The 72,089-nt window shown below is 36.6% G+C and overlaps 3 protein-coding genes, 1 long non-coding RNA gene and 1 pseudogene across 4 annotated transcripts; 4 read left to right on the top strand and 1 right to left on the bottom strand.

Moving 5' to 3' along the window:
• LOC107646809 lies at positions 22,227–23,465 on the bottom strand. The gene has a single exon (XM_016350964.2). It carries the CDS (start codon positions 23,463–23,465, stop codon positions 22,227–22,229), a length of 1,239 nt encoding a protein of 412 aa, XP_016206450.2.
• Positions 25,427–27,915, top strand: LOC110263290. Its single transcript, XR_002348683.1, has 8 exons — positions 25,427–25,887; positions 25,980–26,076; positions 26,365–26,392; positions 26,481–26,656; positions 26,913–27,010; positions 27,164–27,278; positions 27,438–27,539; positions 27,661–27,915. It is a non-coding gene; the product is annotated as an uncharacterized LOC110263290 (long non-coding RNA).
• Positions 30,373–38,936, top strand: LOC107646810 (annotated as a pseudogene).
• Positions 35,114–35,629, top strand: LOC107646201 (pyruvate kinase 1, cytosolic-like). Its single transcript, XM_021104397.1, has 2 exons — positions 35,114–35,270; positions 35,455–35,629. The coding sequence occupies exons 1-2, from the start codon at positions 35,165–35,167 to the stop codon at positions 35,571–35,573; spliced, it is 225 nt and encodes a 74-aa protein (XP_020960056.1). The 5' UTR covers positions 35,114–35,164; the 3' UTR covers positions 35,574–35,629.
• Positions 35,635–37,028, top strand: LOC110263354 (NADP-dependent malic enzyme-like). The gene is made up of 6 exons (XM_021104521.1): positions 35,635–35,638; positions 35,749–35,813; positions 35,904–35,981; positions 36,076–36,150; positions 36,270–36,595; positions 36,687–37,028. Exons 1-5 carry the CDS (start codon positions 35,635–35,637, stop codon positions 36,387–36,389), a joined length of 342 nt encoding a protein of 113 aa, XP_020960180.1. The 3' UTR covers positions 36,390–36,595; positions 36,687–37,028.

Below are 72,089 nucleotides of genomic sequence, written 5' to 3'. Positions count from 1 at the left end.
TTGATTTGATTTGTTGATTGTGCTGGGATATTACTGCTTATTACTGACATTATGCTATTTTAGCATCATTGTTGTGAATGTTCATTATTTGATTCTTTTGTTGAGGTTATAATTGGTTACTTGGAATTGAATTCTTCCTGCTTAATTTTGTGCATACCAAGTACTTATGACATTGTCTTCAAGATGCTTTTGGATTTCTAAATTGCATGTTGTGACCACCATGTGATTTGATTTAATTATCTGTTATTAGGCAATTTGCTTCTATTTGATGCATTTGTGCTTAGGTGATGCTTGTTTATGTTGATTTTTAATTACATCACCAAGTTTGTGCATCGATATTGTGGAATTGTGAAATTGCATTGTAAGCTCACCTAGGGACATCTTTTTGAAATTCTCAAGCTATATGGACCATGCTTGCTATGTGAATTTTACCTTATATCTCTTTTTTAATAAGTTTCATAGCAACCATGTTTCCCACTTTACCTCAATTAGGTAATGAAAACAAACTTCAAGGTGTGTCATTGATTGTTGTGTGAGTTTCATATGTTTCTTGGTCTATTAAGTTCTCTTGCACATCAACCAATGTCCATACATTATCCATTTCACAATTGCTTGATTCTTGCTTGAGTACTTTCATGCTTCTTTATTTACTTTTTTGTTTATCTTAACCTACAAGTCCTTTAAAGCATCTCAAGCACACTAGAATAAGTGAAGTACATGCTTCTTTTGTGTAGTTGTGACACACTATTTTTATCAATGTCACAACCTTATTAACTTACTTTATTTTAGTGATTCTTACCTCATTCCAACAATCTATGCTTCCTTACTTTTGCATTTACTCGTCTTATTATCCTATTTTCTATCTTTTAGGATGATTCACCATAAGCATAAAAGAAAGCAGAAGAAAGAACAAGCAGCAGCCGGTTGACCCACCAGTTGAAGGTGGTAATTCATGAAGTCGCCGTACCCCCTTGCTCATCTTTGTATGCACTGAAAACGGTGCAAACTTTTAAGTGTGGGGAGGTCGTCCGACCAATTGGCCAATCTTGGGTGAAAAATTATAATCCTAACACTCTCACATTTTATTTTTTCTACTATTATTGTCATTTAGAATTCTTAGTTGCATTTTCTTGGTTTGTATATATTTTAGAGTTTTAATTGTATTTTTTCTTAGTTGATTACATTTATATATATATATATAATAATCTTATTTTAGAATTTTTAGTTGCATTTTCTTAGTTTGCATATATATAATAAGCTTAGTCAAAACAATGAATTTTTTCAAGAAATTTATCTATAGGGCATTCCAACAATTTATTTGAGTTAAAATATTTTTCATAAAACTTGTATGATTTATAAATTGTGGAACATGTTTTGAGCTAAGAACACACAATATTGAGTTTTGATCCTAATTGTGTGGTTGCATCATATAACCACTATTTTTGTTCATGTGTGTGTATTCTCTTTCTATGATTGCAATCTTTGATTTGCTTGATTCTTTATGTCCAATATTTGATGTATATATGCATTATTGAGACTATTATTTTATTTAGCTCACTTATCCAAATACCTACCCTTTTATCTTCCATTGTTAACCAATTTTGAGCCTATTTTAATCTCCCTTTTGTTCTTAATTTTAGCACATCACTACCCCTAAGTGAAAAATAATAAATGTCCTTAATTTGGATCTTTGATTAGCTTAGACTAGTGAGAGTGTGTATCATTCAAGTGTGGAAAAGTGAAAATATTGGTAGAGATAAAAGTATATTTTGTAGCTTTGTAAAATCTTGGGAATTGGGTACATACTCATGCATTAAATGTTTAAACCATATGCATTAATGCTCTTATATATATATATATTTTAGTTTAAAAAAATAGAAAAGAGTAAAAAAAAATAAAATTAAAAAGAAGGAAAAGAAAAAGAAAAAGAGAAAAAGAAAGCAATAAAAAAGGGACAATGTTAACCCCAAAGTAAAGTAATAAGAATAATGCATATGGGATGTGAAATGAAATGAATGCATGAGTGTGTGAAAAAGTGAAGAATGGGTAGTTAGGTTTGCATTTGAATTAAATAGGTTTTCATAGGTTAGGTGAAAAGTTTAAGTTAATCAAAGATTCAAAATTCAAGCTCACTTGACCATATGCATCCTTACCCTTACCCTAGTCCCATTACAATCTTTGGATAAGTCCTCATGATACTTGTATACATACATTGAATAATTATTGATTGTTAGATGAAAAACAAATGTTGGAAAGCATGATTAGAGGAGAATTGAGTGAATCAACCCTAAACACTTGAGCGACTAGAGCGTATACACATCTAGTGAGGGGTTCGATTGCTCAATTCTATGTTTCCACCTATTATCATTTCTTATCTTACAAGTTGTAAATTCTTTTCTAAGAACTCTAATCAATTATTGGATTTGATTTGATTGTGATTGCTTTAGCCCTTATGTTCATATATATATTCTTGGAAATTGATTTATTTTGATCAAGTAGTTGCATGTATTGCATATAGGTAGTTTAATTGCATTAAATAAATGTTAATACCCATTTCTTATATCTTTCTTGAGTTTAGCATGAGGACATGCTATTGTTTAAGTGTGGGGATGTGATGAATCCACATTTCATGGTATTTATTTGCTCTAATTGGGTGAATTTTATTAACTTCTCTTGCATTTCTTCACTAAAATAGCATGGTTTTATAAATTCTTCCTAAAATGTGCTTAAGAGTAAAAACATGCTTTTTAGACCTTTAATTTGCTAAATTTAATTCACTTTAATTCCATTCGATGTCTTGACGTGTTTGATGAAGTGATTTCAGGTTTCCAAGACAAATATGGATTGAAGAAGTGAGGAAAAAGCATGCAAAAGTGGAGAATTCATGAAGAAATAGAGTTTGGAGCTTTTCAGGGTTGTGCGTACGCACAAAGATTCGTGCGTACGCACATTTGGAAGTTCGTGCAATCATGTGTATGCACGGTCATGCATGCATACGCACATATGTGCATACGCACAAGTCCTAGCACGTGACTTCATTTAATACAAGACGCTAGAGGCGATTTCTATGCCTCCAGAGCCCAATCCAACTCATTTCTGAAGCTATTTCAAGCCTAATTCAAGAGGAACAAGGGGGAGAGCAATTAGGTCTAGTTAGAAACATGCTTTAGGTCATATTCTAGAGAGAGAATCTCTCTCTTCTCTCTAGAATTAGGGTAGATTTAGGTTAGATTTCTCTTAGGTTTAGGTTTAATTGTTGCTTTAATTTAGTTTCTTTACAATCTCTTATTACTACATTTTTGCTTCTTAGTTTTATTGTTCTTTCCTTTATTTTATCTCTTTTATATTTATGAACTTTTGTAGATTTTAATTTCCATGAATGCAATTTATGTTTTATGTTTCTTATTGTTTGATTGAGTTGTTATTATGGTTTCCTTACATTGGGTAGTTGTAGATTTTATATTTCTTGTTAATTTACTAAGCTTTCCTTTTATGCCTTCCAAGTGTTTGATAAAATGCTTGGTTGTATCTTAGAGTAGATTTTTATACTCTTGACTTGTGATTAAGGATTTAGGTCCCTTGAGATCATTGATGTCCAGTCTCATTGGTGATTTAGGGTTATTAGTTGGTTCTAGGACCAATTATGTCCACTTGACTTAACCCTCCGATGTTAGAGGAAAACTAAGTGGAATTAACTCTTTGTAATTACCATGTTGTAGTCAATGATTCAAGATAGGAAACCTTGACTCTTAATCCTTGCCATGAGTGACTTTTAGTATTTATAGTTTCTTATTTGTTAGTTTTACTTTCTTGCAATTTAGATTTCCTGTTCATCATTCAAAACCCCAAAAATATCTCATAACCAATAATATGCACACTTTCCTGCAATTCTTTTGAGAGACGACCCGAGATTTAAATACTCTCGGTTTTTATTGGTTTGCATTGTGACAAACAAATTAAACTTTGATTAAAGGTTGTTTATCAGTTTGGATTTATACTTCGACGAGATTATATTTGTGAAAATCCTAACCGACTATTTCCCTCCATCAGTAGGGACTTTGATGGGGCTGTTTCGATAACCTTCAACGATGTTAGAAAAGACATCGGTAAAAAAAGTCGGTCATTTTTTGACCCTTTTTCTTTTTTTTTTCCTTAGATTATTTGAACTCCGACTTTAAGTAGTCGGGTCTTATCAAGTTACCCTTGCCCTTCCTTTTAGGTCCAGCTCATTTAAGGTTAGACCAGAAATTGCTTACATAACTTCTTACACTAATTTTTACCTCGTCGCTTCATCTTGTTGACCACATAGGTTGAGCAATAATTTTTGTGGTTTTTCGAGTTTAAATTAATGTGTTTGAAATGGAAAAATTGGTCGAAAAATACCTTATTACTAATAAAAGAAATGGATTTACATAAATTTGTTTGCTACTAAGGATTTTTCTTATAATCATTAACCCTTGCTATGATGCCTCGTTAAAACCCCCTTCAGAAAAATTCTTGTTGGAAAAAATTCATGAAGTCGGGAAAAAGAGTACACAAGGGGACAATGTGCGCTTTCTAACTGTAGTACCTCTTTAAATTACATGCGTGCCACGACCTTGGGAGCTCATTCCCTTTTAAGTCGGACACCTTATAGTAACCTTTTTCTAAGACTTCGAAAATCTTGTAAAGTCCTTTCTAGTTTGCAGCCAACTTTTTTTTACCCGACTTCTAAACTCCGATGTCATTTCGGATTAGTATGAGGTCATTTTTGGTGAAACTTCTCCTCATTACTTTCTGTTTGTATCTTAAGGCCTTCCTCTATTTCAATGCTTCCTCTTTTATCCGAGCTTGTTCTCGGACTTCTAGGAGAAGGTTAAGTTCTTCTTTTTGTGCTCAGACATTGATGACTTTATCATAGAATCTAACTCCTGAAGATTCTTCAGTGAGAATGAGAGGGTATGGATCCTTGGGGCAAACTTTGTTGAGGTCAGTGCAATCAACACACATCCTTCATTTTCCGTTTCGCTTTCTTACAAGGACCACATTAGCCAACCACAAAGGATACTTTACCTCCCTTATAAACTGAGCTTCTAGTAAGGTTTGCACCTGTTCTTCCATGACCTGAATTCTTTTTAGGACCGAGCTTCCGTCTCTTTTGCTGAACAGGTCAAGAACCTGGATAAACTGTGAGCTTGTGAGACATGAGGTCAGGTCTATACTAGGCATATCAGAGGCTTTTCAGGTGAAAAGGTCAGAACTCCTTTGTAATAGATCAACGAGTTGTGCCTTTAGACTTTCTTCCAAGTTGGCCCCTATGCTCGTTGTCTTTTTTGCCTGATCTCTGATTTGCACCTTTTCTATCTTTTCTTCAGGTTGGGGACGTAGCTCTTCCTGAACTCGGACACCGCCAAGCTCAATAGTATTGACTTCTATACCACTTTTACTGCTTCTTAAGTTGAGACCTTCATTGTAACACTTTCTTGCTAACTTCTGGTCTCCTTTTATAGTGGCAATTCCTTCTACAGTTGGAAATTTCATGCATAAGTGAGGCATAAAAAAGACTGTAGCTAATTAGATAAAAAGTTATCTGACTTATCAAAGCGTTGTAGGCTGATGTCATGTCTACCACAATGTAATCAACGCTTAAGGTCCTTGATTTCATGTTATTCCCAAAAGTGGTATATAATGAGATGAAACCAAGAGGTTGGATCGGCGTATCTCCTAACCCAAAAAAGTTGTCTGGATAAGCCTTTAGATCTTTTTCTTCTAATCCGAGTTTGTCAAAAGCGGCTTAAATAGTATCTTGGCCAAACTCCTTTGGTCCACTAAGTTCTATGGAGGTTTGCATTAGCACAGATCATTGTAATTACCATAGGGTCGTCATGACTAGGTGTCATCGCTTGTGCATCCTCTTTGGTGAAACAGATTGTGGGCAGATCGAGAGCTCCACTGCCTTCTCCGACTTGATATACCTCTTTAAAATGCTTTTTACGTGAGGACTTAGTAACTCCTCCTCCTACAAATCCTCCATTTATCATGTATATGTGCTTAACGAGGGTTTGTGGTGGCCGATCTTGCCAACTTCCATCTTCATCTCCTCTTTTTCCTTTTACCAAGTCATCTGTCCTTTCAGTGAGGTATCTTTCTAGTCAACTTTCACTGGCAAACTTTTCTATAACATTTTTCAGATCATAACAGTCATTGGTAAAATGCCCATATAGTTTGTGATACACACAATATGCTGTCCGACTTCCACCTTTTTTGTATTTAATCGGAGAAGAAGGTGGAAGTTTTTCAGTGTGATAGATCTCCCTATAAATATCAATAAGAGAGACTCGGAGTGGAGTGTAGTTGTGGTATCTTCGAGACTTCTCCAAGCTATATTCCTCTTTTTTCTTTATCTCCTTCTCCTTATCTCGAGTTTGGTAGGAAATGTTTTGGCTTTGGAATGGGATCTCTAAGTCGAGAGTTCTCTTCCATATTGATATACTTCTCTGCCCACTCCTGTACTTCATACAAGGAAGTCAAGTTTCGTTTGAATATAGATTGAAAAAATGACCCTTCTCTAAGGCCGTTAACCAACCTCATTATCACTGCTTTAGGAGGTAAGTTTTATATTTCCAAGAAAATTTTGTTGAATCTTTTCATATAATATCGGAGTGTTTCACCGACCTCTTATTTTACCCCTAAGAGACTTGGAACATGTTTGACTTTATCCTTCTGAATTGAAAATCGGGGCAGAAATTTCCTTGTCAGGTTATCAAAGCAAGTCACCGACTTGGGCGGTAAGTTATCAAACCATTTCATCGTTTCTTTGGTCAGCATTGTCGGAAAGGCCTTGCAACGAGTTGCATCAGACGCATCATCTAGGTATATCTGACTTTTGAAATCGCTAAGGTGATGTCTTAGATAGGTCGTTCCGTCAGAGAGATCCATGTCGGGATTTTTCAAGTTTCTGGGAACCCATGCATGCATGATTTCTTTAATGAATGGGTCCTCCCCTCCAAGAGGATTTTCCTCCTTTTCAGCCCAATTTCTCTGGCTTCGAAAGTTGGCCTCTAATTTCGAGAGCTTTTTCTCTAGCTCTCTTTGTCGTCGTACCTCTTTCTGTAATTTTCTTTTCGCTTCTCGTTGTTGTTCAGCTTCTTGCTCAAGTTGTTCTAATCAATCGCAATGCCCGTGTACGAGTCCCATGATCTCCGTCGGATGAGGAGGTTCTTCATCTTCCTGTGGGTGCATCTCTCAATGGATTCGCCATGGTGGCGGGCTTCCTGATGTACCTTTCCCGTGGGGTATTTGTTCTTTCCCGTGGTAGAGGTAGCGCAAGTACTCGATCATCATTGTGAGGCTCCAATTCTGATTCAGATACCGTATAACCGTCCTCGAATTAATTTTCCGTCATTTGTAGGTGTAGACTTCCAGGTTCCCCAGCAATAGTGCCAATGTTCCAAGGGTTACCTGAAAGCTGAGTTGCTTTTGGGTCTGAACGTGAGGTCCAGACTCCCTTCAGGCAACGTCCGACTTCTAGTGGTGCTGAGGTGCCATCATTCGAATTTCTCGTGAGGATGTGGGTGTAGTACCTACAAAAGACTTCGATACTTATGTTAGTAAAGACTTTAGGCATGTTTTTAATAGATTAAGTTCTGAATATACCTGAAAGTATCAATATATTTTATAGTAGGATAGATAACCACCTTTTTAGAGTAGTTCTACCTTTGAAGATGAATGACCGTTCTCTTCTTTTAAAAAAGTTGTTGAGATCTCCCGTTTATATAAGTGTGAGATATTTGAGAAAGTAGTTATTTATTTGGATAAATTGAGTTTTGTACAGCTGTTAATTAGTGCACTCGACCTCTATAAGGTTAGACAGGGACTGACCTCTTGTGTAGGCTTCTATTTTTTTTTGTGCCTGATTTTATATTTTTGAATGAGAGTATGAATAAGATTATTGTATTAATACAATAAAATATTAAATAAAATATTAGAGAAAGAAAATCAAAATGCGTAGGATGATAATCTATGATGGTTATGGTTATCATACCTAAATTACCTATGAAATCGTTTTCTTTTCTCCTATTATCCATGACAACACCTTAGGAAATCATCATTTTCATTTTGTTTAATTTTATTTAATTAAGAATGACTCCCTATTCAAATTTTATAGACACATATTTTTATTTTTGTTAGAGATATAATCATTAATGTTGTCTTCTCCGATCAGTTTAAATTTTTGGAATAAGTAGTTTTATAACATGGTATCAGAACTCTATGTCCGAAAGGTCAAGAGTTAACCATTAATGTTGCCTTCTTTCATCAACTTAAACTTTTGGAATGAGTGGTTTCATAATATTTTTTAATTCAATTTTTTCATTAATAAAAAGAAATATCATTCTTCGATATAAAAAAAGTATTATTAATAACTTAATATTCAAAATTAATTTTAATGACTAAACTAGTAAAATTAAATACTAACACCTACATATAAAACAAAATTATGCTAAGTCTATTTTTCTTTTAAGAAAGAANNNAATATATATCCATAAGCTTATAATATAATGTTGATTCATTTTCGATGAATGATAATTCATTTTGAACAAAATAAGAAGTACAGTACTCCTTGGATAATAACTATTTAAAAAAAGCATATTTAAAATTAAAAGAGTGATAGAAATATTAAAATTACGTTTTGATCAAATATTTTTTTGTCTATCACATGAATTTTAAAAATATAAAATCTTATACCCAAATCCAATATTTGATAGACTAGGTAGTCTTGTAAACTTCATTTATTTATTTATATTCATATTTTTTGGTCACATGCCCTAAATTATTTGCTAAAAATTCAAATAAACAAAAATCCACACATATTAAAAAAATTCAAGTTTCGCACAATAAAAAAAAATACAAAAATACTATTTGTACATCAAAGTCAGCCAGTAAATTTAACTACTAATATATTTGTGTATAAATATATGTGTAATTTAATTTATTTTTAATGTGTATTTATATTCTAGCATATATTTTATATTGATAACTAACTTTAATGACTAATTTTAGTGTACACTTAGCATAACTCTACAAACATTAAGATTAGCGCATATAATCATTTGAGGAGGTATTCAGTGTCTTTTGGTGTCTTGAGGTATTGACTATTTTGATAGAGGAGAGTTTATGTGCAAACAAGAAAAATAAATTTAAAACGTACGTACTAAAATCGGATTTGACTCATGGTTGAACCAATTTGAGCATTTTCCTCACTATTAGTATAAGTGAGTACGAGTGTCCGCCAGTACACGAGCGTGTATATACGTCTGACGTCACGGTGATTTAAACAATGTCTGAGGGAATATGTATGGTCCTAATGTTCAGTCACTGAGGGATGGCAAAATTCCCCGAGACGCGGGGATCCCTGCGGGGACTGCCCCAAATGGGGATCCGATTGTGGGGAATTTTCCCCGTGGGGATGGGGATGGGGGACAAAATTCCCCCGAAGCAGGCGCGGGGACCCGAGCGGGGATCCCCGCCCCGTCCCCACTATTCCCCGAAATTTATTAATTCCTTAAATTATCTTTAATAGTTTATTCTCATATATGTTTTTTAGTCATTTCTCACACATACATACATATATATATATACAGAAACCCAAAACTACTCTTTCTAAATAATTAGTAAAATATTTTTATAAAGAATCAGATTAAATGAATAAGTCGTTTATAAAATATGAAAGTAAATTGTTATGTTACTTATAAAAAAATGATATTTTTTTGTTATTTTTGTCAAGTTTTTAAATTAGTTAATTTTATTTGTCGATTCTATTTTTTAGGATTAATTTTTTCAGCAAAATAATCTTTCTGTTATCAATAGTTTACCGTCTAAAAATAACATACAACATCAAAGAGAGTTTATTGTCACACTTAAAATTATTATTATCATATTCTTTTATTGAGTTATATCATTTTTAAGTAATTTTAACATAATAAAAAATCTAATTTAACTAATCGGATATATATTGTTTATCTTTTGTGAAAGAGAGAGATCAGAGAATGAAAATAAGATGTTTCAAAATGAAACCAGCTAAACATAAACTTGAGGATAGATCTGAGGATTACTCCAGTGATAGAGACGCCTTACCTCAAAGTCACACTTCCATAATTATATTGTTGATAATTGGATCACCGCCGAGCCAAGACAATGCCATAATAATTAATCATTGACCCAGGTGGTTTTAATTTAATTTCAGGATTTATAATTTTCCATATAGCTAGCGTAGCTATATCACCGTGATTCACGTTACGGATTCATGGTTACTTGGCTTTGAAAAATTATTCGGTATTTTTATCCTCGTATTAACTTCAATTCTTTGATTTGCCAATTCCAACAAGGCAGCGAAACTAACCTAGCTAGCTATATATATGCATCCGATCCCTTGCAAACTGCTTGAAATGGTATCACATTCAAAGAAGAAGATTAGGGAAAAAAGGAGTTGCAGAGTGAAGAAAGAATGAAGAGCAGAGTTGTTCTGCACATTTGGTATTGAAGATTAAAAAGGTAAAGTGAAGCATGTCACATGGGTTCAGTTGTGTGACTTATAGCACAGCTGTTACCCATTGTAAACCACACGTGTTTTAACAAACTTAACAAACTAAGCTAACAGAATCAATCAACTTGCTAAGCTAAGAACTAACAACTAATTATGTGTGTATGTGTGAGCTAAGCTTAACAGAAGGCTAAAGCCAACTAGCTCCCTTTCTCTTAGCTTACTCTATCATGATCCCTGCTGTTCAACTTTCTTTCTAGTGCTCACAGATTCATTTGAATCTTCTTCTTTGAATTTGACAGAGAGGGATTTGTATTGTTCCAAGTCTTTTACTATTAGCTTTGTTCTTGCCTCTAGAAAAGCAGCACTGGGCAGTGACTTTGTTAGCACATCAGCCAACTGCACAGTTCCAGGAACATGAGTGACTTGAACAGCTTGTTTGGTAATATAGTCTCGAACAAAGTGTAAGTCCGTCTCAAAATGCTTTGACTTTGAGTGTAGGATTGGGTTTGCCGCCAACAATACTGCACTAAAGTTGTCACAATATATTGAGGGAGATGCTTGAAGTGGACTTCTTAGTTCAATCATGAAATTCTTTATCCAGATCAACTCAGCAACTAAGTCAGCCATAGCCCTATATTCAGCTTCAGTACTGGACCTTGCAACAGCTCCTTGTTTCTTTGAGCTCCATGACACCAAATTTTTTTCAAGAAAGACACAAAACCCTCCAGTTAATTTTCTATCATCTTGATCACCTCCTCAATCTGAGTCACTGTATGCTGCAATGTTGTGAGGGCTTGTTCTGTGTAAATGTAACCCGAAGCTTGCTGTGCCACTGATGTACCTTAGTACCCTCTTTACCAACTTTCAATGCTCATCTAGAGGTGAGTGCATAAATTGTGAGAGTCTCCCAACACAATAAGATAGCTCCGGCCGAGTGACTGTGAGGTACTGTAGGCTCCCTACAACTGACCTGTAAAGCTTGGGATTGGGAAAGACTGAACCACCAAAGGCAGAGAGTTTGACTGAGGATGGGAGAGGTGTGTTGCAGGGTTTGCAGTTTTCCATATTTGCCTTTTTGAGTAAGTCTTTAACATACATTTCTTGGGATAGAACTAGACCACCAGCATCAGTCTTGGTTACCTGAATCCCAAGGAAATAGTGTAAATCTCGCAGATCCTTGAGAGCAAATTTGTGATTTAGTTGCTGAATCACTTGGTCAATTGCCTCTTTTGAATCCCCTGTGATTATTATATCGTCCACATATACAAGCACAAACATTGTAGAGTTTTGTTTGAAGCTCACAAAAATAGAGACATCAGATTTTATGGCTCTAAATCCAAGGTGTTGCAGAGCAGTAGAGAGCTTGTGGTACCAGGCCCTTGGTGCCTGCTTCAGGCCATAGAGCGCCTTCGTGAGTTTGCACACTAGCTGACCATCTCCTTGCTCATACCCTCTTAGTTGCCTCATGTATACATCCTCGGTTAAATCACCATGGAGGAATGCATTGTTCACGTCCAGTTGTCTGATTGTCCAACTTTTACTTAAGGCCAAGGTAAGCACAATTCGAATCGAGGTGGGTTTGACAACCGGGCTGTATGTCTCAGTGAAATCGAAGCCTGGCCTTTGTGAGAAGCCCTGTGCCACCAACCTGGCTTTGTATTTTTGGAGGCTACCATCAGAATTATACTTAACATGAAACACCCACCTACTACCTACTGCTTCTCTTCCTTGTGGGCATTTTACCAGAGGTTTCTATTGTATCAATCTACCCCTGTGTGATTCCTGTTGAAGCATATCTCGGGGGGGTGCAGGGCAGACGATTTCAAAACGGACTCCCCATTCATTAGATAGAGAAGATCACCAAGATTTCGTGATGCGCTGCCGAACTTATTCCAATTCAATAAGAGATCTCAATATTATGCCTTGAAGAGGACTCGAACCTCCACGCTCTTTAGCACGAGATTTTGAGTCTCGCGTGTCTACCATTTCACCACCAAGGCATCTTGAAAGTGAATCGTATTCCATGAATATGATATCTAGCTAGTGTTATGTATGGAATATATGACAAAGGTGGAGTGTTAGAGTATTTTTATTGATCGGTCATGTCATATAGGCCCGAGTCGGACATCCAATTGGTTCGATTTGAATTATCCGTAGGATATCTTATATATATTCTATATAGTTTCTGGATTATAATTGGAACCTCTTTTTTTTTGAATCCATCTTACATCAACAACTCGACCTCTACCGCCTATAGGTAGTTTTAGACAAGTTTCCTTTGAGGAGGATACCTGAATTCCAAGTATAGCTCATAATAATCTATCTTCCGGGGCATACGAGGATTCTTGTACCATTTGAGGCGTTAATTTCCCCACTAAAATATCGCCCGTCTCTACCCAAGATCCGGGGGTAACAATTCCATTTTTGTCTAAATTTGGTAAGGGAACCAACTTCCAAGTGTGATTTTGGAGAAGAGCATTATACTCTGCATCCATGGCAACCTTCCAGGCTGGATTTATTAAGGCATCTCTTACTGATCTCGGTTCAAGTTGAGCAGAGAAGATCCTAGGCTTAAACACTCCATTCTTACTTCTTGTGACCATGGGATGAACATTTTGTGGTGCAGGCAGGGGTTCCTCTGCTAAAGGGAGAACAGTTTCAAGGTCTGAGATAGGGATTGGGACTGGTGTGGCTGATGGTGCTGATGGTATAGGAAAGGAGGAGGTGGGATTGGGTGGCTGTGGCTGAATAGAAGTTGGTGTATGTGAGGTATCATTAGCGTTTTCTTGTAGGTTATCTGTTGAGGCTGAAGATGGAGCTGCAAGGGTGAAAGAACTGAAGATTGATGGTTTAGAAGTTATAGTAAACTCTCGTTGCAAGTATAGTTACTAAACCAAGCAGTCAACCTTTCTTAGAAACGTTTTGGTTGTCACAAGTAACAAACCCCTTTAAAATTGATAACCAAGTATTTAAACCTCGGGTCGTCTTCTCAAGGAATTGCAGGGAGGTGTTCTTATTATTGGTTGTGAGTCTTGTAAATTGGGGGTTTTGAAAGTAAGAAACCAGTATGTTAAATGATAATAAAAATAAAATACTAATAATAAAATAAAAAAAGAACTCTTAGCAAGGTATGAGAACTTTGGAAGTCCTATCCTAGTTATCCTTATCGATTGTGATGAGAATTGGATTTTACCCCCACCTTGTTAACCTCTAACTATGAAGGTAAGTTAAGTGGATGAATTAATTTTGATTCCTCAGGTCCTAGTCTTTCCTTGGGAAAGGCTAGAGTTATTGGAACTCGAATTAATTCTTGAAGAATTCCAATTTTCAATCAACAAGGAGTTTGATAACTCAAGTGTCTCCAATTTATCAATTCATCAATTAAAACCAAGAATATAAAAATCTAAATAAAAATCTGAAATATCTCAATTGCATTAATAATAGAAAATCCTAACATGAAAGATTCATAAGCCAATTTGGAAACATAAGTAATTAAAGAAAAGCATTAAAGTATCTGAAAGTAAAAGAGAAATACAAAGTAAAAGGAGTATTGAACCTGAGAGGAAGTTGAAAATCTTAAATCCTTTAAGAGGAATCCTAATCCTAAATCCTAAGAGAGAGGAGAGAACCTCTCTCTCTAAAAACTATACCTAAATCCTAAAATTGTGTGTTATGAGCTTATGATCATGAATGAATGGATTCCCCACTTTATAGCCTATAATCTGTATTTTCTGGGCCGAAAACTGGGTTGAAAACAGCCCAGAAATCGCTGGAGAAGAAATCTGCCATGCTGATTTTCGCCACTGCGACGCGTCTGCGTAGAGCACGCGTTCGCGTTTCCTAGCTTCAGAGAAACTATGGTATATTATATATCAAATTGAAGCTCCGAACGTTAGCTTTCCAACGCAACTGGAACCGTGTCATTTGGACCTCTGTAGCTAAAGTTATAGCCGTTTGAGTGCGAAGAGGTCAGGCTGGACAGCTTAGCAATTTCTCCAACTTCTTGTATTCCTTCCACTTTTGCATGCTTCCTTTCCATCCTCTGAGCCATTCCTACCCTGTAATCTCTGAAATCACTTAACGCACATATCAAGGCATCTAATGGTAATAAGAGAGGATTTAAACATAGGGAACTTAAGGCCAAAGAAGCATGTTTTCAATCAAAGCACATAATTAGGAATGCAAATGTAAAACCATGCAATTAGTTTGAATATGTGGGTAAAGAGTTGATAAAAACCACTCAATTGAGCACAAGATAAACTATGAAATAGTGGTTTATCAACCTCCCCACACTTAGACATTAGCATATCCTCATGCTAAGCTTAAGAGAAGCTATAAGAGAGTGAAGATGAATGATAGAATGTATGAAATGCAACCTATCTATATGAATGCAACTACATGCAAAATATTTCTACCTACTTGGTTATAAGTAAATAAGCTTTTCGAGACAAACATAAATCAGATTTCACTAAATCAAATCATACAATAAAAAGCAAGTAAACTTGTAAGAAGATAGCTCATGAAAGTAGGGAACATGGAATCGAGCATTGAACCCTCACTGGGAGTGTATGCACTCTAATCACTCAAGTGTTTTAGGTTTGATTCTCTCAATTCTCTACTAAACTTTCTTTCTAAGGCTTGCTCTTCATCTAACAATCAACATAAATTTAATGCACAGATACACATATCAAGAGGTCTTTTAAGGGTTGTAATGGGGTTAGGGTCAAGGTAGGATTGTATTTGGCCAAGTGGACTAAAATCTGAATCCTTAATAAACTTAAACTTTCCACCTAACTTTAGACAATCCATGTAATCATAATACCACATATAACTATCCATTAACCATGTTTTTCACATATTCATGCATTCTAATTTCAAGTACAGTACATATGCATTGCTTTCACCACTTACTTTGGGACATTTTGTCCCCTTTTTGCTTAATTGCTCTTTTTTCTTTTCTTTTTCTCACTTCTCTTTTTTTTTATTTTATATATGTTTTTTTTCTTTTATTTTATTTTTCTCAATGCATATGATTAAATTATTGGATGCATGAATCATGTCCTAAACATTTCTTTCACATTTTCAGAAAATTCTAACATACTCAATTCTCAAACCAAATGTTTCCAAACCCAATTTTCCCATACTTAAATCATAAGCACTCTCACTAGTCTAAGCTAAACAAGGATTCAAATTAAGGACATTATTATTTTCCGCTTAGAGTTAATGATGTGCTAAAGTAAAGAACAAAGGGGTATAATAGGCTCAACATTGGTTTGCAAGGGATAATGAAGGGTTAAGGCCATATGGGTATGTAAGCTCAGTGAAACAAAGGCCTCAATCATATAAGTGCATGCATACATCAAACCATGGAAATATAGAATTAAGCAAGACAAAGATCACAATTTTAGAGAGAACAACACACCAAAATGAAATATTGGTTGATAAAATGCAACCAATCAAATAGGCTCAAAAATCTCACTGGTTTTTGCATGTTCGAGCTCTAAACCATGTTCCAGTATAATATTTCTTCAAACAAGTTTAATATTAAATTTTATTCAAATTAGTGAAATGCTCTAAAAGGTTTCTTGAAAAAGAAAATATTACTTCAACCAAGTGGTAAAATATGCACAAAATCAAATAATCATGCAATCAAATTTGTAAATGCAATAACTAACAAGGAAAATAAACCATTGGTGTTGAGATAGAAGAGTAACTAACCCATGGAGATCGGTATCGACCTCTCCACACTTAAAGATTTCACCGTCCTCGGTGCATGCTAAGATGTGCAAGTGGACGGGTTGCTTCAACTGATGCTTTTCTCATCAAGGAATGTGTGTAGGAACTTGTTTGTCTCTCCCATGTAAACGTCTTCCGGTTCTCTTCCTGGTGGCCCTCCTGAAAGAAAAAGGGAAGAAAAGTAACCCAAAACAAAGAAAAAAAAACAAATAAAACATGGGTTGGTTAATGCCAAATAATGAGGGTCTCAATTACATGGTAGCTACAACATGTATGTGAGGAAACAGTAGAAGTACATGGCAAATCAAGAGTGCAAAAGTTTGCAAAAATAGGGAAGAGAGTGTGGGTAAGGAGAGATAATATAAATTCATGTCAATGTAAAAGTAATACAGGTTTAAAAGATTGGCATTGATATAAATAATATTACCTATCCAGAATAAAACAAGTCACTAAGCACCCAAAATAATTCAAGAGAAGATGCAACAGTTAAATAAGAAAATTAACACCAAAGGTAAAATAATGAATTTAGAAAAAAAAAGAAAAATATGCACAAAATTAAGATGCAATGAATAAAATATGCAAATAAATTAAGTAAAATAGAATGAAGGTGAAAAGGAAGAATGAGAAGGAAAAGAAGGGAAGAAGAAGTAAGTGAGAAAGGAGGGAGGAGAAATTAGGATTGGGGAAGAAAAGATAAGATTTTGGCGCTGATTTGGATAAGCTGTGCGGCGCAAGTGACGTGGACGCGTGGAAGACGCGTTCGCGCGACTTGCACTTAAATGAATTGATGCAGTCGCGTCGGTCACGCGGACGCGTGACTCATTTTGTGCTACTGGCGCGAGGGCAGCCTCGCGCTCGCATAACTCTCTGTTCAAAACTTAGTATTGCCAAAATCCAAGGTGACGCGGTCGCGTGGTCGACGCGAACGCGTGAGTGGCCATCATTGGGATATGACGTGGACGCGTGAGCCATGCATCCGCGTGGTAAGGTTTGTGCGTTCAGCACCATTCCAGCACCACTCTAGCACAACTTTCAGTCGTGCACCCTTTCTGACGTCGATTTCCAGGTCACGCGGCTGCGTGAGTAACGCGAACGCGTGGAGGGCATGTTTCCCATGTGACGCGGACGCGTCAGCGATGCAGTCACGTGGGGTGATTTGTGCCAAAGGTACGACTCCAGCCATGCTCTTGCGTGACTCTTTGTTCAATTCTTTTCTTCAAAACGCACTGGTGACGCAGACGCGTCAACGACGCTGCCGTGTCACGTGCATTTTTTTAATGCAGTATGCAGTGCTGATGCAAATGCTATGAATAGTATTCAAGTTCAATGAAAATAATATAATATAAAAATAGACAAAACAAAATAAAACTAAAACAGGAATGATCATACCATGGTGGGTTGTCTCCCACCTAGCACTTTTAGTTAAAGTCCTTAAGTTGGACATTTGGTGAGCTCCCTGTTATGGTGGCTTGTGCTTGAACTCATCCAGGAATCTCCACCAATGTTTGTAATTCCAATGGCCTCCGGGATCCCAAATCTTGTTTCTACACCCGTCTCCAAGTTGATTATCATGATTCCATCCGGGTGGTTCAGCTTTAGAATTCTTAGTGAAGCGTCCAAACAACTTCCTAGACCCATTCAATTGAGCTCTACACCAACCTTTGCGTTTAAACTTAAAGCTTCCAACCATAATGAACCTTGCAGGACAATTCTTACCACTGACCATCTTCCTCTTACTCTTTATGCCACAAAGAGCTCTAAGTTGACCATCTGTCTCAAGTAAACCATATTCAAGTGGAAAATTAAAAGTTAAGGATAAGAGTTTTACCCACTTGAATGTTGTATTGGATGATAATAGCTTTGGGGGAGAGGTCTCTAACAAGTTTGGAACGGAGATTTCAAGCTCCATTCCCTTAAGCTCTTCCTTGAAAATTTCCACCTCTTTGCAAGCTTCTTCAGTTTTAACCTTGTCCTCTTGGTAGCTTTCCTCCAATTCAATCTCTTCTTTATTGCTCACCAAGGGCATGGGAGGTTGTGCTTCTTCTTCTTTAATCTCTATCTCTTGATCAACCTCTACTAAGTCTTTAACCATGATCTGCCTTGGAGGTTGTATGCTCTCCTCAACATCAACATCAACATCAAACACCGGGGAAGGAGGCTCTGTGACTGGACTTTCCAATGGAGGTACAACATCTCTTAAGTTTGCAACCACTTCTTCCTTTTTAATAATTGCTGCTTTGTTCAGTTGTTTAAGTATAAAATCATACTCATCCTCGATGATTTTCTTTTCATGACAACTCCTTTCAACTACTCCTTCATCTTCAAGGGTCTCTCTTACCTTTACCCGTAGGGCCTCCTCTAGCTCCTTATGAAGTATGGATTCGCGAAGTTGATTCCTTCTTGCCTGTTCTATATCAATAGCATAATTGAGATCATCTTGCTCTTGGATTGATGGATGTCGGTGCTCTCCCATGGAGGGTGGTGATGGGATGAAAAGATCATTATGTGGTTGAAAAGGAAGTGCACTAGAGCTTGAGGGTTGAATATTGGAGGTAGAGGGTTGGTTCATGCGGATATAAGATTTTGGAGTGTAGAGGTGAGACCAATGATGTTAGAGATAAGTGTATTGTTATCCAATGTATGGTGGATGTGGGTTAGGGTCATATGGAGGTAAATGGTGTAAAGGGGCTTGTGAGTTTGGTACTTCAAAGGTATGTTGGGGAGGTAGTTCATAAGCATATGATGGGGGTCCATCATATCTATCATCTTGGTATGCACCTCGGAATGGTTTTTGACCATAGTGATTTGGTGGGTGATGGTTGTCATGAAGGGGTCCACCATAACTATTGTCGTGACATGCATTGTTGAATGGTCGTTGTCCATGGTATTTTGGAAGGTGTTGTTGCCTAAAGGGTTGATCAGATCCTCGTGGCTCCTTCCATCTCTGATTGTTTTGACCTTGATGCATGTTCCTGTTATAATTTTCATTCCTTGCAACAGCATTGGAACCAAACTCAAAGCGAAAGGGGTGAGAACTCATAATAGCAAATAAAATTAAAAATAAAAATAAAAACAAATTTAAATTAAAAGGTTATTGAAATTTAAATTTTGAAAATTAAATTTTGAATTTTGAATTTTGAATTTTGAATTTTGAATTTTGAAAATTTTGAAATTTGAAAATTTTGAAATTTGAATTTTTAAATTTTGAAATTTAAATTTTGAAAAAGTCAATTATATAAGATAAAAATTTGAAAAAGATTTAAATTTTGAAAAGGTTTGAAGAGCAATAACCTCTTAATTTACGAAGAAGCAAAAATAAAAACAAAAATAAAAACAAATAAACAAGAAAAAAGCAAATATTTACAATAACCAATAATAAGGCACACGTTTGCAATTCCGCGGCAACGGCGCCATTTTGAAAGAACTGAAGATTGATGGTTTAGAAGTTATAGTAAACTCTCGTTGCAAGTATAGTTACTAAACCAAGCAGTCAACCTTTCTTACAAACGTTTTGGTTGTCACAAGTAACAAACCTCTTTAAAATTGATAACAGAGTATTTAAACCTCGGGTCGTCTTCTCAAGAAATTGCAGGGAGGTGTTCTTATTATTGGTTATGAGTCTTGTAAATTGGGGGTTTTGAAAGTAAGAAACCAGTATGTTAAATGATAATAAAAATAAAATAGTAATAATAAAATAAAAAAAGAACTCTTGGCAAGGTATGAGAACTTTGGAAGTCCTATCCTAGTTATCCTTATCGATTGTGATGAGAATTGGATTTTTCCCCCACCTTGTTAACCTCTAACTATGAAGGTAAGTTAAGTGGATGAATTAGTTTTGATTCCTCAGGTCCTAGTCTTTCCTTGGGAAAGGCTAGAGTTATTGAAACTCGAATTAATTCTTGAAGAATTCCAATTTTCAATCAACAAGGAGTTTGATAACTCAAGTGTCTCCAATTTATCAATTCATCAATTAAAACCAAGAATATAAAAATCTAAATAAAAATCTGAAATATCTCAATTGCATTAATAATAGAAAATCCTTACATGAAAAGTTCATAAGCCAATTTGGCAACATAAGTAATTAAAGGAAAGCATTAAAGTATCTGAAAGTAAAAGAGAAATACAAAGTAAAAGGAGTATTGAACCTGAGAGGAAGTTGAAAATCCTAAATCCTTTAAGAGGAATCCTAATCCTAAATCCTAAGAGAGAGGAGAGAACCTCTCTCTCTAAAAACTATACCTAAATCCTAAAATTGTGTGTTATGAGCTTATGATCATGAATGAATGGATTCCCCACTTTATAGCCTCTAATCTGTATTTTCTGGGCCGAAAACTGGGTCGAAAACAGCCCAGAAATCGCTGGAGAAGAAATCTGCCACGCTAATTTTTGCCACTGCGACGCGTCCGCGTAGAGCACGCGTTCGCGTCGCCTAGCATCAGGGAAACTATGGCATATTATATATCAAACCGAAGCCCCGGACGTTAGCTTTCCAACGCAACTAGAACCGCGTCATTTGGACCTCTGTAGCTAAAGTTATAGCCGTTTGAGTGCGAAGAGGTCAGACTGGACAGCTTAGCAATTTCTCCAACTTCTTGTATTCCTTCTAGTTTTGCATGCTTCCTTTCCATCCTCTGAGCCATTCCTGCCCTGTAATCTATAAAATCACTTAACACACATATCAAGGCATCTAATGGTAATAAGAGAGGATTTAAACATAGGGAACTTAAGGACAAAGAAGCATGTTTTCAATCAAAGCACATAATTAGGAAGGCAAATGTAAAACCATGCAAATAGTATGAATAAGTGGGTAAAGAGTTGATAAAAACCACTCAATTGAGCACAAGATAAACCATTAAATAGTGGTTTATCAAAGGGTTCTTAGAAGAGGAATGATTGGAACTGACTGAGTTTGGGGTGTAGAGCCTCTTTCTTCTGGTAGAGCGGGTTTAAACTGTCCATTTTTTAAGGGAAACTGGTGTTCATCAAACACCACATTGCTTGTGATCACTATTTTTCCTTGTTTAGTAAGGCATTTGAAGCCTTTATGAATTGTGCTATAGCCTAGGAATACAGAGGGTGCTGATCTGAAGTCTAATTTGTGCCTGTTGTAAGGCCTCAAATGAGGAAAACACAAACAACCGAACACTTTGAGGCTTGTGTAATCAAACTGTTTTGCAAACAACTTGTTGAAGGGTGATTGACCTTGCAGCACTTGACTTGGCAGCCTGTTTATCAAGTATACTGCAGCTGAAAAGACTTCTCCCCAGTATTTTGTTGGCATCCCAGCACCTGCAAGCATTGTAAGGCCCTTCTCCACTACATGTCTGTGCTTTCTTTCAGCACTGCCATTTTGTTGGTGTTCATGGGGACAGGAGAACCTGTGAATTGCTCTTTGTGCCTGCAAATCTTTAGCTAAACTTATATATTCAGCAGCATTGTCAGATTGAAGCATCTTAATCTTAGTGTTCAATTGCAATTCAACCATTTGTTGGAAACATTTAAAAACTGATTTAACTTGAGATCGAGTTTTAATGAGATAGAGCTAGGTATATCTACTATAGGCATCAATGAAATTCACAAAGTAATAGTTGCCATTCAAATCAGAAATAGGAGCAGGGCCCCAAACATCTGTGTAGACTAACTGTAAAGGAGCAGTATAGACAGTATTAGAAAGAGGATAAGGGAGGCAGTGAGACTTCCCAATACAACATGACTCACAAGGACTTTTATTAAAAGAGGCAACAATGTTACAAGACTTTAAGACAGCAGTAACAATATTATTGGAAGGGTGGCATAGTCTATTGTGCCAAAGAAGAAATTGGTTATTATCAGATGTAGAGACAGTTGAGACAAACGCAGCTGAGTTTATTGATGGAGTGAAGTTGAGGAACTTGTACATTTTCTATTCAACCTCCCCATGTATAACAATCTGTTTAGTTGCCTGAGATTTTACACAGCAGCCATTAGATTAAAATTCAAAGTAAACATCATTGTCACAACAGAATTTGTACACACTTACTAAATTCTTTGTAATATCAGGGACATGAAGTAGTTTGTGCAGCAGGAAATTTTTGTTACTTAAATCAGTTTTAAAATAAGAGTTTCCAACAAGGTTAATGTGCAAACCTGATCCGTTCCCAACTATGACTTGATCTGTGCCTTCATAGTTGCTTTTCTCACCCAGGTTTTGCTGGTCTGATGTCAGGTGGTGTGAGGCACCCGAATCTGGATACCAGTTTTGGTCTTGTATGGTTGCTGGTGTAGTCAAAACGTTGCTTAAGTTAGCTTGAATTTCTTGCAGTGGCTGTGCACTTGACCTATTGTACTGTGTTCTTGAATCATCATTCCTCTCATACCTATGCCAACATGTCTTGGCAGTGTGTCTAGGTTTATCACATACTTGGCAAACTGGTCTAGCATCATATCTTGAATTGTTTCCCCCTTGAGTTCTTGAATTGTAACTGTTTGGACCAAATTGCTGTCCACTTTCATTATAGACGCTTCTGCCGCCTCTCATGTTCCTACCACCACCACGAGTGCCACCTCGAAATCCACCTCTGTTGTTAAAGTTCTGTGAGTATCCTTGTGTGCTCTGTGCTACATTGGCTTGTATAAAGGAATCTGACTTTCTAAACCTTTCAAGCATGCTTTCATGAGTCAACAACAATGATTCTAGCTCTCCAACAGTGATGCTCACTGGTCTTGCGACCACAGAGGCTAGGGCATCAATTGTCCCTAACACATACTCACTAACAGAATTTCCTATCTTGATCGTACTCAATTTGTTCTTTAATTGAATAATTCTTGCTCTAATTTGTGAAGAGAAATGGTCATCTAACTTTTTCCAGACCTCGTGAGAGTAAACACAGCCTACCGTCCAAGTTGTGAAGGGCTTGGTCATGGAAGCGAGGAGCCAAGACTTCAACAACACATCTTGTCTTTTCCATATCGCAAATTCTGGTGTTATGCATCCAGATCCATCAAGCCGTTGAGGAATTTGTTCTCCCGTGATGTGATGAAGCAGATTGTGACCTTCGATTGTGGACTCCGCTTGATCTTTCCATTGCAAGAAGTTATCGTCATCGAGCTTCATAGAGATTAGCGAAGAGGTGAAGCTGGTACCATGGCTATGGCTGATTGGTGTGATGTAGTTTCTGTTGACGCTGTGTTGTTCGCCATTGAAATTGAAGGTGAGCTCTGATACCATGAAATGGTATCAGATTCAAAGAAGAAGATTAGGGAAGAAAGGAGTTGCAAAGTGAAGAAAGAATGAAGAGCAGAGTTGTTCTGCACATTTGGTATTGAAGATTGAAAAGGTAAAGTGAAGCATGTCACATGGGTTCAGTTGTGTGATTTATAGCACAGCTGTTATCCATTGTAAACCACACGTGTTTTAACAAACTTAACAAACTAAGCTAACATAATCAATCAACTTGCTAAGTTAAGAACTAACAACTAACTGTGTGTGTATGTGTGAACTAAGCTTAACAGAAGGCTAAAGCCAGCTAGCTCCCTTTCTCTTAGCTTACTCTATCACTGCTTTTGCCATCCCAAGTAAGCATCATTGACCATTTTATTTTCCCACTCACTTCTCAACTACTAAGTACTAATAACCACTATAGTACTAGCTAGCTAGTATTACCATAGTTATTGTGAGGACTACATGTACTATTTCTTCATTCATCAAATATATATTTATGGGGCACAAATTGTTTCTAAAGTGAGAATCACAATAAAATATAAAAATGAAATAATTAGATACTTAACTTTACTACTATACTTTAACCAGCTAGTGTGACTTCCCACATGCAAATACTAGGCTTCCGCACCTGCAATGAACTCTACTACTACATGACATTAGTCATTGACATGCCTAAAACATTATTTGTATAGTTCATAAAAGTGACTAAGATTAATATATATTGCGTCATTAGCTTGTATGGGTCCTTTTTATCATGTTGTGGAATATATATAATTAGCAAGTGAAACCAAGTAAAGATTTATGATATGGATAGATAATGTTATGGGGACATAATATTTCTCACTATCTCTAGTTCGTATTAGAAATATAACTATTAATGTTATTTTTTTTATTTATTTAAATTTTAAAAAAAATAATTTTATGACGATATTTTTAAAAGGAGGTTTAAAGTTCGATTCTTGAAAAACCTCAAAAATATATATAAAAAATAGCATAAGACAAATAAAAAGAAAAAAGAAGACACAAGACAAAAATCAACCAAACCCAAAAAAGGCTCTTGCTTGAGAGAAAATATTAGAGATATAATCATTAATGTTATCTTCTCCTATAGCTTAAACTTTTGGGATGAATGATTTCATGACATTTTATATCCGAAAGGTCTAATGGTTGATGTATACGAAGTAATAGAAGAGTATTAGGTAGCGTTTGTTTTGGTGAACATGTCCATCAAGACAAAAACACAGAGATATATGTATGGTGTTTGTTGGTGAGACAAAAAATTATGAAAGACACGGTTACACAAAACTACCTATAAATGACATGTATTCCATCTCTTTCAAAAATATTGAGACATGAATAAAAATTTGAGACACTGAATTTTGTACAATTTTTTTCTCAGTCCTTTTCTCTCCACTCTTTCTTCATCTTCTCACTCGCAGGTAGCCTTTCTCTGCTTTCTACCGTTGTTGAGTCGGCGCAAGCCTCCAATCTCTGGCTGTTCGTCTTCTTTAAAGTTTGTACAACTTCTCTCACTACAAAAAAATGCCTATGGCCATACTTTTTTCTTTCTACGCTTTAAAAGCGTGGCCAAAAGTGGTCAATGGCCACGCTTTTATGAGGGTGGTGATTGACTAAAGATTTGGCCACGTTTTTTCTTGCTACTCTTAAAAAGCGTGGTGAAAGGGGTCTATGGCAACGCTTTTATGAGGGTGGCAATTGATTCAAGATTTGGTCATGCTTTTTTTGTCACGCTTAAAAAGCGTAGCCATAGAGAGAAACAGGTACGCTTTTAAAGCGTGGTGACAGTGTTTTGTTATAGTGATGCTTTAAAAGTGTGCCATTTTCTACAACTCTTTTGGCACGCTTTAAAAGCGTGGCCAAAAGGTTGAAAAAAAAGTTTCGAAAAGCATATAAATTACATTGCACACCCTCTTTGAAACTCTATGTTTCTCCTTTGAACCCTAAACTCTTCGAACTCTTTGTATTCACCCAAAAAAGAAAGGCCCTTTGAAAGAACTTTAAACTCTTCGAAAGAACCCCAGCACTCTACGACCCCAGTAATCCAAAGAACATCGCTGGCGCTTGCAATGCCTCTGTCGGCGCTCCCTGTTCTGGCACTCGCACCATCGCTACTCCCACCCTAAACCCCTAACCCTCCTTTGGTGGTGACTCTCTCTGGCGGTGACTCCCTTAACGCTCACTATCGGTCACAAACCCTCCATTGATGCTCCCTCCGTTGCTGCTCCCTTCTGTCACTGCAAACCTCTAACCCCTTCCGCCGCCGCTCCCTTCCGTCGGAGCATTGGAGAAGGTTTGTTGTTCAGGGCCGCTCCCTTCCATTGTCAAGCTCGAGGGGGTTGCTATCACAACCAGCGAAGAGGACGAAGATGCCATCCTCGATCTATAATCCCTAACTCATGCTTTTTCAGTAAACCTTCGATCACCATTTAATCATTTATGTTGAATATTACAATAAATCTGTGCTTTTATTTGTTATTACTCTTTTCCAATTGATTTTAGGAAAACGAAGTTTTACCGATTCGACAAGGAGGGGAACCGGTGGAAGGAGAGAACTGCAGGTACCGTCAAGTTCCCGAAGAACATGGTTACTAGCAAGGTTTTACTTCTCATCTGAACAAAATTCATTTGTGCTTCTTTATTTATGTTGTTTATTCTCTGATTCATTTGTGCTTTCTTAGTTCTTTGATTCTTCAGTTCGTAAGTAGTTAGAGAAGTTTAAATGATAATTGTTTGAGCCTCATATGATAATGTCGAACGTGGTTCTTTTGCTGTCATTATAGTAGTTAAATCTAAGAAGGTTTATTGGTTCATTTGCGCAACTAAGTTTTGCTCTCTTTTTTTGTGTTTATGCAAAACAAAATCGTTGCTGAGTGTGGTTCTTTAGTTCTAAGCACTCCAAATCATTGAAAAAGGTAATTCATGGATTCCATATTTTTTTTCATTTGAAAATCATACTAGAACAATATAATCTAATATGAGAAGTTGTTAATGCTCTAGCAGTTAGTGACTCGTTAATAGAGAGTGACAATTTTAATTCTCTCAATGAGGAAGACATTTCTGAAGCACTTGCTGTTGCGAGAGTATTTCCAGTAGAAGTCAAAGGCCGGACGAACGGCCACGCAGACAATGGTTGTTGGTGGTAGCTAATAGGTTGCCTGTCTCAGCTGTTAGGGAGGGTGAGGACTCATTCCACCTTGAGATCAGTGTTGGCAGCCTAGTCAGTGCACTTTTAGGCAAGAAAAAGTTTGTCATATCTGCGTTAGTTATTTTAGTATGGTTAATTAATTCTTTTATTATGTATTTACTTCCTACAACTTAATTGCCTTTGTTGATGATCTCGTACAGGTCATAAAAATGATAAGATTCTTTCTAACTTTCTATTGTCAATGTGAAGGTTATATATGAAGCCTTTTGTCTTTTTCTCTATTGAAGGTGTAAAGGAGTATGAAACTAGATGGATTGGGTGGGCCGGTGTGAATGTATCTGACGGCGTTGGGCAGAAAGCATTAACTAAAGCTTTAGCTGAAATGGTAATGAATTTTTCTCTCTCTCACACATACACACTTTGAATTTTTCTTAAATTTATAATTCTCGAGGATGAGAAAATACACGATATCTTAATGTGTCATCCTTCCATACTTAATGGATTGTGATTTTAATATTTGCATCTTCCTGCATCCCAGATTCCATACTTATGATTATGCTAGACATTTTGTAAGTGCTTGTAGTCGCATTCTTGGGCTTGAAGGGACACCTGAAGGAATAGAAGATCAAGGAAAGCTAACTCGTGTGGCTGCGGTAAAAATTCTTATGTTTTCTATACATCTCACAGCATAGCTAGAATATCATCTATTCTGTAGAATGTTCACCTGTATTAAATAAATAGAAATGAATATTTACTCACTAATTTCCTTCTCATGATCAACTTTCTTATTTTTTGGGAGTTTGAAAATTCAGTTTCCTTTTGGGATTGATTCTGATCGGTTTATTCGATTCCTTAAACTCCCTGAAGTCCAGGAGCACATGAAAGAACTGAAAGAAAGATTTTCAGGCAGAAAGGTGAGAGCTTTATATGCCAAAAATAGTTTGGAGTTGTTGCAACCATTCCTTGATTTCCATGTTTGCTTTGCTGATAATTGTGCATAATTTGAATAACTTTATGTTATAATCTAATAATCAGGTAATGTTGGGCGTTGATCATTTTGATATGATAAAAGGAATTCCACAGAAGATATTGGCATTTGAAAAGTTCCTTGAGGAGAACTGACGCTAGCGTGATAAAATTGCCTTGTTGCGAATTGCTGTACCAACTAGGACAGATGTTCCTGATTGTATGTTTCATCTTTAGGCATGTTAGTTATTACTTGAATCATATTTATCAATTAATTTATATTTTTACTCTTTAGATACATATATACATGCATTTTTGTTTTAATTTGCTTGTCATCTTATTTTATTTGTTGCCACTTATATTTTATGGTTCAGATACTATTCACATTTGGAGTTTCTTTAGGACATTTTGTCATATTCTCTAAAAGAGTAAGAATTGGATTCAACCTAGAGGCAAATGTTGCCTCTCATACCGTATGGTTTTTAATAAACATTAATAACAAATAATTCATTATTTCTTTAAAAGGCATTGCTCTCTATGGTCACTTTTATAATCTTAATTGGTTACAATTTTTCTATGTCTAAAATTGTGTTATTTCCTGTTTTCACATATTGGGTCTATTTGGTTGTTATTTATCATTCTTCTTTTTATTCTACCTTTCTTGTTTCCTGTTATCAGTTTTTCTTCACAAAATTATGAAGACGTGATATAGTAAATGTAAACTGGAAATGAACAAAAAGTCCTTCTATTTTCCTTTTTTTTTCTCTTGTATCTTCTTTTTCTTGGCATACCAGTATCTTTTTTATCTTGTATTTGAGTATTAATGTATAAAATAATTATAGCAAAAATTATATATGTCACTAATTACTGTTTGATTTGTCTTGTAATAAAAATTGCATACTATATTTATAGGTTTGGTAATAAAAAAGACTGAAAATTTATATTGTGCAGTGATGAAGGTAAAGTCAGAAAAAAAGATTTTTTTAAATTTGATAAGGCTATCGCCACGCTTTAAAAGCGTAGCTGTATCTCTCGCTATCGCCACGCTTTAAAAGCATGGCCGTATCTCTCGCTATTGCCACGCTTTTTAAGTGGGGGGCAATCTGCAAAAGCGTGGCAAAAAATAAAGCGTGGCGATAGGTCACCAAAAGCGTGGCAATAGAGAAACCACCATGCTTGCAGATGTGACCCTTTAAAAAACGTGCCGATAGCTCAAAAAACGTGGCAAAAAATTATCGCTACGCTTTTTTCAGCTTTTCGCCATGCTTTAAAAGCGTGGCAATAGAGCTGTTTTCTTGTAGTGTGATTTGTGTCTTGTTCTTCTTCTCATTCCTCTTCAAGATCATGGCAATGATGAGAATAACCACTGATTCAACGCCAAGGAACGACCATAGATCTATGATTCTGCCTCTCCTATCCTCTCTGTGTCTTTGTTGTCTCCTTCCTTCCATCCTTTGTTTTTTTCTCCGATTTCGTCTCTGTCACTTGATTTACTTTACATTTGTTTGATTTTTTTATTAAAAAATTGAATTTTTGTATTTTTTTTCATTTGAGATAAGATTGAATTTGATTTGGATTTGTGTAAAAAAAATTGATGTTTTTGGAGTGAAATAGAAATTGATGCATAGAGATTGAAGAGTGTGATAGTAAACCTATGATTTCTTGTTTCCTTTGCATTTCTACTATTTTTCCTTTGGGATGAGATTGATTTGTTTTTTTTTTAATTTTACATATTAAATTTAGTTTGGATTTGGATTTTGTTGCTTTTAGATTTAATTTGAAGATATTGGTGATTTTTATACTTCTAAAAGAAGACTGAAAAAAGTGAAAATGGTGGTGCTATTGAAATAATGTGAATAAAGTTGATATTTTATTATAATTATAAATTATGTATTCTGTTCTGTTTAATATTTTAATTTATTAAACAAAATATAAAATATCAATGTATTCTATGTAATCTTGTATATTTATGTTCATGTCTCTATTAAATTGAGACAGCAACCAAACACAACCTTTGAGATTATAAAATATCATGTATATATGCGCTATATATAGAAAATTGAAGCTATAGAGTGTACAAAGCTAGAATAACTTAATCTTATTACTTGATAGATTTCTTAGTTGAGAAGTAAAAAGTGTCTTATATAAGTATATTAATTAAATTAACGAGTGATGACATTAATGTGTTGTGCTCGTTTAGTCATTAAGTTAGTAAGGCAAATTACGATAGTAAGGCAAATTAAATTTTTTTTTTTGGTGACTAGTAAGGCAAATTAAATAAAGCCACATTACAGTTCTTATTAAGCTAAGATATTAGATGATATAATTAAACTAGAGTCGTCTAAAACAAACGTAACATGTTTTTGTCACCTAAATGCTACAGAATTCAACAAGTTCTAGTATAGAAATATTTCTCCGACATATAGATTATTGAGAATGTGGTGATATTAGTCGTCTGAAACTTTTTTCGTAAAATATGTAGCTGAAACAAGGGGGTGATTCCAACCAATAATTTAGTTGAAAAATTTTTTCTGGAATTTTTTTAATAATTGTAGTTGGAGTTAAAATCGAGGGAATATATTCTGATAGAAATCCAATTTTTGAATGATTAATTGTTAACATTTTAGGAGATTTTTTATTAAATTTTTTTACATTATTGTATTTTTTTTGGTGAACAACAATGAGAAAAAAAAAATAAAAAAGAAAGAGAAAAAAAGAAAAAAAAGAGAAAAGTAAAAAAAAAAAGTCTCTAGAAACAACAAATTAAAGGATGAACTACTTATGGCGGCAGGCTCTAAAGGTAAACTTCATCAGCATTATTTTTTCTAGATTTCATCTTTACCAACCAATCTGTCACGACATTAGCTTCTCTTGAGATAAGCTCGAAATGAACATCCCAATCCCTTCTCATTTTCAACTCAAAGATCAATTGTATCACATCTTTATCAAGATGCCAGAGCAGAACCTGCTAGCCACTCACCAGCTCAAAAACTCTTGGGCAATCCATCTCACAAACAAGAAGCCTAAGACTTGTCTCCAAAACCCAAGCCAATCCTTTTTATATACTCCACAACTCCATCTTGATCACACTTGATTCAGAGGATTTTCCTGAGCTACCCATTACATAGTGACTGGAGCTATAGCAAATTACCTACCCAAAACTTACACAATCATCCCCCGAGTTCATACTTCCATCACAATTTAACTTTCAAGCACCAAGTTTGGGTAGACCACGAAAGGGATTTTAAACCCTGGATACAACACATTTGAATTTGAGATGCACAGTCAAAATCAACTATCCATGAGCAAGCCTCGTAAGCAATTAACCTAGAGGATCCAAAAACTCCTTGAAAATTACCATTATTTATATCTTGAAAAATTGACCATACTATAGCTGCAAATTTGGAACAATCTCCAAGGAGAAGGCCATGCTTGAACCAATCATGCACCTCTTGAAAATAAAAAATCTCACATCAGAAAAAACCATCGAAACCCAAACTGATCTCATCACTCCACAGTCTCTAAAACAATGAAATATTGTCTCTGGCAGTTGATTGCAACGAGTACATAAGGATGAGGAGGAGAGATGTCTCTGAAAACGTAGATATTGAGTTGGAACAGCATTATGAAGGTAAAGCCACACTAGGAGCCTCAACTTTTCTTGAACACGCGCATTAAGTATCCTTATTTAGCAGAGTAATAAGAATGTTCCCAACTCCAACCCAAATCACTTTCAGATGCAAAAATATAGACTAAACTAAGGATACCTTCCTTTAAGTCACCATGAATAATAGAGTAGATCCTCTCTAAATACCAAATTCCATCTCAGTATACATCCTCAATAGTCAATGCATACTCATAAATATCAAGAAACTCAATTCTCGCTCCTACTGGCTTAGAATGCAACCAAGAGTCAAACCATAAATTCTTTGAGAGAGGCCCCACTTCCCAAACGAACCCTTCTTTTAAAACAAAAGTTATATGTACAATAGACTTTCATATATAAGATGAGAAATCCATTGCTTTAATTGCAAACAGATTTCTTTTCTGAAGATATTTCTAAAGCATAATTTTGACTCAAAACTTATCTTGATTAATCAAAATTTGCCAAACTAGCTTGCCTAACAAAGAAAAATTGACCAATCGGAAACTCTCGTAGGGCAAGACCTCCAAACTTCTTTGGAATTGTCAAAACTCTCCAAGAGGCTAAATGAAGACCACGATTATTATGACTACCACTCCAAGTGAAACTTCAAGTAATCTTATCAATATTAATTAAATTTATGTTATTGTATTAAATTGCCTATATTTGTGATTCTCTTTTCAATTGTACTTAGTAACAAATTATATCAATTCTTGCCTTAATTTGAATATATTTGAATCTTTAATCATCTATTTGGTGTCTTAATGTGTTTGTTAGTATTTCAGGATAAATTAGGGACAAGTAGAGGCAAAGAAAAATGCTAAAAGGAGAGAAGGATCACAAAATACGAAACTCAGACCAGTTAAGGCATGCGCACGATGAAGCACCATACATGTGAAAGGAGGCCGTGCAGGTGGGTGTTTGCACAAGTGATGTAATATTGTGTACACAGTAATACATTCATGTGTCACATTAATAAAACATATTGGACCTCTAAAAGGCCCCAATTGCATTAAATTTTGAAGGAAAAAAGATGACAAATCAAAGGGGATGGGTATTAGATTTTTATTAGGTTTAAATTTTATAGTTTTATGATAGAATTTTTAGTAGGGGTGTACGCGGATTGGATCGGATCGGATATGGCCGAAAATTCGATCCGATCCGCACAATTCCCATCAGATCAGATCGGATATGATATCCGTGTTTTTTAGTGTTAGATCCGATCTGATCCGATCCGCAAATGTGCGGATCGGATCGAATCGGATATCGGATATATCCGCATAATTGAACCTTCTCTTTTTAATTATATTTCTATGTAAAAAATTCAATAAAAATATTTCTTTCACAGTTTTAAACTTATTTATTCCTAAAATATTTTTAAACAAACTTTTTTTAAATAACAAAAATAAAATAATACAATATATGAATAATATTAATTCATCTTATTTAGTCAACTCCAACAAATAGGGAGAAAGTCAAACAAGATTAATCAATCATACCACAATTATAAACAAGAATCTATCTCATTACGTCAACTCCAACAAATAGGGAGAAAGTCTAATGAGACTAGCTAATCTCAATCCAAAAGTCCTAATTGACTTACTAATGAAATTAGCAAAAGATTAGCGTCAATGGAAATAATATTAGCTAACAACTCTAGATCACCAACATAAGTTGGGTTTTTATGACTCAAGATTACCCAATCACTCTTTGGTGGGTAATAAAGGTAAGCATAATAAAAGAGCAAGAATAGTAAAATCTACCAACTATAATTGCAAGAAAAGTAAATTCACAACTCAATTCAACAATTAAAAGAATATCAAACATTAAATCTCATTAAAGAAAAATCAAATCCAACAAGAGCATCCATGAACATAAAAGAGAGCATAAAAGGGAAATTAACAAGAAAACTAAGAAGAACAAAGGTGTAACAACAAGAAATTAAAAGAGAAAACTAAATCAAAACAAGAATTAAAAGTTGGATTTAAGAAAATTAAACCTAAACTACCCTAAATTCTAGAGAGAAGAGAGAGCTTATCTCTCTAGAATTCTAACCTACAACATGATGAAAAATAAATTATGACTACTTTTTTTATTCTCCCTTCAATCCTTGGATTCAATATCATCAGAAATGGGTTGGATTGTGCCCAAAATGAGTTACAAAATCGCTGGGGTCGATTTCATAAAAGTGGGCCACGGACAGCATCGGCGCGCGCGCACAAAGTACGCATGCGTGCCCCTGAACACAAAGCAAAATATATCGAAATTTATATCATTTCAAAGCCCTGGATGTTAGCTTTCCAACGCAACTGGAACCATCTCAATTGGACTTCTGTATCTCAAGTTATGGTCGTTTGAGTGCGAAGAGGTCGGGCTTGACAGCTTTACGGTTCCTTCATTTCTTCATGAGTTCTCCCACTTTACATGCTTTTCTCCTCACTTTTTCCATCCGATACTTACCTTATGAACATGAAATTACTCAACAAACATATCAAGGCATAAAATGGAATTAAAGTGAATTAAAATCATCAATTTTAGGGCCTAAAAAGCATGTTTTCACATTTAAGCACAAATCAAGGGAGAATTACAAAACCATGCTATTTCATTGAATAAATGTGAGAAAAGGTGATAAAATCCCCCAAAATAAGCACAAGATAAACCACAAAATCGGGGTTTATCGAACAAGATAACGAGTGAGCAGTGGGTGGATTGCAAGATAGAGTCAGTTTGTTGAAAAGAGTAAGTTTAATTTTTCTTGTAAAATAATCTAGACCTAAGTTTGTTCTTCCTGTATATTATACTTGAAGAACGCTGTGAATTATGATCATTTCCTCATTTATTTCTTTTCAGCTGTTGGTAACCTTCTCATTATTTTGATGTGTTAACGTGTTGTTGATGTGATTGTAACAGATCTCAAGTGATATACACGAGAAGGTGGATAGTCATAACCGGATGCTGGACCACATGGTTTGCATATAACTATAAAAAATATTTACCGTTTGCACTGCTACTTTTTTGTTCTTCTTTGATAAAATGTTGGTATTTGTTTAGGGGAATGACATGGATTCTTCAAGAGGAGTTCTTTCAGGAACTATGGACAAATTCAAAATGGTATGTGGATTGTGGAATTGTAAAACCATATGGCTTTTGCAGTAGAGTTTTCATCTGGTTCTGATTTTTCTTTGTATTTGTTTTCTTCTCTACTTTTTTTCCCCACTCTTTTAATTATGTTGTACCTTCTTTCAGGTCTTTGAGAAAAAATCCGGCCGAAGAACGTTTTCACTTATAGCATCCTTTGTTGTATTTTCCTTATAACATACTTTTTTATGTTGTAATTCAGGCCCGTGAATTCCTTTCCAAATGGGGTGATCTCAGCCAGACCCAAATTTTTGCTAAGATTGAAATGTTGAGGTGATTTTGATGTCTTCATAGTGTTAACTTTTCTCTTTTAAGATATACTCTTATTGACTATGCTGATTCAATCTTATGTCTGTGTTGAAATTAGGGCCTGACCCATTTTGATGAGATTCTACGAGAAGCTGATGATATTATCCAATCTCGTGGTAATTTGGGCATTGATCTTCCACCAGAGAAGGTTAGTTTTGCCTTTAAAATTCATTTTGTTGTTTGAATGACTCATGTTGTGGGTGTAAATAGCTATATTTGTGGTCATGTGGATAATGCATTTGATATTTGAATAAATTAAAACAAATGGATGCTTCCATATGTTTAAAAAAGGTTTAAAATAGTGCATCTAGTGTTACAAATTTTCTTTGAACTGAACCACATTTATGATTGTTGCCTCTGCCATGCTTCTTATTGTAAATGTATAATTATATTTGCTTTGTGAATGGAAAGTCAATATTAATTAATTTTGATTTGCTTTTGTAGGTGTTCTTATTTCGAAAATTTGCCCTATACAAGTGTAATATGGCTGGAAAACCTGCTGTACTTACACGTGTTGTGGATAGTATGACTGACAACTTAAGACCCACTCGTGCTGAAGCCACTGATGTTGCCAATACTATTTTGGATGGTAAGTTACCAGCTGTATGATGCCACATGTAATGATTAAGCCATTCTTTTTTTTGAATTTACTGATCCCATTTTTCGTGCGCTTGAAGCTGTAACTGTATTCTTCTGAATGATTTTTGGTTTCTATCTTCAGTTATAACTACTTATTGTGTTCATGTTTGTTGAATTTTTAAACAAACATACAGGCAGTGATGCAATACTTCTGGGTGCTGAGACCTTGCGTGGGTTGTACCCTATTGAGACTATTTCCACTTTTGGCAGAATTTGTTCAGAGGTAATTTCATTTCATATCTCAGTGGAATAATCAATAATACACTATGGTATGACTGACCTGAGTTCATGCAAGTAGATTTCCATGATACACTATGTGTGTGTTGATGACTGCTTTTGCTTTTGATGACTGCTTTTGATTTTGATACTTTAATTACATAAATTGGCTTATTTTCTTAATTTTTCTTTTTCGTTTCCTTGGATATAAGTGATATTAAGTGACCTGGTATTTGCTTGTGGAGGCAAAGGAATAACTGAAAATCTGCTAAATTTTGTATATGTTCACTTTTAGTTGCGAGAATTCCTTAGTTATTCTTCCTAATATGTACATGATTATATCTCTGATAGTGTATGATTTTTGTAGAAACCGCTCATTCTTGCTCTCTCCAATTCAACATCTCAATCTGAGTGCACTGCGGAAGAAGCTTATACGTGGAGCAAGGTAACTAACTGTTTATATAATTGGCCTCAGAAATTTAGAATAGATTACACACATCATTATGTGTTAATGTTGTTTATCTTAATTTAATTTGTAGGGTCAAGCAATCTTTGCTAGTGGTAGCCCATTTGATCCTGTTGAATATGAAGGAAAAGTCTTTGTTCCTGGACAGGTTTCATTTGACCTTTGCTACCTACACATTTTGTTATTCAATATAAACATCTCAGTGGCTGACCTTTATATATTTATTTTTTCATTTTATTTTTTCGCGCTTCCTGCATTGCTGTTCAGGCCAACAATGCTTACATATTCCCTGGTTTTGGCTTGGGTTTGCTCATCTCCGGTGTAATCCGCGTCCGCGATGAGATGCTCTTGGTAGCCTGTGAGTTCATTCAAGCTAAGAGAGATTAAATATACTAAAATCAATTCAATCTAAATTCCAAGAAGGTAGAACCAAGAACTCACTAACGGTTTCTTCTTATGCAACAGCTGAAGCTTTGGCTGCACAAGTGTCACAGGAGAACTATGATAAAGGACTGATTTACCCTCCATTCTCAAATATCAGAAAGATATCAGCACATATTGCTGCTAACGTGGCAGCAAGGCATATGAACTTGGTTAGTTTCATGAAATGTTTTGAGTTTCAGACAACTTTGCTCTGTTTTCTTTTCAATACTTATATCTTTTGTGCTGTGTTTGGTAAAACAGGTCTTGCTTCTCATCTACCTCGACCTAAGGATCTTGTCAAATATGCAGAAAGTTGCATGTACAGCCCAGGCTACAGAAACTACTGTTGAGATTTTTGAACCATATTATATCATGTTTTGTTTAGTTTAGTTTCAAAGGCTACAAACTATGATTCAGACCAAAGCTTGTGGCGGCTTCATGAACTAAACCAAGCAGAACATATTAGTAGTGTGCTCTCCGCGGTTTTACAGTTTTGAGATACTTGTTAGGAACAGATTCATTTTATTGCTAAGATAGATTGTTGTACAAGGCATCGCCATAGGAACTTAAATTCTTCAACCAGTTGTGAGAGAAGTTTGCTAATTCTTTCAAATTGTAAACAGGACAATCACTTTCCTATGCAAACTCAGAGATTTATTTTGTATTTGATTTGTCTTGTAATAAAAATTGCATACTATATTTATAGTTTGGTATAAAAAAAGAACTGAAAAATTTATATTTTGTATCGATGAAGGTAAAAATCAGAAAAAGGATTTTTTTGAAATTTTATAAGGCTATTGCCACGCTTTTAAAGCGTGGCCATATCTTTGGCTATGGCCACGCTTTAAAAGTGTGGTCATATCTCGCTATCGCCACATTTTAAAAGCGTGGCCATATCTCTCTCTATCGCCACGCTTTTGAAGCGTGGCCATAAAGCGTGGCCATATCTTCACATACGGGCATGCTTTTATGGGTGGCCATTTGTAAAAAGCATGGCAAACGAAAAAGCGTGGCAATAAGTTGAAAAAAGCGTGGCGATAGAGCAACCGCCACCCTTTAAAAGGTCACCCTTTCAAAAGCGTGGCAGTAGCTCAAAAAGCGTGGCAAAAAGCTATCGCCACGCTTTTTTCAACTTTTTGCCACGCTTTAAAAACGTGGCAATAGACGTGTTTTTTTGTAGTGTGAAGAGCATTCAAAAGCATCAAGTTCAACTAGAAAGAGTGGGTCATGAAAGACATGTAAGCTCATATCAATGCACAAAGAATATAAGAGTTATACAAGATTAAGCATTGATTTAAAAGTTTCATCACCCTACAATATCAAACAAGTCAAGAAGCACCAAGATTAACCAAGAAATTCTCAACAATTGAGTAAGAGAATTCAACACCCTTATTTAAAATAAGAAACTTAGAAAACAAAATGGAAAACAAGTTACAAAAATAAAATTAAAATGCAATGAATGAAAATAAGCAAATGCAATAAAAGGAAATGGAAGAAAAGAAAAAATTTTTTTTTTATTATTTATTTATTTATTTTTTTTTAAAAAAAAATTTCAAGAGAGGAAGAAGAAGAAAAAAGAAGAAAAAAAGAAAAAAAAGTAGAAAGAAAGAAGAAGAAAAGAAGAAAGAAGGAGAAAGGGGAAAGGAGAAAACCAGGGCGCAAATCCGTGCATATGTGCCATGCGTGCTTAGGCACGGATGCAGCAGATACAATCCGCGCACGCACGCCATGCGTGCTTGGGCGCGGATGCAGCAAAAACAATCCGCGCGCGCGCGCCATGCGTGCTTGGGCGCGGATGCGACAGGGACAATCGGCGCGTGCGCGCCATGCGTGCTTACGCGCGGATCACCTGGCACAAAGTAGGCATAAAGTGGGCACAACTCTCAGGTTTTAGTACTAGGAGTTGTGAAACCACAACGGCGCGTGCGCGCACTGCGCGCTTGGGCGCCGATGCCCGATTTTTTTTTAAGAAGCATAAAAACAGAATTTAACACTCTCCTAACCTATAAACATTCCAAAGCAACCAAAATTCAAATTTAACAAAAATCTTTAAGTTTTTGAAAAATTTTCAAACATACTAAAAACAAAACTTAAACTACAAGTAAAATACAATTCAACAATAACTAGACTAATCAAAGCATGAATGCAACAAACAACCTATCAATAAAAGCAAAATGCATAGGAGTATAGAAAATAAAAAGAACTACCTACAATGGCAACTCCAATCACTTATTAACCAAATCTAAAAGAGAGTGGAAAGAGTTTACCATGGTGGGGTGTCTCCCATCTAGCACTTTTAGTTTAAGTCCTTAAGTTAGACATTTGGGAAGCTCCTTGTTATGGTGGCTTGTGCTTGTACTCATCTTGAAACCTCCACCAATGCTTGGACTTCAAGTAAGCTCCAAAATTCAAAACTAATGGCACCAAGCTTTGATGAAGTTCCACACAAGCTAAGGGCTTCCAAAATTGTGCTTGCTCACCTTCTTCCAATTCTTCATCATTCATTATATGCTTAGGAGGTTGCGCACCCTCCTTAACATCGCCTTCAAGCTCAATGGAAGAGGGTTCAACAACTTCCACAAAATCCTCAACAATGTTACTTGGTGTGGAAGTGTTCTCAAACTTGTAATCCACCTCTTGTTCAACTTCCTCTAACTCTTCAACCACTTCTTCTTCTTTAACAATCTCTCCCTCCTCCACGTGCTGTAAGACATACCCCGTCTCCTTGTCCTCATGTTGAGATTCTAAAATCTCCTTCATGTTCCTTTCTTCGGTTGATTTCTCACACTCATCCGTGGAGATGCTTTACTTGTTGCATGAGTCCCATGAGTCCAAGTAGGCTTTAATTTTGGCAAGGTTAGCCTCAATAGCTTCATAATTCCTCCTTTGGGCTTCCTCTTGCTCTTTTTGACGGATTATTGCTTGAAGCCGATCCATTTCTTCCTTGAGACGATCCATTGACTCTTGGATGGATGGATGTGGGTGTTCTTCCTTGGAGGGTTGTGGTGGAAAAGGAAATTCATTATGTGGTTGAAAGTTATCATACATGGGAGGTGATTCATCTTGGTAAGGGTAGTGAGGTGGTGGTTCTTGAGGGTATTGGTGGTGGAATTGGGGTGGTTCTTCATATGGTTCATATGGATCATAAGGTGGTTGGTATGGTGGATATGGGTTGGGGTCATATAGAGGTGTTTGGTGAAAAGGGGCTTGTGAGTAAGGTGGTTCAAAATTATGTTGAGGAGGTGGTTCATAGGCATATGGTGGTGGTTGTTGACAATCATAATAAGGGTCACCATATCCATTAGATTGATATGCATTAGGATGAGAGTTATACCCATAAGAATCCGGAGGTTGTTGTTGTCAAGAAGGTTGATCAATCCCTTAAGGCTCCTCCCATCTTTGATTGTTCCATCCTTGATGCACATTCTCATTGTAGTTCCCATTTCCTACAACATAATTTGAACCAAACTCATAGCCAAAGTGATGAGAATTCATAGTAACAAACAAAAACAAAAACTAACAAAAATAAGCAACAAAATTCTAAGACTAACAAAAACTAACAAATAAGCAAAAAGTAAACATATTCACAATATTCACAATAGCCAATAATGTAACACCATTGCAACTCCCCGGCAACGGCGCCATTTTGATTTAAGAATTTGTCGTGTCGGTCTAGAATTTCTCTTCTAGAAATAAGAACTTCGTTGTAAGCATAGTTCTAAACCAACAAACAATTCCCACATAAAAAATTTGAGTTGTCACATGTACAAACCCCAAATAAGAATTAACCGGAGTATTTAGACTCCGGGTCGTCTCACGAGGAATTGCAATGAAGTGGTCAATTATTGGCTATGAGGGGACAAGGGGGTTTTGATTTATGAGAGGGCAAGGAAAGTAAATTGGGCAAGAAAAGTAAATCAAGTAAACAACTAAAGAAAGCAAGTAATAAAGAGAGACATTCATGGCAAGGGTTGAGATCATAGGCTTTCTATCATAGTCATGCAATGATTAATTCATCTTATTTAGTCAACTCCAACAAATAGGGAGAAAGTCAAACAAGATTAATCAATCATACCACAATTATAAACAAGAATTTATCTCATTACGTCAACTCCAACAAATAGGGAGAAAGTCTAATGAGACTAGCTAATCTCAATCCAAAAGACCTAATTGACTTACTAATGAAATTAGCAAAAGATTAGCATCAATGGAAACAATATTAGCTAACAACTCTAGATCACCAACATAAGTTGGGTTTTCATGACTCAAGATTACCCAATCACTCTTTCCAAGTCAAGAATGCTCAAAATCTACTCTAAAGCCCAACCAAGCATTTTGTCAAACACTTGGTGGGTAATAAAGGTAAGCATAATAAAAGAGCAAGAATAGTAAAATCTACCAACTACAATTGCAAGAAAAGTAAATTCACAACTCAATTCAACAATTAAAAGAACATCAAACATTAAATCTCATTAAAGAAAAATCAAATCCAACAAGAGCATCCATGAACATAAAAGAGAGCATAACAGGGAAATTAACAAGAAAACTAAGAAGAACAAAGGTGTAACAACAAGAAATTAAAAGAGAAAACTAAATCAAAACAAGAATTAAAAGTTGGATTTAAGAAAATTAAACCTAAACTACCCTAAATTCTAGAGAGAAGAAAGAGCTTTGATGAGCGGATAATTTATACGCTTTTTGACATTGTTTTTAGTATGTTTTTAGTAGGATCTAGTTACTTTTAGGGATGTTTTTAATAGATTTTGTGTTAAATTCACATTTCTGGACTTTACTATGAGTTTGTGTGTTTTTCTGTGATTTTTGGCGCCGTTGCCGGGGATTGTTTGAGTTTGGACAACTGACGGTTCATCTTGTTGCTCAGATTGGGTAACTTTCTTTTTGTTTTCTTTTCAAAAATTTTTCAAAAATATTTCTAAAATTTTCTCATCTGTTTTCAAAAAAAAAAATTTTTTTTTTCAAAAATAAATTATTCTATGGCTTCAGAATTTTTAAGAATGAATTCTAGCGTTTCATGAAGCATGTTGAAACCTGGCTGGCTGTAAAGCCATGTCTCAATCCTTATACCCAAGAGAAGAGCTTCTTTATCTTTCTTAGCCAATTGGCTGTTGAATGTAAGGAATGTCAGGCGTGTCATGTCTGAGTTACATACTAAAGCTTGGCTGGCTATTAAGCCATGCCTGACCCTTTGATTGGAGCTTTAGAGCATAAGATTCCTGGCGGGCGTTGAACGCCCAAAATGGGCACCAACCTGGCGCTGAACGCCCAGAGTTGTGTGCAAGGGCATTTTGCATGCCTAAATTGGCGCAGGGATGTAAATGCCTTGACACCTCAAGATTTGTGGACCCCACAGGATCCCCACCTACCTTCACTCACTCTCTTCTCTCTTCTCAATCATCCTCTATTCCCAATAAACACTCATCCCTTCTGTCTTCCATTTACCACTCACACCCATACACCTACTTACCTTCAAAAATTCAACATCTCTTCCCCACCCAATCCCACCCATATGGCCGAATACACATCTCCCTCCATCTCCTCCTGCCAGGGATTGTTTGAGCCTGGACATCACAATTTTGTGCACCAAGCTTCTCTCTCTAGAATTCCAACCTTCAACATGATGAAAACTAAATTATGACTACTTTTTTTATTCTCCCTTCAATCCTTGGATTCAATAGCATCAGAAATGGGTTGGATTGGGCCCAAAATGAGCTGCAAAATCGCTGGGGGCGATTTCATAAAAGTGGGCCACGGACAACATCGGCGCGCACGCGCAAAGTACATTCTTTTCTCCTCACTTTTTCCATCCGATACTTGCCTTATGAACATGAAATTACTCAACAAACATATCAAGGCATCAAATGGAATTAAAGTGAATTAAAATCATCAATTTTAGGGCCTAAAAAGCATGTTTTCACATTTAAGCACAAATCAAGGGAGAATTACAAAACCATGCTATTTCATTGAATAAATGTGAGAAAAGGTGATAAAATCCCTCAAAATAAGCACAAGATAAACCACAAAATCGGGGTTTATCAAGTACTAACAAAATTTATGGTCATTCAACCAACGAATGTTATGACTTGAACAATGTGATTGAAAAACTATCCAGAAAAGGTCGGTTGAATGAAATATCTACATGATTGCTGGTGGGTTCGAAAGGGAAGGAATAACAAAATTCTCTTGCAAAAGACATCTAAAAGAAGTCTATCAAGTTGGACAGGATGAAGAAATGTCTGACCTGCCTATAATAACCTTCACAAAGGAAGATGCCTGGGGTGTTGTACCCGAGCATGGCGACTAATGGTGATGAACATGATTCTAGCTAATGCAAATCTACATAGGACCCTAGTAGATCAGGAGAGCTCAGCGGATATTTTATTCAAACCAGCATTTGATACGCTAGGTTTGGAAGAAAAGGACCTGAAGGCATACCCAAACACCTTCTTCGGATTAAAAGACTTACCTATCCAACCACTAGAGGTTTATATCCCTATACATTATCTTTAGTAAAGGAATGAAGATAAAAACTCCAAGCATAGACTACATTGTAGTAGATATAGCGTGAGCCTATAATGTCCTGATAGATTAGTCAACTTTAAATTGATTTGCTGCAATGGTATCTACACCCCACGTTTTTATGAAATGCTAATAAGAGAAGATTAGAAGTTGGCTAGAAGGTACTACAATGAAAGCTTGAATTTGCGAGGCTGTATAAAAGGCAAAGAAGTTAATGCAATAGAGCTTGGAGGAGTCCAAGTTCAAGAAGAATTGTGACCTCATCTTGAAGGAAAAATCAAAGATGTACAGATAGGCGATGAGCTCGAAAAACTAATAACACAGGAGCTAGATTAGATAAAAAAAAACTTAAGGAAGAGCTCATCAAACTCCTACGAAAAAGTTTTGACCTCTTCGCTTGGAAAGCTTCATTCTAATCTCATGAGCCACAAATTAGCTGTATACCCAGGTCCCCGATCAGTGTAGTAGAAGTGACGAAAGCTCAGTCTGGAAAGAGCACATGTTATAGAGGAGAAAGTTCAAGCACTGCTAGAATCTGGATTCATAAGGGAAGTAAAATACCCCTTTGGCTAGCTAATGTTGTACTTGGAAAAAAATAAAATAGTAAATAGAGAATGTGTGTTGACTATACCGACCTCAACAAGGTTTGTCCTAAAGATCCCTACCCTCTGCTTAGCATTGATGCCTTGGTAGATTTAGCATCAGGGTACAAGTTCCTTTCTTTTATGGACGCTTACTCGGGATATAATCAAATCTAATGCACGAGCTCGATCAGGAGAAGACATACTTTATCACCTCTAAAGCTAACTATTGTTATGTAGTTATGCCTTTTAGGTTGAAAAATGTAGGGGTGACTGACCAGAGAATGATGAATAAGGTATTCTCCCCTCATCCGGAAGAGATCATAGAAATTTACGTAGATGACATGCTTGTTAAAACCAAGGAGAAAACCAACCTAGTGCCCAACCTGACAAAGGTGTTCAATAATATAAGACAACATGGGATGAGACTAAATCCCACCAAATGTACCTTCGCAGTAGAAGTAAAAAAATTTCTAGAATTCATGCTCACCTAAAGGGGCATCGAAGCTAACCCAGACAAGTGTAGGAAAATTCTAGAGATGTAAAGCCCGACCTTTGTTAATGAAGTCTAATAATTGAACAGTAGGCTAGCAGCTCTGTCTAGATTTTTTACAGGTTTAGCCGTGAATTCGCTAACCCTATTTGTAATACTCAGGAAAGGGTATGATTTTCAATGGGCTCAAGAATGTGAATAGGCATCCCAAAAGTTCAAAAAATTCTTGAGCAAACCACCTGTTCCGAGGGTTACCTGAAACTGTAGGTCGATCCCGAATGAGATCTGTTGTGATGGCCGGAGCAGTCGTGTCCGACATGTTGGAGCTGGTGGAGCTGGAGATGCTGCTGATCCTTCATCACCGGAGGGTGGTGGTACCTGCAAGAGACTCCGATGCTTAAGTTAGCATGGGCTTTAAGCAGGTTTTTAGTAGAATCAGAGTATGAGTTATACCTGGGTGCTCCAGTGTATTTATAGTAGTGTAGAGTGACCTTTCTGGAGATAAGATAGTTATCTTATCTTATCTTATTTTTGAGTGAAGTCATCTTATCTTTTGGGGGACCGCCCTTATCTTTCTAGGCTTTGGCTGCCTTTAGATTGGGCTGTGTCCCTTTATTTGGGCTTGCCTGGGCTCTCTGTAGTGATTTAGCCGAACTCTTTGAGAAGAGGTCAGGAAATTCCAGACCTGAGGAGGTCGGTCGAATTGTCTTTAATCAGCCCAGGTTGTACAGCTCGACCCAGGGCATGAACAGTGCCCTTGCTTGAGCGCGGTCTTCCTTTTGGAGTCGTGTCCTTTTATTAGACTTCGATCTCTTTTGTTGGGGAAGCCGAGCTCGAGCATCTTGATCTCATTGTAGAGTTTCCATTTAGTGGCTTGAATGCGGAGCGTTTTTCTCACCCCCTTTTTAATTGCAACGTCCGTTTTGCCTTTCCTTGGGAATGTGCGAGAGTAAAACCCATTAACTCCCTTGCCGTTTCCTTTGTTTCCCTCTTTTGTATCTCACTTTTGAATTTTTCAAAGCTTCCTTCAATTTTCTCTTCTCTTGCTCGCTGTAACTTCTCCTTTTTTCCGTTTTTGCATTTTCGTGCTTCCCTTTTACTCAAGAGGTGATTGGCCGGTGTCGCTTGCTTCAATCTCCGATCGTCTCCTTCTTGTCTGCAGGTTGGTTTTCTTCTTCTTTCTCTATTACCTTCCACGCCGTTCTTTTCGTGTTTGCATTGTTCTAATTTTGAAAAGTTTTATTCTTTTGCTTGAATTCATTTTGGAAAGTTTGCATCTTTCTCTGCTTTTGTTGTGTCTTGATTATTGCTGTAATGTGTGCTCTAAGGGTTTCTTTGATTTGTATGAATCGCCTTGACTGTAAGTTTGTAGTTTGAAGTAGTGAACTGTTTCTTTCAAAAAGGTTGGATCTTTCTTGATGATTTCTGCGCCTTCTGTTTGATGTTTGATGGTATGCTGTATGGCATGGATGATTTCCTTTAGATGCGACGAAAATTCCTTTGCTGATAGACTGTGAAAAGATCGTGACTTTGACTCCTTTTTTGTGAACTGTGACTTTCTTTGTGGGGTGTTGCTGTCAAAGGGGGTTGTTTTCTTGTTTGAGAGGTGTCAGAACATAGACTGTTGATTTCCCTCCTTTCCTGGGTTCTTACTTTGTTATTGCCTCCAAAGGATGCCCCTGGACTTTCATGTAAGTTCTGGGGTTTCCTTTTACTGCTGTTTCTGAGTCTTTTAACTTTTGCATGCTATTGTCCGAGTTATCTCCATATTTGTCCGAGTTATCTCCCTATTTGTCCGAGATGTTTTCTGTTTTGTCTGAGCTGTTTGATTAGTAACCTATTTTTCCCTTTTCTTATTGTAGGACTAGTTGACCCATGTCTTTTTCGCAAAAATATTTTTGAGATGTCTACCAAAGTTCCAGATGGCATGTCCGACTGGCTGGATTCTCTTGTCTTGATGTGTGTTTCCGTGGTCGATTTCGAGTACTGTGTACGGCTTAGGAGGCATCATAGGATATGTAGTAATAGAGAGCAGGAGAAAAACTACGAGTTGGTAGTGCCTGACCCTGAGGAGAGAGTTTGTTTTCCTTCTCTGACTCGGGGGGAACGTCCCTTTTTTTATGCGTATGATTACTTTTTTAGCCAACTGAACATCACCCTTCCTTTTACTTTCTTTGAGACCGACCTGTTGTGGTCCTGCAATGTAGCTCCTTCTCAACTTCACCCGAACTCATGGGGTTTCATAAAGATCTTTCAATTGTTGTGCCAAGAGTTGGATGTCCGACCTTCTCAAACTCTCTTTTTTTACCTTTTCGTTTTGACGAAACCTGGGACAGCTAAGAAGAAGGCTTCCTGGATTTCTTCCGAGCTTCCCAGGAAAAGAAAGTTTTTGCTATGTTTGACGAGTCTTTTAGGGATTTTAAGAACTTCTATTTCAAGGTCCGAGCTGTTGAAGAAGCTCGACCTTTCTTCTTGGACCAAAATAATGAACCTGTCTTCCCCTTATGCTGGCAAAAGAATGTGGTAGTGTCTAGGTATACTTGGAAAATGTTGGATGAAGTCGAGCAGGCTTTTGTGCATGTGTTAGAGGAGAATTGGGGGGGGGGGGGCTCCTCATCTTGATACGAAGAGGTTCTTGGGGGATCCCTCCCTTCTTCGAACTGACACAACTAGAAAATGGATTGATAGACAGATTTACAGATGGATTTAGTCTTTATTACAGACGGATTTTTAGTTACCGATAAAATTACTGACGGATTTTGTCCCTCTGTAAAACCCCCCGTCGGAAAATTACAGACGGATTTTTACCAGTTACTGACGGATTTTTCCTTTGTAAATTTTCTATCCATTTCCCAAAGGCGACAAACTTTCCGACAGATTTTCCATATGTAATTTAAACTTTGGAAAATCATCTTACACTCTAATTACAGATAGAAAATTCGTCTGTAAATCCGTCAGTAAGGTAAAATAGAATTTTTTTATTTTTCTAATTACAAAATAAACTTATTTTCATACAAAATAAATATAAATTTAATACATACAAATTTTTATTGATGGTATAAATAGAAAAATACACCAGTGAGTACAAAACACTTTCTTTATAATAAGAAGCAATTATTTCCATGCAATAATACAATCTAAATACATTAGATGACAAATAACTACTAGTGGACTCATCAAGATTCAATATCCTAATTTATAGATAGCTTCATTCTTTCTTGAGCTTTTTAGTGATGATGGCAATATACTTGCTTCTTGAGATTCTTGGTCCATCAAAATTATTCGCTACTTCCCACTTTCTGAGCAGAGAATGTCTACCTTACTATATCCGATCTACACTCAGACAATAAATAAGGCAATTATTAGAAAAAAGAACCAAAAAGGAGTTGTTACCACTGCAGTTACTTTTGATTAAATTTCAAGTATCTGCCTGCAACAATTTAGAACTCTTCCATAGATTTCTCAGGGTTAGTTCTTTTTAAAGATCATGGATGCTGCCAAATAGCAATAGCAGATTTGGAACATGTAATGCACACAATGTAATAAACGCAACTTCCTTTTTGAGCATGATACCTTCAACTCTGCTATCTCTTGTTCTTGTTTTGCAAATGTTACAATGAACGCAACTTCCTTTTTCTTTGCCTTTTCAAGCTGATAACAATAGATATATGTCAATGGTCAATGATAATTGATAATTAATCAATGGATGGTGAACTACATCAACAGGAAAAAAGGATAGATTATATTTCATCTCTTAAATTACATGAAATGTAACTAAAGTCCACTTTTAACATGACAACATATAGTAAATAAATAAAATAGTAAAAAAAAATAGAATAATAAATATTTAGACAATAATATGTGCACAAGAAAGATAATGGTAGCAGAAGGGGCAAATTCCAATAATGGAAGAAAACGTACTTGGCACGTTGCAAGTGTATCCTTACAGTTCTGAAGACTGTCAATAACAAGATTCGAAAGAATGAAAGGAAAAAGAAGGGTTAGGCAGAAACTAATGTTGTTAATAGTAACTATACTTAAAAAAATTGTTAAAATAGCAATATGAAGTTGGATAAGCTCTAAAATAACTGCAGTTTATTGAGTTATTCCATGCACCACGCATCTGAAACGAACTTTTTTCTTTATATATATAGAAAAAGGGAAAAAGGGAAGAAGTCTCATTAGACATTCAAGCCAGTAGCAACTAAGTTGTTTCACTCATTATGACATGACGAGTTTCCCCCTGCTCATTCTAACTAACAGCAAGTAATTTGAAGTTTTCTGTATCTATCTATAAATGCATACTTGTAAAAAGTTTCAGCTTAGGTCTCTCCACTTCTACTAGGGTTACATAAATAATAGGGAAAAGATAGACTACCTCCAGAAGCTGTTTGTTTTGAGGCAAATTCTTTATGCCATCTACCAAGATGTCTCTAGTAGCATCCATGTTGTTTGTACTCTTGAAACCAAGAAAAGAACATGGAAGTAATAGGATTGGTTAACTACACCTCAGATCATCATGCAAAATGAGAAGGATCAATATTTACTCTGTTTATGATTATGATATGTTAGCTGCAACAAATTTTTAGGCACTTCATACAAAAAACCTTGTAGCTACTAATTGCTAGTAGTAACTATAGCCTAAAAACTTCATTTACGGCTTTTATAGAATGATGCTTAACCTTTTAGAATTAAAATTCAACAAAAAATGATAAATATGCCACGTACCATATATTTTAGGTGAGAGAAATGGACATATAAATTAGGGAGGGCATGCTGTAAATTCTCTTCAGCTACAGCCATCTCTATTGCTTCTTTGTATATACCACAAGCTGACTTCATATTTCCTTGCAAAAAAATGTAACAGGTAGCGCAAGTAGTCATCTTTTCTGTATCAGATTATCATCAAAGAGTAAAGCTTTCTTCAATTGTAGCAAAAGTTAATTGTATACTAAACGTTTCTCCATATTGGCTCTTGATATAAAATTCTGCACAAAATCAGAATCTGACTCTTTACCAGTCTGCTGAATATATGCAGCGCGAGCAGCTAAAACATCTCCTATTTGTTCCTTAAACCTGGCATTGAAGAAATGGATTTCTGGTACACTCTTTTACAAATAGGAGTCATAATTCAAGGTAAATCAAAGCATACACTATAAATAATCCAACTGTGCAAATTTAATGGAAATTATTATTAGTGTAAACCTGTACTAAGATCTATACCACTATCTTAGCTATCAATATAACTTTTTCTACATAAACAGATTTTCTTATATGTTTTCAAAATCGATATAGTTGAAGGAGGAGGACTAGAGGCACATGACCAGAGGACCACAGGCACAAAATATCCGTCTGTAATAACTAGTTTTCTAGTAGTGCCTAGTGCCTGTTCTAGCCTTGGCAAGGACATCCTTACCCCGAAGAAACACAAGAATAATGTCAACCATAGCAGGTATAAGTTGCTTTCATGCTAAATATTATCATTGCACCAATAACAAATCAATTAATTAAAAAAAAGCTAACCCAGCAAATGTTTTTTAACAGGAACCCTGCTAACCCGGCCCGACCTAGCTTAAGTCCCATGAAGAAGGTTGATCCCTTAGCAAATGTTTTTTCTATTCCCTGGATTCATTGATTAGGGAACCAAGATATTTATCACCTTACCAATCCCACATTAGTATTCTCTTATTCTATCAAATCCAATCTTTCACCCAAACCATTCAAGTAGCAAGCATGAACACAACTACTTTTACAAATGTAGCAAAGCATGACTGAATATCTTATTATAGTTTCTACATATTAGCAAAGTCATTACCTTCATAGAGATTAATTTAATCTATACTCATGATATATGGATATCAATGAGAAAAACAAAAAAAAGTGGAGTGCATAATATCATATGCAGAACATGTGCATTTTCTATGCAGAAATTTTAAACCTTACTTAATAATTGTGAGCACAAACTCCAATAAGTGGAAGATCAATGTCAACAACATGAAGATTAGGTTCCTGAAAGGTGACTTTCTTCAAGAAAGTGGCTATTTCTTTTTTTGATGAAGATGAAATATGAACTGCAAAGAAAAATAGCAATCTGAGTCCAACATAACTGAATATTATATAGAATAACTCAAAAAAATTTGAGAACATTGTAAAGGCTATTGAAGTCATAGGAAGAATCATCCAAGTTTAAAATAGGCTTGGCTTAGGGATTGCCCAGAAAAATATGCAGAGATTAAATCACTTTTCGTCCACTTATATTCACATTCTAATCAAACAAATGCCCAATAAATAACAAGGAGATGATTATAAAATTTAGAGGAATATTATTATGTTAACTAGCATTCAAGCATTGAACCGAACAATTACAACTATTGACCACACATTTTATCACACTTGTTGTCTTATATCTTCTTCAAATTCAATTATTTTGATAGCTATCTTTGCCTAAAGGATTAAACTCTTGAATGGAAGAAAATAACTAGTTCATATAGGGATCATATAATATCTAGTATCATGAGAAGAACCATTTCACCAAAAGCAATAAATGGTTTTTGATCTTAACACTACCCATGATAAAATTAAGGAAACCAAAACTTGAATAAGACATGCTAACATTCTTAACATAGGGAACAGTATAGCAAGATCTAATCCATAAACTAGCAATACTTTCTATGAACAAGTACTACAGAACAATCATCAATCAAATGTATGTCCAAACAAACAGAACTTAAGACAAGCAAATACTTGTAACCATCATCACCAACTACAATTACAAGATTATAACTATCTATTAAATAAACAACAAACAAGCAATTCAGAATGGGCTTCCAGGGTGAGAATAAAATTAAGCCAAATAAGCTGCAGGCAGATAAATTACAATTCCATACTTTTGACCAGTTTAAAACAAGAACATGAAAACCAATAAATAAAATTAATTTAATCAAATTAGCTTACTTTATACAAGAATATATTTGAGTTAATGATTTAAGTGACTATTAACAGAAAGTTACTAATAACTAACTAACTAATTCACCATCTGTAATAATAAGTACCTATGTGGCCGATAAACACTGTGTCGATCAGTGAGGTAAGTGGATCAGCTGCCAATGCCAATGCAGCAGGTAGTGCAATGGACAGTATTTCCTTCCCCAGTTCATCAAATTTAAGCCACCCATCTCTGTTCAAAGCAGGTATATTAAACTTCAAAACTCCAATTTACATGCAAATAGCCTAAAAATAGAAGAGAAAGACAAACTTTTTAACTGAAAATTCTCAGTCACACATTAAATCAGATTCAAAGAAAGAGAAGGCAGAAACTTTATCAAATTAAATCCTGTTTAATAACCAAAAACGAAAAAAGAAATTAAATACAAGGCAACATATTGTTCAAGTAAAATTTCAAACAGTTTGCATGAAACATATATGACAACAGAAAATGCATATGCATACCTCCTCCTCTTCCTCAGCAATAAAAATGAAACTAGTCAATGCATTCAGGAACCTTGATTTCACGAACAAGTTTATAAGAACACAATAAAAATAATAACCGTTACAAGTTCTTATCATAGAATAGGAAATAGAATAATAGTGATGGAACATAGGATAATATAATTAGAGTTAGAGATGGTATTGAAAGAAAGAAAACAGCGATAAAAGAGAAAGTAGATTAGGGTTACCTGCACAGCTGAGGCAAGATCGAAGAGAGAAACACAGCAACACACAGAAAAGAGCAAGCACTAGTGGCGAGATCGAAGAGAGAACGCACATTAGGGTTTGAAAGGGAGCGATGCGAGCAAGGCCGACGGAAGGGCTGCGACGAAGAAGAACCGGGAAGGGGTGCGACGGAAGGGAGCAATGCGAGCAAGGCTGATGGAAGTTGAGTGCAACGGAGGTTCGGTGAGCCGGTGGTGCAAGGCTGATAGCGCCGCCGATGAAGCATTTAGAGGAATGAGCGTGGAATCGCGAAGGTGTGGTGTGAAATGAAGAGGTATAATGGTGATCTTCAAATCTTTATTCTAATATTTCCGACGAAAATTTTAAATTACAGACGGATTTTGCGTCTGTAATAATTTAATAAAATGCAGCATTTTGTCTATTTAATTACAGATAGATTTTCTGTCTGTAATCATTTTCAACGGAAAAAATTTAATTTTTCTGACAGAATTATAGACGGATTCTCTTTTCCGTCTATAATTTATGCTCATTCATTTTTTTTATTTTCTAACAAAAAATCCTCTGAAATTCTGTGGGATAAAATCCGTCGGAAATATCCGTTTGTAATAACTAATTTTCTAGTAGTGTGAATTGGGTAGCTGCCGATTTCTTTTTAGCTTTGTCTTTGTTATTTTGTTTGTTTTGTCACTCCATCTCTTTCTAACTTGTAACTTTGGTTTTGATGTTTTATTTTTTCAGAGGTGGTGAAGACTACTGATTCCATGAAGGCTTTTAAGAGGGCGAGGAAGGCGACTGCGGCCCAGAACATCTCGGCCAAAGGTCCTGGGGAGGGATCTTCAAAAGTTACTCTGAAGAGGTCGACTGACGAACTGATTTATGCGAGTAAAGAAATTCACAAATATAATCGAGTTGTAAGTATAGTTTCTAAACCAACAGAGAACCCTTTCGTACAAAAATTTTGGTTGCCACTTAAGCAAACTCAATAAAAATAATAAACCGAAGTATTGAAACCTCGGGTCGTCTTCTCAAAGAATTGCAGGGAGGTATGATTTATTATTGGTTATGGAAATTGTATATTTTTTGGTTTTTGAAATAAGGACAAGTAATTTAAATGGCAAGAAAGATAAATTAATAATTATAAAAAAATCTCTTGTAAGGTATAAGAACTGGAAATCCCATCCTAGTTATCCTTATCAGGTGTGATGAGAATTGGATTTTGCTCCCACTTAGTTAATCCTTACTAAATAAAGGAAAGTCAAGTGGACTAATTAACATGATTCCTCAAGTCCTAGTCAACTCCTGTGGAAAGACTAGCTTTAGAGGAATCCAAATCAATCAGCAATTCTCAATTTTCAATCAACTGCTGAGTCTGATAACTCAAGTGTTACCAATTACTTAACCAAAGCAAAAGGAGAAAAATCTACTCGAATAAAAATGCCTTCATATTGGAAGCAGCAGTAACATAAATAAAAGAAAGAAATCTTAAATCTGAAATACCTCAAATTATATTAAATAAAGAAATCAACTCTAAAATGAAGTTCATAAGCCAAATTGAAAAGATAAATAATAATTAAAGTAATAGAATAAATAAAAGTAGAAAACAAATTAAAGGAACATTGAACCTGTGATTGAAGAGAAGTAGCCTAATTATAATAGAAATCCTAAATCCTAATCTTAAGAGAGAGGAGAGAGCCTCTCTCTCTAAAAACTACATCTAAACCTAAAATTGTGAATAATGAAGTTGTATGAATTGTTCTCGTTGATTCCCCCATTCTCTGGCATCTATTCTGTGTTTTTGGGCTTGGATCTGGGCCAAAAGGGGCCCAGAAATTGCTGAGGGCATTTTCTGCAAATTCTGCACTTGGCGTCTGTCACGCGTGCGCGTTGTCCACGCGTGCGCGTCGCTGCCATTTTGCGCTAGGCACGCGTCTGCGTCGTCTACGCGTGCGCGTCGCTGCGTTTTTTCAAAACTCCATTTTTGTGCTTTCCTTCCGTTTTTGTATGTTTCCTTCACGGCATCGAATGGTAATAAAGGATAATTAAAATTAATATTTTTAAAGCATAGGAAACATGTTTTCACATATATCATAAAATAAGGAAGGAATAGTAAAATCATGCAATTTACATGAATAAGTGGGTGAAGAATTGATAAAAACACTTAATTGAGCACAACATGAATCATAAAATAGGGGTTTATCAACCTCCCCACACTTAAACAATAGCATATCCTCATGCTAAATCCAAGAGAAAAGAGTAAAGGTAGAATGGTGGAATCTTATGCAATGCAACCTATTCTAAATGCAAGCTACCTAAATGAATCATGCAATTTTAATTACTATCCACCTATATATATAGAGCTTACATGTGGTTGATTTGATTTATATTTTCAAGGAATCATATATGCATAGTCAAGCCTAAATCATGTTAAAGCACTTTCACAATTGAGTTGAGTTAAAGGAATTCACAAACTTGCAAGACAATTAAATAATTAAATTGGATATATGGAGATGAGCTATTGAACCCTCAATGAATTTTGTGTTTACTCTCCAGTCACTCAGTGTTTGGGGTTAATCACTCTTATTCTTTTCTATTCATGCTTTCTAAAACTTTGTTCTTCATCTAACCAATCAACAAATATACAATGTATGCATACAAAATATCATGAGGTATTTTTCAAGGTTGTAATGGGGCTAAGGTATGGGTAAGGATATATATGAGGCTAAGTGAGCTATAAATTGAATTCTTGATTAGTCTAAGATCTCAGCTGACATATACATACTCTATATAATTTAAAGATTATCCTAGTCTTCCCATAATTTTCCCACTTTTGTGTCACATACTCATGCACCAAGTTTATTTTGATTTTACCTCCATGTGCATTGATTTCCTTACTAAACTTATTATTGGGGTGATTTTTTCTCCTTATTTATTTATTTAATTTAAAACGAAAATTTTTTTTAAAACATAAACACAACATTTTTAATGCACATGGTATTTTTAATTATTTTGGTTTCACATGAGCATGCTCCCAAATTTCTGATTATTTTATCAGTTTAATCCTTTCCTATCAACCCATGTTCCCACGTTTTTCACACTTAGTGGATACACAATCTCTATCTTAAGCTAACCAAAGATTCAATTTGGAATTTTTTAATTTTGTTTTTTTCTGCTTAAAGCTAGTGATGTGGTTATAGAACAAAAAGGAATTAAAAGGCTCAAGGGGGCTAACAAGGGTGACATAAAAGGGTAGGTTTATTTGGGATAAGTGAGTAAACAACAAATAATGGCTTCAATCATATGCAGGTATGTATCTACATTCTATATTGGACATATAGATTGAAACAAAGTAAAGATTGCAAGCATAGAAAAGAAGTGCAAAACACACAGGAATGAAATTTATGGTTAAATATAACCATACAATTAAGCTCAAAAACTCACGGGTTGTGTGTTCTTTGGCTCAAAAATCATATATCAGTTATGTATGTCATGCAAGTAGAAATCAAGAGTTTCCATTCAACTCAATGTGAATCTTATAATGGATTTTATAAAATTTAGTATTTTCCTTAAAAAATTTTGTTAATTAACCAACATTTATTGCTATATATATAAGGTGTGTGGATTGTTGTGATTCTGTTATACTAAAGTTTCTAGGTTACTCTTTTATTTTTAATTAAACCAAATTATCATATGCTAAAAGGGCAAACTAAGCTAATTAATCCATATTTTCTATATCACAACTTAATAAGCTAAAGGTGCAAACTAAACTAAATATTTAAGATATATACAAACCAAAGTGTAAAATAAAGTAAACAGAAATACAGTAAAAGGAAAATGTGCAAGTGCTGAAAGATAAATAAAATAAAATAAAATACAAAAAATAAACAAAATAGGATAAAGAGTTCGAAAGTGGTTCACCAAAAAGATTCGCCAGAGATGGCGACCTCCCCACACTTAAATAATAGCATCGTCCTCGATGCTCAATCAAGCTGGGTGTGAAAAAGGGTCATCTCTGGAAAGATGTGCTGCTGGTGTCTTGGTGGTGAACTGAGGGTCTGCAGTCTCTATGAGTGTTGGAGGGTCAGCCTGCTGAAGCGGAGGCTCTGTCTGTAGAGGGACCTTAGGATCTACTGGCTATATCTGATGGGGCTCCTCATGACGTGGTGCATCCTCTTTTGGTTTAGAGTCTTTTATTATTGTTTTTGGTTAAAATTTTAGAATCCTTATTTTCTCTTTCAAAATTTTTTTTTCGAAAACTATATTTTTATAATTGAATTTTTCTTGTTTGATCTTTTGTTTTTCTTGTTTTGTGATTTTTCTTGTTTTTCTTGTGCCTTTTCAAAACATTAGTTATTTAAAAATACTTCATTCTTAGTTATTTAAAAATACTTAGTTATTTAAAAATACTTAGTTATTTAAAAATACTTCTTCAAAACAAGTGTTACATTTATAACTCAGTTGGCTAGAGCGTTAGTTTGTGTTCTTGGCAATTGGGTCAGAGTCTTTTATATTCTTTTCAAAAATAATTTTTCTATTAAATCTTGTGCCAAACTTTAAGTTTGGTGTTTTCTTGTTGATTTTTCTTTGTTTTTTCGAAAATTTTAGTTTGGTTTTCTAAAAATTTTAAGTTTGGTGTTCCTCCTTCATGTTCTTGTTGTTCTTGTGAGTCTTCAAGGCATTCTTGAGTTTCCCTTGTGTCTTGATCTTAAAATTTTTAAGTTTGGTGTTCCTTGGTGTTTTCCCTCCAAAATTTTCGAAAACAAGGAGCATTAGATTTAAAAATTTTAGATCTTGTGTTATTTTATTGTTTTTCTCCTTCCTCATTAAATTCAAAAATATCTTTTCCTTCTATTTTAAAGCAATTTTTCGAAAATCAATTTTAAAATTCAGATTTTTTTCTTTCAAAATTTAAAACCCTTTTCAAAAAAAAATATAATATCATATCTTTTTCAAAACTTCCTAACCACTTTCTCTCTCCTCATTTTTTTCGAAAATCTTCACCCATTTTTATTTATTTTATTTTACATCATTTCCCTTTCTCCATCATGGATCTAAGTGGAAATGAACAGTCCAGAAGGACTCTGAGGTCATATGCTAACCCCTCTACTGCTTCATATGGGAGTAGTATCTGCATACCCTCCATTGGAGTCAGTAGCTTTGAGTTGAATCCTTAGCTCATTATCATGGTGCAGCAAAGTTGTCAGTATTCCGGTCTTCCACAGGAAGAACCTACAGAGTTTCTGGCACAGTTTTTACAAATTGCTGACACAGTACATGATAAGGAAGTAGATCAGGATGTCTACAGATTATTACTGTTCCCATTTGCTGTAAAAGACCAAGCTAAGAGGTGGTTAAACAACCAACCTAAGGCTAGCATAAGGACATGGAAACAGCTGACAGAAAAATTCCTGAATCAATACTTTCCTCCAAAACGGATGACACAGCTAAGGCTGGACATCCAAGGCTTTAAACAAGGAGATAATGAATCTCTTTATGATGCCTGGGAGAGATATAGAGAGATGTTAAGAAAATGCCCCTCTAAAATGTTTTCAGAGTGGGTTCAGTTAGACATCTTCTATTATGGGCTTACAGAAAGGGCTCAGATGTCTCTAGATTACTCAGCTGGTGGATCTATCCACATGAGGAAGACAATTGAAGAAGCTCAAGAGCTAATTGATATAGTTGCCAGAAATCAGCATCTGTACCTAAGCAGTGAACCTTCCATGAAAGAAGAGGCTAAAACAGTAACTACTGAACTCAGATATAGTTGCCAGAAATCAGCATCTGTACCTAAGCAGTGACCCTTCTATGAAAGAAGAGGTTAAAACAGTAACTGCTGAACTCAGTCCTGTAGAACAAGCTGCTGAATTCAATCAGCAATTGGACTTTCTAACAAAGCAGTTAGATGTTAGATGAATTAGACTACAAGAGACAAGGATGGCTAATATAAATACGGAAGAACAATTGAAGCAAACAAAGCAACAGCTGTCAAAACAAATAACAGAAGAATGCCAAGCAGTTTAATTAAGAAGTGGAAAAACATTAAATACCCCACCTCAAGGCAGCAGGAAGCCAAGAAATGAGCAAACCACCCAAAATCCATCTGAGGACAATAAGAGCCCAGGGAAAAATAATTCTGGCATCAAAACGCCAGAAATTGGGTGGAAGGCTGGCGCTGAACGCCCAGACCATGCTCAGGACTGGCGTTCAACGCCAAAAACAAGCAAGGAACTGGCGTTGAACGCCCAAAAGAAGCACAGTTCTGGCGTTCAGATGCCAGGGACAGATGAGGAGTTGGCGTCTAACGTCACTCCAGCTTCTAACTCTGGCACTCAATTGCCAGTGAGGGATCAGACACACTCAAGTACTGATGACAACCCATCTAAAAAGGCTTCTCCAACCACCTCTGTAGGGAATAAACCTGCATCAAATAAGGTTGAGGAATATAAAGCCAAGATACCTTATCCTCAAAAACTCCGCCAAGAGGAGCAGGATAAGCAATTTGCTCGCTTTGCAGATTATCTCAGAACTCTTGAAATAAAGATTCCGTTTGCAGAGGCACTTGAGCAAATACCTTCTTATGCTAAGTTCATGAAAGAGATCTTAAGTCATAAGAAGGATTGGAGAGAAACTGAAAGAGTTCTCCTCACTAAAGAATGTAGTGCATTCATTCTGAAAAGCTTTCCTGAAAAGCTTAAAGATCCCGGAAGCTTTCTGATACTATGCATATTAGAGGGTAATTTCACCAAGACAGCCCTATGCGATCTTGGGGCAAGCATCGACCTAATACCTGCATCCACTATCAGAAAGCTTAGTTTAACTGAAGAAGTTAAACCAACCCGGATATGTCTCCAACTTGCTGATGCCTCAATTAAATACCCATCAGGCGTGATTGAAGACATGATTGTCAGGGTGGGGCCATTCGCCTTTCCCACTGACTTTGTAGTGCTGGAAATGGAGGAGCACAAGAGTGCTACTCTCATTCTAGGAAGACCTTTCCTAGCAACTGGATGAACACTTATTGATGTCCAAAAGGGGGAAGTAAACCTGAGAGTCAATGAGGATGAGTTTAAGTTAAATGCTGTCAATGCCATGCAACATCCAGACACACCAAAAGACTGCATGAAAGTTGATCTTATTGACTCTCTGGTAGAGGAGATCAACATGGCTGCGAGTCTCGAATCAGAGTTGGAAGATATCTTTAAAGATGTTCCGCCTGATCTAGAGGATTCAGAGGAATTGAAAGAGCTTCTGAAATTTCCTCAGGAAGAGGAAAAGCCTCCTAAACTCGAGCTCAAACCATTACCACCATCCCTAAAATATGCATTTCTGGGTGAAGGTGACACTTTTCCAGTGATCATAAGCTCTGCTTTAAATCCACAGGAAGAGGAAGCACTAATTCAAGTGCTAAGGACACACAAGACAGCTCTTGGGTGGTCCATAGGTGACCTTAAGGGCATAAGCCCAACTAGATGCATGCACAAGATCTTGTTGGAGGATGATGCTAAGCCAATGGTTCAACCACAGAGGCGGCTAAATCCAACCATGAAGGAAGTAGTGCAGAAAGAAGTCACCAAACTACTGGAGGCTGGGATTATTTATCCTATTTCTGATAGCCCCTAGGTGAGCCCTGTCCATGTCGTCCCAAAAAATGGAGGCATGACAGTGATTCATAATGAAAAAAATGAATTGGTTCCTACAAGAACAGTTACAGGGTGGCGCATGTGTATTGACTACAGAAGGCTCAATACAGCCACCAGAAAGGATCACTTTCCTTTACCATTCATAGACCAGATGCTAGAGAGACTAGCGGTTATGATTATTACTACTTTTTGGATGGCTATTCAGGCTACAATCAAATTGCAGTAGATCCCCAGGATAAAGAGAAAACAGCATTCACATGTCCATCTGGAGTATTTGCTTACAGAAGGATGCCATTTGGGCTGTGCAATGCGCCTGCAACCTTTCAGAGATGCATGCTCTCTATTTTCTCTGATATGGTGGAAAAATTTCTAGAAGTCTTTATGGATGACTTCTCAGTATATGGAGACTCATTCAGCTCCTGCCTTGACCATTTAGCACTTGTTCTGAAAAGATGCCAAGAGACCAACCTAGTTTTAGACTGGGAAAAATGTCACTTTATGGTGACTGAGGGGATTGTCCTTGGGCATAAAATTTCAAACAGGGGAATAGAGGTGGATCGAGCTAAAATAGAGGTAATTGAAAAATTATCACCACCTGCCAATGTTAAGGCAATCAGAAGCTTTCTGGGGCATGCAGGATTCTATAGGAGGTTTATAAAGGATTTTTCAAAAGTTGCAAAACCTCTAAGCAACCTGCTAGCTGCTGACATGCCATTTATGTTTGACACAGAGTGTCTGCAGGCATTTGAGACTCTGAAAGCTAAGCTGGTCACAGCACCAGTTATTTCTGCACCAGACTGGACATTACCATTCGAATTAATGTGTGATGCCAGTGATCATGCCATTGGTGCAGTACTGGGGCAGAGGCATGACAAGCTTCTGCATGTCATTTATTATGCTAGCCGTGTTTTAAATGATGCCCAGAAAAATTACACAACCACAGAAAAGGAATTGCTTGCAGTGGTCTATGCCATTGACAAGTTTATATCGTACTTAGTAGGATCAAAAGTGATTGTGTACACTGACCATGCTGCTCTTAAATATCTACTCACAAAGCAGGATTCAAAACCCAGGCTTATAAGATGGGTATTGCTCCTGCAAGAGTTTGATATAGAAATAAGAGACAGAAAGGGGACAGAAAACTAAGTGGCTGATCATCTGTCCCGAATAGAGCCAGTGGAAGGGGCGTCCTCCTTTCCGGATGAGCATTTGTTCACCATTCAGGAAACACCATGGTTTGCAGACATTGCAAACTATAAAGCTGCAAGGTTCATACCCAAGGAGTACAGCAGGCAACAAAAGAAAAAATTAATTACTGATGCGAAGTACTACTTGTGGGATGAACCCTATCTCTTTAAGAGATGTGCAGACGGAATAATCCGTAGGTGTGTGCCTAAAGAAGAAGCGCAGAGGATCTTATGGCATTGCCATGGATCACAATATGGAGGCCATTTCGGAGGTGAGCGAACAGCCACCAAGGTTCTCCAATGTGGCTTCTACTGGCCTACACTCTATAGAGATTCCCGAGAGTTTGTACGCAACTGTGACAGTTGCCAGAGAGCTGGTAATTTGCCTCACAGTTACGCCATGCCTCAACAAGGAATCTTGGAAATTGAGTTGTTTGATGTATGGGGTATTGATTCCATGGGGTATTGATTCCATGGGGCATCACTTCCTCTAAGCATTTTGCTCTATTCTTGATTTTATTTGTTTATATAAAGTTCATTGATACTAAGGTAAAGAGTCAATTGCATAAATTCACAGGGTTACAGAAGGATTCTGCACACAAAATAGAGAAAAAGAGCTTACTGGCAAGAAAACGCCAGTAAAAGTCTGTTTTAGGCGTTCAACGCCCAAAAGAAGCATCCACTGGGCGTTGAACGCTAGTAAGGATAGCCATCTAGGCGTTAAACGCCAGAAAGAAGCATCTTCTGGGCGTTTAATGCCAGATTTACAGCGTCCTGGGGGTTCAGAAAAACGCCCAGTGACAAAGGAGCTCCTGGCGTTCAACGCCAGAAAGAAGCAACACCTGGGTGTTGAACGCCCAGGAGAAGCAGCATTTGGGCGTTGAACGCCCAAAACATGCAGCGTTTGGGCGTTCAAACGCCAGGATGGTGGGGAGGAGGTAAATTTGTTTTTACTTCATATTTTTTATTTTAATTTTAATTTTCATGTTTCAATTCATGATTTGTTGCATAAACATGTTACAAACCCTGATTTCTAAAATCCCTAATTTCTAAAAATCCTACTTTAAAAATTTCAAATGTATCTTAATTCATAAGCACAAATCCCTTTTTTCAATCCAATTCAACTCTTTTTCAAATTTTCAAAACAAATCTATCTCTTTTCATTCTAAAATCTTTTCAACTAATCAATATCTTTTTTCAAATCTCCATATTATCTTTTTCAAAATCCAGATGTATCTTTTTCAAATATCTTTCATATCTTTTCAATTTTAAATTATATCTTTTCTTATCATACTTATTTCTTTTTAAATCATATCTTCTATCTTATCTCTCTCTTTATTTTCGAAAACCCCCCCCCCTCCCTTTTAAAAACACATTCGGCCTCCCCTCCTCTCATCCACCATTCGACACTAGCTCTCCTTCTATCCCTCTCCTTTCTTTTCTTTTGGTTGAGGACAAGCAAACCTCTAAGTTTGGTGTGTTTATCCGTGATCACTAAACCATACCCACTAAGATCATGGTTCCTAAAGGAAAACAACCCACTCTAAGAGGCAAGAAAGAGAGTATTCCAAAACCACTTTGGAATCAAGGGAGGTTCTTAACCAAAGAACATTCAGACCATTACTATAAAATAATGGGTCTAAGATCAGTGATCCCGGAAGTTAAGTTCGATCTGAAAGAAGATGAATATCCGGAGATCCAAGAGCAGATTCGAAATAGGAACTGGGAAGTCCTAGCTAATCCTGAAACGAAAGTGGGAAGGAATATGGTTTAGGAATTCTACGCTAATCTGTGGCAAACAGACAGGCAGAGAATATCTGGAACTGCCCTCTATGACTATAGGACTGTGGTCAGAGTTTATTTTCATTAGTTTCTAGGCAAAATTCATATTTCTAGACTTTACTATGAGTTTGTGTGTTTTTCTATAATTTTAGGTATTTTCTGGCTGAAATTGAGGGAGCTGAGCAAAAATCTGGTTCAGGCTGAAAACGGACTGCTGATGCTGTTGGATTCTGACCTCTCTGCACTCGGAATGGAATTTCTGGAGCTACAGGAGTCCAAATGGCGCGCTTCTAATTGCGTTGGAAAGTAGACATCCAGGACTTTCCAGAAATATATAATAGTCCATACTTTGCTCAAGGATAGATGACATAAAATGGCGTTCAACGCCAGTTCTATGTTGCAGTTTGGCGTCCAGCGCCAGAAACAAGTTACAAGTTGGAGTTCAACGCCAGAAACAGGTTACAACCTGGCGTTGAACGCCCAAAATAGCCCAGGCACGTGGGAAGCTTAAGTCTCAGCCCCAACACACACCAAGTGGGCCCCAGAAGTGGATTTCTGCACTATCTATCGTTGTTTACTCATTTTCTGTAAACATAGGTTACCAGTTTAGTATTTAAACAACTTTTAGAGATTTATTTTGCATCTCATGACATTTTAGATCTGAAATTTGTACCTTTTGGCAGCATGAGTCTCTAAACTCCATTGTTGGGGGTGAGGAGCTCTACAGCGTCTCGATGAATTAATGCAAGTACTTCTGTTTTCCTTTCAAACATGCGTGTTCCTCTCTAAGATACTCATTCACGCTTAACTATGGAGAGGGTGATGATCCGTGACACTCATCACCTTTCTCAATCCATGAACATGTGTCTGACAACCACCTCCGTTCTACATTAGAATGAATGATTATCTCTTAGATTCCTTAATCAGAATCTTCGTGGTATAAGCTAGATTGATGGCGGCATTCATGAGAATCCGGAAAGTCTAAACCTTGTCTGTGGTATTCCGAGTAGGATTCTGGGATTAGATGACTGTGACAGGCTTCAAACTTGCGAGTGCTGGGCGTAGTGACAGACGCAAAAGGATAGTAAATCCTATTCCAGTATGATCGAGAAACTCCAGATGATTAGTCGTGCTGTGACAGAGCATTTGGACCATTTTCATTGAGGAGATGGGAAGTAGCCATTGACAACGGTGACACGTTACATAGAGCTTGCCATGGAAGGAACTTTGCACTTTTTCATGCATGAGGGAAGAGGAATACAAGAGAAAAGCTGAAATTCAGAAGACAAAGCATCTCCAAAACTCCAACATATTCTCCATTACTGCATAATAAGTATTTATTTCATGCTCTTTTATTCCTTGCAATCAGATTTGATAAGTGAATTGTTTTATTCTTTTCCTGACTAAGAGTTACAAGGTAACCATAGATTGCTTCAAGCCAACAATCTCCGTGGGATCGACCCTTACTCACGTAAGGTATTACTTGGACGACCCAGTGCACTTGCTGGTTAGTTGTGCGAAATTGTAAGAGAGTAATATGTAACAATTTCGTGCACCAAGGTGTCAAGTGAAAACTTGAAACTGAGCGGTTAAAGTCGAGGTCCAAAGCAAAAATAGAGTGTGCTTAAGAACTCTGGACACCTCTAATTGGGGACTTTAGCAAAGCTGAGTCACAATCTAAAAAGGTTCACCCAATTATGTGTCTGTGGCATTTATGTATCCGGTGGTAATACTGGAAAACAAAGTGCTTAGGGCCACGGCCAAGACTCATAAAGTAGCTGTGTTCAAGAATCAACATACTGAACTAGGAGAATCAATAACACTATCTGAATTCTGAGTTCCTATAGATGCTAATCATTCTGAACTTCAAGGGATAAAGTGAGATGCCAAAACTGTTCAGAGGCAAAAAGCTACTAGTCCCGCTCATTTAATTGGAGCTAAGTTTCATTGATATTTTGGAGTTCATAGTATTCTCTTTTTTTTATCCTATTTGATTTTCAATTGCTTGGGGACAAGCAACAATTTAAGTTTGGTGTTGTGATGAGCGGATAATTTATACGCTTTTTGGCATTGTTTTTACATAATTTTTAGTATGATTTGAGTAGTTTTTTGTATATTTTTATTAGTTTTTAAATAAAAATCACATTTCTGGACTTTACTATGAGTTTGTGTGTTTTTCTGTTATTTCAGGTATTTTCTGGCTGAAATTGAGGGAGCTGAGCAAAAATCTGATTCAGAGGCTGACAAAGGACTGCAGATGCTGTTGGATTCTAACCTCCCTGCACTCAAAGTAGATTTTCTGGAGCTACAGGAGTCTAAATGGCGCGCTCTGAACTGCGTTGGAAAGTAGACATCCAGGGCTTTCCAGCAATATATAATAGTCCATACTTTGCTCAAAGATAAACGACGTAAACTGGCGTTTAACGCCAGTTCCATGTTCCATTCTGGCGTTAAACGCCAGATACAGGTTACAAGTTGGAGTTAAACGCCCAAAACAGGTTACAATATGGCGTTTAACTCTAGAAACAGCCTAGGCACGTGTAAAGCTCAAGTCTCAGCCCCAGCACACACCAAGTGGGCCCCGGAAGTGGATTTCTGCACTATCTATCGTAGTTTACTCATTTTCTGTAAACCTAGGTTACTAGTTTAGTATTTAAACAACTTTTAGAGATTTATTTTGTACCTCATGACATTGTACACATTTCATATTGTATTTCTGATGGCATGAGTCTCTAAACCCCATGGTTGGGGGTGAGGAGCTCTGCTGTGTCTCGACGAATTAATGCAATTACTTCTATTTTCTATTCAATCACGTTTGTTTCTATTCTAAGATACTCGCTTGTACTTAACCGTGATGAATGTGATGAGCCGTGACACTCATTATCATTCTCAACCTATGAACGCGTGCCTGACAACCACTTTCGTTCTACCTTAGATTGAGTGTGTATCTCTTAGCCTCTTGGTTCATGATCAGAGTCTTCGTGGTATAGGCTAGGATTATTGGCGGCCATTCCTGAGATCCGGAAAGTCTAAACCTTGTCTGTGGTATTCTGAGTAGGATCTGGGATGGGATGACTGTGATGAGCTTCAAACTCACAAGTGCTGGGCGTAGTGACAGACGCAAAAGGATCAATGGATCCTATTCTAACATGAGTGAGAACCGACAGATGATTAGCCGTGCGGTGACAGCGCATTTGGACCATTTTCACTGAGAGGATGGATGGTAGCCATTGACAATGGTGATCCACCAACACACAGCTTGCCATGAAAGGAGACCTGCATGCATGAAGAAGAAGATAGTAGGAAAGTAGAGATTCAGAAGACAGAGCATCTCCAAAACCTCAATCTGTTCTCCATTACTGTATAACAAGTACTATTTAATTTATGCTTTTTACTCTTCATAAATATAATCACTCTTATCATTGATTTCCTGACTAAGAATTACAAAATAACCATAGCTTGCTTCAAGCCGACAATCTCCGTGGGATCGACCCTTACTCACGTAAGGTATTACTTGGACGACCCAGTGCACTTGCTGGTTAGTGGTACGAGTTGTGAAAAGTGTGATTTATAATTCGTGCACCAGCCGTCAGCGGCTACGCATTTCTCTTGAAGATCTCTACAAAACCCATATGAGAAACTGGTAATGAAAGCTCGAATCTCTCTCAGTTTCTCTCCTCAAAATTTCGGGTTTATAGGGTTTTTGATTAAGTGAGTTTTTGTGATTCTTGGTGTTTAGGTTTGCTCTAATCCTTGCTTAGCCTTGGATTCTTGCTAGTAAATCTGTGGGAGAAGGTAAGAGCCACTAAACCCTTGTGAGTTTATGTTTAATTGGAACCCTAGGATGATTTGAGGTGATTTATATGTAAATAGTTTGATTATGGTGGCTTTGGGAGCTCTTGGAACTTATTTGTGCTTGTTGGAGTGGATTTGAGAGCTTGGATTATGGTTGGAAGCTTATTTATGCTTAATTAAAGTTTTAGTGCATAAAGGGAATCAGCCAAGATATGGTTTCAGTTTCCTCTATGTAGTATATAATATTCATGGACACATAAGCTAGTGACCAATAAGATAGGTTAAACTAAAATGATGGTTGGTGTGTTATATGTTGATGAATAGATGAATGTTGAGTTGATTGTGATGAATTATAATGATATGATGTTATTGAATGATTGTATGGATTGGAAGTTGGTTCCTTATGATAATTGTAGTATTATGATTTATGAAATGGTGGGTTTGATGGTGAATTTGATCATAAGTGTTATATAGTTGATGTTGGAATTGATAGTAATGGAATGAGAAGGAGAATGTAGGAAGGTTGGTGTATTGTGATACAACAGGTACATTTTGATGAAAAATGGAATTTTGGATGGTATGGTATGGTTTGAAATGTGTATGGTAAGAAATTGTGTAAATTGTGAAGTTTGGAAAAAATTGAGTTTTTGGTGAACTTTGCTTGATCATAACTTTTGCCTCGGTTTTCGAAAATGATTGAAATTTATTTATAATTAAAGATCTTTAAAAATTCTTTAAATCAATATAAAATTTGTGAAAATTGGAGTTTTGTAGAGGAAGTTATGATCCTTCAAAGTTGGTGTTAAAAATCTAAAATTCTGCAAAGTTGCAGAATTTCATGATTTCTGATATGTGCGGGTGCACACCCTTGTGCGGACGCACACCCTGCAAATATTTTGACCTGTGCGGATGCACACACCTGTGCACATGCACAGGTAGGGAAGTGCATTCTGTTCGCAGTGCTAGCACGGCTTGTGCGCGCACATATCCAAGTAAAAACTTCAACCTGTGCGGACGCACACGTCGGGAAGGTCAGTCTGTTGGGGTGCTGGCACAGTTTCTGCGAGTGTACAGATCCTTGTAAAAATTGATACTTGTGCATACGCACACCCCTGTGCGTACACACGCATTTGAAAACTCTCAGGAGTGTGCGCACGCACAGACCCTTGTGCGGCCGCACACGTCCTGTTTCTCAAAATTTTATTTGTTTTCAACTATTCTACCTTCCCAATAAGGTTGTAAGCTTCTAAAACACCATTTTAAGAGTTTTGGGCTTAGTTTTGAGTATTAGAATATGGGATGTAACTTAAGGTTGCTAGATCACAATTTTATGATAAATTAGAAAACGGAGGCCTAGGTTTCTGGCGTGCTGAGAATGATTTGACGTTGGGTGCAGGATAAGTGATATATGAGATAATGAATGATGAACTTTGACATTGGAAACTGAGTTATGAATGGACAGTGGTTGAGATGAGTCGAGGACTCGGATTGAGACGATGGATCTCTGTATACTGAAAATGTTTTCTGAAAACCACTGAAATATTATTTTTATTGAGAATATGAGACGCTATGCGCTCGGCAGGGACGGCGGTTGGATCCCGCTTGTCGAGGTAGCGACGGTAGTGTAAGGGCGGTGGTTCATCTCACTTGCATTGAGATGTAAGGTCTGTGACAAGAGTATCCCGCTCACATCCCTTCGAATCTATAGGCGAGCAGGTGCCGGTACCTGGACAGTGATCCGGGCACTATATCTCGGGGGTTCCTATATGAGAAATCCGAAGGGCGACGTCTTCATAGAGATGTGTCGGGTTGGCAGTTGAACCGACAATGTGATATCACAGCCAGTAGGGCAGGCATTCATCATACGCATTTCCTATCTATTTGTTTGCTTTGCCGACTTGTATTTGTATGTCTAATTGAATAACATGTATAAGTGCTTACTTGATCTACTTGCCTTGTATGCTTTTACTTGTGAATTACTTGTATTGTTATTAATTGTGCTTTCTACTGGGATTGAGGAGGTTCGGAAAGCGGTTACGATGGGATCGCATGGAGGATATGTTGGTGAAGGTTGTGGGACAGCGGTGTTTGGTTAGAATGAAAATCCCTTAAGATAGATCACCCGGTTTACTTATGATAAGGTTATATTATGCTTATTTCTTTTAGAATGCTTTAAGCTTGAATCTTGTGATGGATATGGAGCTTATGATTGCCTTTGGCATCCCAGGGTCTTATACCATACATCACTGGGTACTGTTACCATACTGAGAACCTCCGGTTCTCATACCATATCTTTGTTGTGTTTTCAGATGCAGGTCGCAACCCACCTTACTGAGTTGCTTTGGATGGTGACAGAAGCGGAGGATCTTGGATTCTTTTGGAGTCTTTTGGTTTATCTTGTTTATACATCTCTCTTTTGTATTTTGTTTAGCCTAGAGGCTTGTATTATGAGAGAAAAACTTGTATAAGCTGTTTTTAAACTGTCAGGTTTCTATATGGTTCTGTATACTTGTATATGGCTAGCCGGCTTAAACTCCGCGAGTTGTGGCTAGTTTCCTATGATATTATATACTTATATTTTGTTGTATCTTATCTGTTTCTTGTGCCTTAAGCTAGTAGTTCGTTAGTACGATTTGCACTTTTCAAATCCTAGTTTTTGAGCTATATCGTTCATCAGACTTCTAGATTATATTATTTCTTCTGTATATTATACGTATAAGCTTTAGAACTGTCGTAATCTCTGGTTAAGCTTTGCTTTATGACGCGAGGTAAAGCTTAGGCTAATTAGGGTGTTACAAACATGTCTTTACAAACTCTGTTGCTTCCTTTTGTAAAGTCGGCCAAAAGAATCTGGCTCGGAGTACCTTTTTGGATAGAGCTCGTGCTTCAAGATGGTTGCCACATATGCCATTGTGTATTTCTTCCAAGACTTCCTTTGTGTTGGAGGTCGGCACACATTTTAGTAAGGGTGTGGAGATCCCTGATAAACCACTATTTTATGGTTTATCTTGTGCTCAATTGAGTGGTTTTTATCTACTCTTCACCCACTTATTCATACTATTTGCATGGTTTTACATTTACCTTCCTAATTATGTGCTTTGATTGAAAACATGCTTCTTTGGACTTATAATTGCTAATATTAATCCTCTCTTATTACCATAAGATGCCTTGATATGTGTGTTAAGTGATTTCAGAGATTATAGGGCAGGAATGGCTCAGAGGATGGAAAGGAAGCATGCAAAAATGGAAGGAATACAAGAAGTTGGAGAAACTGCTAAGCTGTCCAGCCTGACCTCTCTGCACTCAAACGGCTATAACTTTAGCTACAAAAGTTCAAACGACGCGGTTCCAGTTGTTTTGGAAAGCTAACGTCCGGGGCTTCGATTTGATATATAATATCCTATAGTTCCCCTGACGCTAAGCGACGCGACCGCGTGATCCATGCGGCCGCGTCGCAGTGATGAAAAACCAGCGTGGCAAAATTTGAACCCAGCGAATTCTAGACTATTTTTGACCCAGTTTGCGGCCCAGAAAACACAGATTAGAGGCTATAAAGTGGGGAATGCATCCATTCATGGGAGGCTCTCATATTCACAATTTTAGGAGTAGATGTAGTTTTTAGAGAGAGAGGTTCTCTCCTCTCTCTTAGGATTAGGATTTAGGATTTCTCTTAGTTTTAGAGTGACTCTCAAATCCCAGGTTCAATGTTCCTTTAATTTATGTTTCTCTTTTATTTTGATACTTTTATTTTCATTTGATTTATGTTGCCTAATTGGCTTACGAACTTTTCATGATTAAGATTTGAATGTTCTATTTATTATAATTCAAGGTATTTCAGATTCAAGATTTCTCTCGCGACTGTTTTTATGAAATTCTTTACTGGCAAAAATCCTAACGTCAAAAATGGCACCTGTTGCCGAGAAAATGCAAACGTGTGCCTTATTATTGGTTATTGTAAATATTTTTTTGATTTTTGCTTGTTTATTTGTTTTTATTTTTGTTTTTATTTTTATTAAGAGGTTATTTGTTTTTATTTAGTTATTAAAAAAAATTTTTTTTTCAAAAATTTGTTCTTAGTGTTCATCTTGATCTTCAAGTTGTTCTTCACGTTCATCTTGACCTTCAAGCTGTTCTTAGTTGTTTTCTTCGTTTTGATCTAAAAATTTGAAATTTGGTGTCATATTATTGTTTTTCTCTTTCCTCATTAAATTTAAAAATATTTTTAATTAATTTTTTTGAAAAAAAAATTCAGATTTTTATATTTAAAATTTTTATCTTATCTTATCTTATTTCAAAATTCAAATTTCAAAATTCAAATTTAAAAATTTCAAAAATTTAAAATTCTAATTTCAAAATTCAAATTTCAAAATTTCAAATTTCAAATTTTAAAATTTAATTTTCAAATTCAAAATTTAAATAACCTTTTAATTTAAATTTATTTTTATTTTTGTTTTTAATTTTTTATTTGCTACTATGAACTCTCACCCCTTTGGCTATGAGTCTGGTTACAATTATGTTGCAGGAAGAAGAAATTACAATGAGAACAGGCATCAAGGTTGGAACAATCAAAGATGGGAGGAGCCACAAGGATTTGATCAATCCTCATGGCAACAACCACCTCCAGTGGACTATCAACAACCACCACCATATGCCTATGAACCCTTTCCTCAACATAACTCTGGACCACCATACTCACAAGCCCCCTACTACCAGACATCATCACATGACCCTAACCCTCATCCACGATACCAACCACCTTATGAACCAAATGAACCCTCCTATCTACCCCAAATCTCCATGGAGAAAGCACTTGCCGATCTAAACTCTACTATACAAGCTCTCTTCACCCAAATCAGACCACCGAATACCTTCAACAATCAACTCTCAAGCTCTAGTGCACTTCCTTGTCAACCACAGAATAATCTCTCCATCCCATCACCACCATCCATGGAAGAGCACCCACATCCATCAAAAAAAAAAAAGCGAGCACGCGACGCGACCGCATCAGCGACGCGTCCGCGTCGCAAGGAGATGGAAGACAATATTAATATAAACAGAGAGTTTCGCAGGAGCAGCGCTGGAGGCGTGCCAATGGCACAAATTACCCCACGCGACCGCGTCACTGACGCGTACGCGTCACCTGGGAATAATGGCCTCCCACGCGACCGCGTCACCCACGCGGCCGCGTGACCTGAAAATCGACGTCAACCGGGTGCATGGCCGAAAGTTGAGCTGGAGTTGGGCTGGACTCGTGCTGGAAGCCCAAGCCTCACCACACGAACGCGTGCCCTACGCGTCCGCGTCATATCCCCATGATGGCCACTCACGCGATCGCGTCGACCACGCGACCGCGTCACCCTGGATTATGGCAATACTAAGTTTTGGACACAGAGTTGTGCGACCGCGAGGCTGCACTCGCGCCACTAGCACAAATCGAGTCACGCAATCGCGTGCCCCACGCGTCCGCGTCACCCAACCTTATTGCGCACCACGCGACTGCGTCACCCACGCGACCGCGTCGCCAGCGTCGCACAACCTATCCAAATTAGTGCTAATTTTCTTATCTTTTCTCTTCTAATCCTAATTTCTTCCTTCTCTCTCCTTTCTCACTTTCTTTTTATACTTCTCATTCTTTTTCACTTTCATTTCATTTTATTTAATTTATTTGCATACTTTCATTCATTGCATATTTTATTTTTCTAAAGTTATTATTGGTGTTCAAATATTCTTATTCAACTGTTACATCTTTTCTGCTATTTTCTTGGTGCTTAGTGACTTGTTTAATTCTGATTGGGTAATATTATTTAAATCAATGCTAATTTTTATAATACTGATATTCCTTTTGTATTGACATGAACTCACATTGTCTTTCATTACCCACTCTCTTCCCCATTGTTGCAAATTTTGCACCACTGGCATGCCATGGCTTCTATTGTTTTCTCACTTACATGTTGAAGCTTCCATGTAAATGAGAC

The sequence above is a fragment of the Arachis ipaensis genome, chromosome B06, assembly GCF_000816755.2.
Source record: "Arachis ipaensis cultivar K30076 chromosome B06, Araip1.1, whole genome shotgun sequence".
Classification (NCBI taxonomy): Eukaryota; Viridiplantae; Streptophyta; class Magnoliopsida; order Fabales; family Fabaceae; genus Arachis; species Arachis ipaensis.
Note: the sequence above shows the minus strand (reverse complement) of the source record. Positions and strands in the feature narration are given on the sequence as shown.

Bases quoted from the DNA above. Each gene is read 5' to 3' on its own strand.
- LOC107646809 (XM_016350964.2), bottom strand. From the start codon at position 23,465: ATGGTATCAGAGCTCACCTTCAATTTCAATGGCGAACAACACAGCGTC.
- LOC107646201 (XM_021104397.1), top strand. From the start codon at position 35,165: ATGGCTGGAAAACCTGCTGTACTTACACGTGTTGTGGATAGTATGACT. The intron at 35,271-35,454 runs GTAAGTTACCAG...ACAAACATACAG, and splicing joins TGCCAATACTATTTTGGATG to GCAGTGATGCAATACTTCTG.
- LOC110263354 (XM_021104521.1), top strand. The intron at 35,814-35,903 runs GTATATGTTCAC...TGATTTTTGTAG, and splicing joins CTGAAAATCTGCTAAATTTT to AAACCGCTCATTCTTGCTCT. The intron at 35,982-36,075 runs GTAACTAACTGT...TTTAATTTGTAG, and splicing joins AAGCTTATACGTGGAGCAAG to GGTCAAGCAATCTTTGCTAG.